At 37.5% G+C, this 72,089-nt stretch overlaps 1 protein-coding gene across 1 annotated transcript; it reads right to left on the bottom strand.

The window, feature by feature from the left end:
* Window positions 1-33,663: 33,663 nt before the first annotated feature.
* On the bottom strand, window positions 33,664-64,091 carry RGS21 (regulator of G protein signaling 21). Its single transcript, XM_049868538.1, has 4 exons — window positions 64,081-64,091; window positions 59,299-59,375; window positions 54,575-54,741; window positions 33,664-33,867 (listed from the first exon to the last, which is right to left on the bottom strand). Exons 1-4 carry the CDS (start codon window positions 64,089-64,091, stop codon window positions 33,664-33,666), a joined length of 459 nt encoding a protein of 152 aa, XP_049724495.1.
* Window positions 64,092-72,089: the final 7,998 nt, after the last annotated feature.

The following is a 72,089-nucleotide window of genomic DNA, read 5'->3' as shown; positions in this document are numbered from 1 at the left end:
CAAACAGTCCTATGAGACAGGTCTGAGTCAGGGAAGAAAGCAAGAGAGGAATCTGGAATGGGAATGGAACATCAATCCTGGGCTCAACAGGAAGAAAGAGAAGGAGGAACCAAGTGAAGCAGAAAATGGCTCTTAAACCTCTCTCATGTCTCCCCATACTGTCAGCAAGGAATCGGAACCAGCAATATCATCCAAGATTTAAAATTCTCATTCTGCCACTTACTTACTCTGAGACTTTGCTGAGGTCATAAAACTTCTCTAAACTTCAATTTTCCAAGCTGTATAATAGAGCTGTACCTAACTTGTTGGTATTTTGAAAGTTTAGCAAAAAACATTTACAAAAAGCAGCTGTTGAGAGATCACGTGCTTGTTGCTACCCTTACTTCACTGGGTTGCCCAAGGATCTAGGATTCAGGAGCTGGCTCTGCAGCTGATTACTTCACAGTCCAGGTCCCTGGAATCATGGTTTGTCCCATGCTGAGAACTCTCCGGTACCCTTTGCCTATCCCACCTGATACTATTCCCTACCTCCCTTTCAGCACACAAGTCCCTGGATGTTCTTTCCGTTTCTCTGCCATCAGGGTGTTTATACTAGCTGCAGTCTGGATCTTGAAAATGTTTGGCCCCTTCTTGTCTTTGTAGCTTAAATATCCCCCTTCCCTTAGTTAGGCCTTCCATGAGCATCCAATCTAACAATAAATTTATGAGATAATTTCTTTCAAATTACCTTTTTCTGCCTTTTTCCAGAACAATGTTCTGACCTTGGATTATCTCCTCAGCTTCTATCACAACAATATAGGTAAGCCACATTCTGTGTGAGGGACTGCATTCCTCAAGACTCAAACAATTCAAGATTAATTTCTCATAGGCTATCTTCTAGCAGTTTTCATTATCTCATATTTTCTTGTTTGTTTTACTGATTGATTGGCTGGCTCCTTGTCTTACTCATCTAGTGCTGCTGTAACAGAAATACCACAAGTGAATGGCTTTAACAAAGAGAAATTTATTCTCACACAGTCTAGTAGGCTACAAGTCCAAATTCAGGGTACCAACTCCAGGGAGAGGCTTTCTCTCTCTGTCGGCTCTGGAGAAAGGCCCTTGTAATCAGCCTTCCCATGGTCTGGGGGCATCTCAGCTCAGGAACCTCAAGTTCAAAGGATGGACTGTGCTCCTGGCACTGCTTTCTTGGAGGTATGAGGTCCCCACGTCTCTCTGCTTGCTTCTTTCTTTTATATCTCAAAACAGATTGGCTTAAGACATTATCTAACCTTGCAGATGTCATCAACCACTAATCTATCTCATTACATCATAGTGATAGGACTTACAACACATAGGGAAATCACATCAGATGACAAAATGGTAGACAATTATACAATACTAGGAATGATGGCCTATCCAAGTTGACAGATATTTTGGGGGGACACAATTCAATCCATGACACTCCCCCACTAGAACATAAGATCCATGAGAGCAGGAATATCTGATTCAGTGAATCATGCATTATTAATTTCTTATACGAAACAAATTAAGAAGGACCCAATATCTGAAGCTCTGGTGGCACAGTGGTTAAGAGCTCAGCTGCTAACCAAAAGCTTGGCAGTTCAAATCTACGAGTTGCTCCTTGAAAATCCTATGAGGCAGTTCTACTCTGTCCTATAAGTTCCCTCTGAGTCAAAATTGACTTGATGGCAACGGGCTTGGTTTGGTTTTGGTTACCCAATATTTACAAGTAACAAAATGCAATTTCTCCCCGCTCTTGCCCCTTTAATAAAGTGCCATATTACTAACCTGCCCTGAGGTCTATCTGACTCCCTCCCTGCTGCTCTCAGCTTCCATACAATCCTTAGTTTACCCTCTCAATGAATGAGACTCTTCCTGTTCTCTCTTGTGCTCTTTCTTCTCTCTTGCTTTTTTAATTTTTTTTTGCTTTGGCCCTGCTTCTACTGTGATAACTTCCAGAATTACACAACTGGAACACTTTCAGCCACAATCTTCCATTCCTCCCTCTCTTAGTTTCTAAGGCTGTCAGTTAAACCCCTGAAAATCAGAGAAGAGAGACATTCTACCCTTTTCCAGAGCTATTTTCTGATCCCTTGTATTTATCTGCTCGGCTCCTTCAGTACAGTATAGAGAGGCCACATTCTATGTGGGCAATCATGTTCCTCAAAATTTAACCAAACTTCAAGCTAATTTCCCTTAGGATTAAACCTAGAGCACTTTATAATGGGGGGTTCGTCTTGCAACCATGTTGCCAACAATTGGCTTTTCTTTTCTCTGTTTTTCTTGCCTAATATGTGATGATTTTGATTAGCTTGAATGTGTGCCTGGTTCGATGGTATATTTATTTCTCAGCTTTATCTCTAAAATGCCACAGAGTGCACTTCCCAAAATTAACAGCACAGTGAATCCTGCTGGATCTTTGGCCATCTTCACAGTGTTTTTCCATATTATCTTGCATTTTACAGTGATTAATTTTAAAAACTTTTTCCAGCACTATCACTTTCACTTGACGAATGCTCGCATGGAGTTATTAGAATTATATATATATATATATATATACACACATACAGCTTTATGTGAAAATAATAGCACAGTGGTAACCAAAGTCATCTGTACAAGTTCTTAAGTATATAAACAACAGCTAGGATCGTAAAATACTGTCAAAGTTTAGAAATGGATATTTCTCTTTACCAGCAAAAGAACTGCCTCTGGGGTGGTCTCAGCTTAAGCTGACTTTATAATTCATTTGACCTGTCAACTTTGTGATTTTGTCATTCTCAACTGAACTTCAAAATTACTTTGAGGCTATTTTTTTTAAACTTTTCATATATAGTGAGAATTCCTTCATATTGTATACTGTCTTTGTGTAAATTTACATAAAAGTAATCCTCATGAGATAGGTTAATAATATTAATCTATAACAATTTGTGGGTCGGTTAATTTGCAAATAACGCATTTTTACCTTAGTTAGAGGTGACCACAATTAGTCAGTTACTTATTCAAAGAGCAGAAAATTTCTCTAATTGCTTAGGGTCAAGTACATGAATGTTTGACAGTATATACTTAAGATGGTTTATAACAATCATCTGAGCCCGCTTTGCGAGTATCAGTGTGCTAATAATATTGATTCCTGGGCATTAGCTGGGGCCATTATTGTCTTTATTTACCTGCCAAACGTGCAATAAAGAAGTTCATCCTTCGGACAGCTGTTAATTCTTTAATGTTCCACTACTTGTAAGTTTGTGATGACTATTTTATTTCATATGGTATTTTAATTGAATTATGGAACCACAGTTACGAAATATGATGTTGCATGTCTAATATATATATATTTTTTATCATTGAGAAAATACACACAACAAAACATATGCTGTCTCATATGTTTTGTTACATATATCTACAATTCAGTGACTTCGATTCTATACTTCACGTTGTGCACCCATTCTAGTTATCCTTTTCCAAACCATTAACAACTTAATGCTCCCTAAGCATAAACACCCTCTTCCTCCCTCCCACCCTGGTAACCACTAATAATCTTTTGTTTCTATATTTTTGCCTATTTCATAGAAGAGAGATCATACAGTATTTGTCCTTTTGTGACTGACTTATTTCACTCAGTGAGATGTTTTCAAGGCTTATTTATGTTGTTGCATGCTTGATATTTAATAAATGTCTAACATCACTTTCATGATTTTTTTCATTGTTGTTGAACTGATCAGATAGTACTAATTATAATTAGTAAGTCTTTATATTAAAATTGTCATGTTCAGACTGTATGGGTTCTCTTACTGATTGGACCCAGAATAACACAGTAGGTTCTCCATACAAATATTTAGCAATGGTTCAGGTAGAGGAAGCCGGTGGCAAAATAAAATAATTTGTGGTACATATTGAAAGACTACTGTAGCTGTCAGAAGTATAGTTACATTCTGAATTGTGAAGCAAAATAACATTTTGTATTGGGACAAATTAGTGTTATTAATTTAAATTTATTTTATTTGTATGTAATATTAAATTTAGATTTGGTTCTTTGGCCCTATGGGAATTATAAAAACAAAATGAAATAGGAACTTACACCTTATTTTGTTACTCTTTCAGGTAACATTAAAATAAAAATAACTTGTCAATGTTTCTTGTTGTTAGGCACCATCTAGTAGATTCTAACGAATAACAACCCCATGTGACAAAGTAGAACTGCGCTATAGGGTTTTCTAGGGTACTGGCACAGATTGCCATGTATTTTTCCCTGTGGGGCTGCTGGGTGGGTTTAAATCACCAACCTTTCAGTTAGCAGCCTAGCGCTTAAACCATCTTGCCACCAAGGCTCCTGCAATTTGGTTATCTGCTAACAAATTTTCCTTTTAAATAAGATTCATACCTGACTGAAGTTATAACAACTATATACTTTTATTCTTCTGTGTAAATTTGCTCAAAGTTCTCGAAGCTTTCTAATACAATTAATGCTTAGTTGGAAAAACAAAAATATTACATGAATTTATTTTTTCAAACTTTTTTTTTCCTTTCCTAATTGTCTCCTCCCCCCAAGTGTCTGTCAGTTTGTCATACTGTGGGGACTTGTGTGTTGCTGTGATGCTGGAAGCTATGCCACTGGTATTCAGATACCAGCAGGGTCACCCATGGAGGACAGGTTTCAGCTGAGCTTCCAAACTAAGACAGACTAGGAAGAAGTGCCCGGCAGTCTATTTCTGAAAAGCATTAGCCAGTGAAAACCTTATGAATAGCAGTGGCACATTGTCTGATATAGTGGTGGAAGATGAGCCCCCCAGGTTGGAAGGCACTCAAAAGATGACTGGGGAAGAGCTGTCTCCTCAAAGTAGAGTCGGCCTTAATGACATGGATGGAGTAAAGCTTCCGGGACCTTCATTTGCTGATGTGGCACGACTCAAAATGAGAAGAAACACCTGCAAACATCCATTAATAATCGGAACCTGGAATGTATGAAGTATTAATCTAGGAAAATTGGAAATAGTCAAAAATGAAATGGAACGCATAAACATTGATATCCTAGGCATTAGTGAGCTGAAGTGGTCTGGTATTGGCCATTTTGAATCGGACAATCATATAGTCTACTATGCTGGGAATGACAACTCGAAGAGGAATGGTGTTGCATTTATTGACAAAAAGAACGTTTAGAAATCTATCCTGAAGTATGATGCTGTCAGTGATATGATAATATCCATATGCTTACAAGGAAGACCAGTTAATATGACTATTATTCAAATTTATGCACCAACCACTAGGACCAAAGATGAAGAAATAGGAGATTTTTATCAGCTGCTACAGTCTGAAATTGATCCAACATGCAATCAAGATGCATTGATAATTACTGGCGATTGGAATGCAAAAGTTGGAAACGAAGAAGAAGTATCAGTAGTTGGAAAATATGGCCTTGGTGATAGAAACAATGCCAGAGATCGAATGATAGAATTTTGCAAGACCAACAACTTCTTCATTGCAAATACCTTCTTTCACCAACATAAACGGTGACTAGACGGAACACACGGAAATCAAATTGACTACATCTGTGGAAAGAGACGATGGAAAAGCTCAATGTCATCAGTCAGAACAAGGCCAGGGGCTGACTGTGGAACAGACCATCAATTGCTCATATGCAAGTTCAAGCTGAAACTGAAGAAAATCAGAACAAGTCCATGAGAGCCAAAATATGACCTTGAGTATATCCCACCTGAATTTAGAGACTATCTGAAGAATAGATTTGACACATTGAATGCTAGTGACTGCAGATCAGACGAGTTGTGGAATGACATCAAGGACATCATCTATGAAGAAAGCAAGAGGTCACTGAAAAGACAGGAAAGAAAGAAAAGACCAAGGTGGATGTTGGAGGAGACTCTGAAACTTGCTCTCAAACATCGAGCAGCTAAAGCAAAAGGAAGAATTGATGAAGTAAAAGAACTGAACAGAAGATTTCGAAGGGAGTCTCGAGAAGACAAAGAAAAGTATTATAATGACATGTGCAAAGAGCTGGAGATGGAAAACCAAAAGGGAAGAACACGCTCAGCGTTTCTTAAGCTGAAAGAACTGAAGAAAAATTTCAAGCCTTGAGTTGCAATAGTGAAGGATTCCATGGGGAAAATATTAAACGATGCAGGAAGCATCAAAAGAAGATGGAAGGAATACACAGAATCATTATACCAAAAAGAATTAGTTGATGTTCAACCATTGCAAGAGGTGGCATATGATCAGGAACTGAAGGTACCGAAGGAAGAAGTCCAAGCTGCTCTGAAGGCATTGGTGAAAAACAAGGCTCCAGGAATTGATGGAATATTAATTGAGATGTTTCAACACACAGATGCAGCGCTGGAGGTACTCACTCGTCTATGCCAAGAAATATGGAAGACAGCTTCCTGGCCAACTGACTGGAAGAGATCCATATATATGCCCATTTTCAAGAAAGGTAATCCAACTGAATGTGGAAATTATAGAACGATACCATTAATATCACACGCAAGCAAAATTTTGCTGAAGATCATTCAAAAACAGCTGCAGCAATATATCGACAGGGAACTGCCAGAAATTCAGGCTGGTTTCAGAAGAGGATGTGGAGCCAAGGATATCATTGCTGATGTCAGATGGATCCTGGCTGAAAGCAGAGAATACAAGAAGAACGTTTACCTCTGTTTTATTGACTATGCAAAGGCATTTGACTGTGTGGATCATAATAAACTATGGATAACACTGTGAAGAACAGGAATTCCAGAACACTTAATTGTGCTCATGAGGAACCTTTACATGGATCAAGAGGCAGTTGTTTGGACAGAACAAAGGGATACTGATTGATTTAAAGTCAGGAAAGGTGTGCATCAGGGTTGTATTCTTTCACCGTACCTATTTAAGCTGTATGCTGAACAAATAATCCAAGAAGCTGGACTATATGAAGAAGAACGGGGCATCAGGATTGGAGGAAGGCTCATTAACAACCTGCATTATACAGATGACACAACCTTGCTTGCTGAAAGTGAAGAGGACTTGAAGCACTTACTGATGAAGATCAAAGACCACAGCCTTCAGTATGGATTACACCTCAAAATAAAGAAAACAAAAATCCTCACAACTGGACCAATGAACAGCATCATGATAAATGGAGAAAAGATTGAAGTTGTCAAGGATTTCATTTTACTTGGATGCACAATCAACAGCCATGGAAGCAGAAGTCAAGAAATCAAAAGACGCATTGCACTGGACAAATCTGCTGCAAAAGACCTCTTCAAAGTGTTGAAGAATAAAGATGTCACCCTGAAGACCAAGGTGTGCCTGACCCAAGCCATGGTATTTTCAATCGCATCATATGCATGTGAAAGCTAGACAATGAATAAGGAAGACTGAAGAAGAGTTGATGCCTTCGAATTGTGGTGTTGGCAAAGGATATTGTATATACCATGGACTGCCAAAAGAACGAACAAATCTGTCTTGGAAGAAGTGCAGCCAGAATGCTCCTTAGAGGCAAGGACAGTGAGACTGCATCTTACATACTTTGGACATGTTGTCAGGAGGGATGAGTCCCTGGAGAAGGACATCATGCTTGGCAGAGTACAGGGTCAGCGGAAAAGAGGAAGACCCTCAACAAGGTGGACTGACACAGCGGCTGCAACAATGAGCTTAAGCATAACAACGACTGTAAGGATGGCTCAGGACTGGGCAGTGTTTCGTTCTGTTGTGCACAGGGTCGCTGTGAGTCAGAACCGACTCAACGGCACCTAACAAGAACAACAATTGTCTCATCCACCACCCATCTGTCAGTATGTCTCACTGTGGTGGTTTTTATGTTGCTATAATGCAGGAAGCTATGCTGCCAGAATTTAAAGTATCAGCAGGTTCACCCATGATGGATAGGTTTCAGTAGAGCTTCCAGACTGTTATGGATTGAATTGTGTCCCCAAAAATATGTACTGTAAATCCTAACTCTTATACTTATGGATAAAGGAGCCCTTCTGGTGCAAAGGTTTAAGCTCTTGTCTGCTAAGTGAAAGGTGGGGGGGTTCTAACCTACCAGGGGCTCCATTCGAGAAAAGACCTGAGGATCTGTTTCTCTAAAGATTACAGCCTAAGAAACCCAATGGGGTAGATGACTTAACAGGTATAGAGTGGCTATGAGTCGGAGTAAGTTCAAGAGCACACAACAACATACTTGAGGATATCACATTTGGGGATAGGGTTTTCTTTCTCATGCTAAGGAGATCATATTAGCAGAGGGTGTGTCTCAAGCCAATCACTTTTGAGATACCCCGAGTCCTTGGGTTATGAACATCTGACTTACATATAACCCATACTTAGGAACAAACCCTTGTCAAACCAAAAACCAAACCCCTTGACCTGGAGTCCATTCCGACTCATATCGACCCTATAGGACACAGTAGAACTGCCCCATCGGATTTCCAAGGAGGGCCTGGTAGATTGGAACTGCCGACATTTTGGCTAGCAGCCGAGCTTTTAACCACTCCACCACCAGGGCTGTTATATTAAAACATCCAAGGTGCAGAAACCCACGAGTGGCCAGTCTCGCTCCTCACACACCCTTCGCCTCCACAGGTGCTCGAGCCACCCAGCAATCTCCTGCCTTCCTCTCCAACAATGAAGGGTGCACTTGGTAAGGGAGGGGGTAGATCATTGGCCAGGGGCCCCACTACCAGTTCTCCCTTCACTTCCCAGTGGCCTGACTGAGATGCGGGTAGCCCAGGCGGAGCAACCCCTCATGCACAAGTGACCAGGTAATGCCAAGGCCTCGCTCATCCCAGGCCAGGCGTCTGGCTGCGACCCCACGAACATTTGTCTCCCAGGGCAGGGTTTGAGGTTTTCTCCCAGGGGGTTAATTGCCACCACTACCCACCCACTCGACCCCCCACCCACAGAGCGCCCTCCAGCACAGAATACTCCCCAAAGCAGATTCCTGATGCCCCGCACAGCTGGCCTCAGAATGAAGGCAAGATGGCCGGGGGAGGCGGGATATGATGGGTGAGCAATCAAGGGCTTAGCCCAGCTCCGGCAGAAGCTGCCTGTTCACGGTCTATGCTGGCACCAGCTGGCTGCAGTATCTTTAGGTACAGGCTCAGGGAAGGCAAAGGCAGGCTAGGGGCCAGAAGCCCAAAGGGGGCCACGGGACTCCAGTCCTGTGGGGCTGGAGCCACAAGATGCTCTGGGTTTTACGAGGTTCATTTACTGCTAAGTCCTCCATTAACATCTCCCCTGATTATTGAGAGGCTGGAAGGGCAAACACAGCTCAGCGCACATTTCTGGGGACTGGCCCTGCGTTTGTGTCTTCTACCCATCCCTCCTCCTCCCCCTATCCATTTGGAACGTTACCTAACCGTTCTGATTTAGGGACAAATTCGATTTACGGAACTCGTTCATTATCTGGGGACTGCCAGTAAAACATGAACAGATTAGAGAGAGAAGCAAGCATAGATAAGGGAATCCAGATGCTGCCACATGAAGGTCACCCAGAAAACAGAAGCTGAAAAAGAGAAAGGGCCTTCCCTCAGAGCTTAGCCAGCAGAGACAGAAAGCCTTTCCCTAGAGCTGGGCCCTGAATTCAGACCTTTCGTTTCCTAAACTTTGGGAAAATGAATTTCTGTTTGTTAAAGTAGCGCACTGTGGTATTTCTGTTATTGCAGCACTAGCAAACTAAGACAGGCTAATATAAACCAGGAAGAAAGGCCTGGCAATCTACTTCTGAAAATCAGCCGGTGAAAATCTTATGGATAAAAATAGAACATTATTCAAAATTCTGTTAAAAGATGAGCCTCCTAGGTTGGAAAGCACTCAAAATAAGAAAATAGCCACAACCACAAACTCAAATAAACAAAGGATCGTGAAGATGGCTGAAGATCAGGCAACATTTCATTCTGTTGTACATAAGGTTGCCATGAGTAGGAGCCAACTCAAAAAAAAAAAAAACTCAAAGGCAATTAATAATAATTGATGAGTTTACTTGTAATGTTACTGTTTATTTAATTAAACTAAGGTTTGAAAGGATCTGATCATCTTCATGATGCTACTTTCTTTTCTGCCCACTTTGCTGTTTTTATATTTTAATGCAATTTTAGAGATTCAAACACCTTAGGACCAAGCTGATCATCATATAGAAAACTGTCAGTGCATAGTGTATATGAATATGATGTATAACTAGAGAGTAATGGCACATGTATCAAAAAGATGCAAAGTAAAATCCGTCGAACTCTTTGTAATCACAATTTCTATAGTACTTACATCACATGCCATTCCCTTTTTGGCATCTTCCTTTCTACCTATCTAGGCATTGATAACATCAGAACATCGATAGCTTTTTTTTTTCTGCATTTCTCTCTCATGTGTATGTTCTCTTTCGGTCTCAATTCATATACAAGTTTGATTATCAAATTATGTTTTAGCTAACATCATGCCTACTCTTTACGTTTTTAGAACAAAAGAAAATTGGAAGGAAGTCAAGAAATCAATAATACCACCAGAAAGAAAGAAATTTTCCTCCAGATTCAATCATTGCCTATAAATCATATGTGCTTGTTTCTATGACTAATGAATGCAATACGGAAATTATTCACACTCCAGTAGCAACCTGGATGCAAACCCATTTGTGGAAGGTTTAGCATTCAATTCATTCATTTTAAATGCAAATTGTGGAATCTGAGTAGGACCAGAGTGTCAGAGTGAAAGGGCATGTTTTCAGGCACTGCAGACAGCTGTCATGGTGACTAGGAGGCATAGCAACTTACTTATAAAAATAAATCCGAAAAGAGAGTGAGTCAGGCATAGATTTGTGACTTTACTCTTGTCAGTGTTAGCTGGAGAATATATCTTGAGAATCTTTTAGTTACCGGGATCCTGGGAAAAAGCATTAGAGGAAGAATAAGATAACAGACAAAACATACTTTCCAAAGGTGTAGATTCTTTGGTAGGTTATTTGAAATTCCTATAGCTGACAATATCTTGAATATTTCCTAATTTAGAGGTAAGGGGTGATTTGTTAAGCATCAAAATTCCTTTTATTATAATAAATCTAGTGAGTTCTGATTTTCATTAACTTGAGTGTCTTGGGTTTTATCATGATAATTCTATACTCTACTTTCCACCCAGGTGTATTTTTCTGTAGCCTTCTCTTGATCATCATACACTTAAACAAGTGGCAAAGGCAAGAGAATATGTTGCAATTTAGAGAAGAAAATTCACTGGAAATCAATCCTCAATAATATGGCGACATTGTTAAGGTGGGTTATGCCCTCTCTAGGCTTGAGCGCATTAGGGTAAAGTGCCACTGAGATTAATTTGAGAAGTATGGGGTTGAAACCCTGCTCTGGGTGAAGAAGTCCCTGTGGCTACCACTGTGATATCTGTAAGGACCAGACCCCAAGGCCCTGGTGCTCAGCATTAAGCTTAAACAGCTAGCTTGTTTCCTTGGGGGATTGTGGAGGTGCCTGATTAGTGGCAAAAACCAAGAAAAACACACTCTTTGCTGTTGAGTGGGTTCGGATGCATAGCAACCCTATAAGACAGAGTAGAACTGCCCCATAGGGTTTGTAAAGGCTGTAAATCTTTACGGAAGAAGACTGCCACATCTTTCTTCCGCTGAGCAGCTGGTGGGTTTGAACCACCCACCTTTCCATTAGCAGTGGACCTCTTAACCACTGTCCCACCAGGGCTCCAATTAGCAACAAGCAGTTGACTTTCCACCAGTGTTCTCTTTCACTTTCTCCCACATTTAGACTTAGAACTGGATGGAAGTTTAGAGGTCAATGTTTCCCTCTAATGGTATGAATTTTGATGTGGAATGATTAGGTAGGAAGGTGTCCTCTCCGTGATGGAAGTGTTGGCTCTCAGTCTAAAATATCATATGTGGTTCCCACTCAGAATCTTATCTGGCATTTAGTCAGAAAGATACATGTAAGAATTCATTTTGTGATGTTATTATTTTTTTTAGTTGGCTTTTTTCTGCACCCAGAACTCCACTCTCCTAGACCCCCAGAAACAAACTTGTTGCCGTCAAGTTCATTCCAACTCATAGTGGCCCTCCCTATAGGACAGAGTAGAACTGCCCCACAGAGTTTCCAAGGAGCACCTGGTGGATTCGAACTGCCGACCATTTGGTTAGCAATGTAACACTTAACCGTTATGCCACCAGAGTTTCCAGGCCCTCCTTGAAACTCTATGGGCCAGTTCTACTGTGCCGTACAGGGTCACTATGAGTCTAAATCCACTTGACAGCAACAGGTTTTTTTTTCTTTAGGGTATACGTGGTGTAGTGGTTAAGTGCTACGGTTGCTAACGAAAGGGTCGGCGGTTCAAATGCACCAGGCGTTCCTTGGAAAGTCTATGGGAAAGTTCTTCTCTGTCCTGTAGGATCACTATGAGTCAGAATCGACTAGACAGCACCAGGTTTTTTTTTAGGGTATAAAAACCTAGTTGCCGTTGAATAGACTTCAACTAATAAATCCACATGTGTCAGAGTAGAACTGTGCTCCCTGGGGTTTTCAAAGCCTTTCTTCCAAGGTGCCTCTGGATGGACTCAAACCTCTAACCTTTAGGCTAGCAGCCAAGCACCATTCATCATTTGCCATGACCCTGGGGATTCTTCCCAAGGTATTTTGTTTGTCAGCTGCCATCTAATTGACTTCTGACTCATGGAAACATCATCCCCAACCGAATGAAATAATAAAAAAAAATAAATGCTATCAAGAAACGCAAATCAAAACTACAATGAGATTCCATCTCACCCCAACAAGGCTGGCATTAATCCAAAAAACACAAAATAATAAATGCTGGAGGGGTTGTGGAGAGACTGTAATACTTATACACTGCTGGTGGGAATGTCAAATGGTACAGCCACTTTGGAAATCAATTTGGGGCTTCCTTAAAATGCTAGAAATAGAATTAGCATATGACCAAGCAATTCCACTCCTTCGAATATACCCTAAAGAAATAAGAGCCTTTACGCGAACAGATATATGCACACCCATGTTCACTGCAGCACTGTTTACAATAGCAAAAATTTGGAAGCAACCAAGGTGCCCATCAATGGATGAATGGATAAATTATGGTATATTCACACAATGGAATACTGTGCAACAAGAACAACGATGAATCTATGATACGTTTCATAACGTGGAGGAACCTGGAAGGCATTACACCAAGTGAAATTAGTCAACTGCAAAAGGACAAATATTGTATGAGACTACTGTTATAAGAATTTTACATAAAGTTTAAATACAGAATAAAGTATTCTTTGATGGTTATGAGGGTGGGGTGGAGGGGGATATTCACTAACTAGCTAATGGACAAAAAATTTTTTTAGATGAAGGGAAGGGCAACACATAACACAGGGATAGTCAGTACAACTGGACTAAACCAAAAGCAGTTTCCTGAATATAACCAAAAGCTTCGAAGGCCAGAGTAGCAGGGACTTGGGGTGTGGAGACCAAGGTTTCAGGGGACATCTAGGTCAACTGGCATAATAAAACGTATTAAGAAAACATTCTGCATTCCAATTTGGTGAGAGGCATCTGGGGTCTTAAACGCTAGCAAGCGGCCATCTAAGATGCATCAATTGGTCTCAACTCACCTGGAGCAAAGGAGAATAAAGAACACCAAAGACAAAAGGAAAATATGAGCCCAAGAGACAGAAATGGCCACATAAACCAGAGGCTCCATCAGCCTGAGACCAGAAGAACTGGTCAGACCATTGTGATCAATAAGGTTTTCATCAGTAGCTTTTCAGAAGTAGATAGCCAGGCGTTTCTTCCTAGTCAGTCTTAGTCCAGAAGCTTTGCTGAAACCTGTTTAGCATCATAGCAATATGCAATTCGCCACGGACAGACAGGTGGATGCTGCACATGAGGTATATTGGCTGGGAATTAGGCCCAGGTTTCATGCATGAAAGGCGAGAATTCTGCCACTGAACCACGAATGCCTCCCTTAGGGTATAAACGAAGCCAAGCTGGTTGCCACTGAGTCAGTTCCAACTTATGGTGACTCACGTGTGTGCAGTAGGACTGTACTCCATAGGATTTACGAGGTTGTGATCTTTCAAATCCACCAAACCGCTCCTTGGAAACCGTATGGGGCAGTTGTGCTCTGTTCTGTAGGGTTGCCATAAGCTGGAATTGACTTGATGGCAATTGGGCTTGGTTTTTTCTTTTTTGACCTTTCAGAAGCAGGTCACCAGGCCTTTCTTCTGAGGCACCTGTAGGTGGGTTTGAACTGCCAATCTTCTGGTTAGTAGCTGAGCACCTAGCTACTTGTGCCACCTAGGACTAAGGAAATAGGCAAAGGAGAAGCTAGTTGATATTTCTAAGGAATTGGTCACATAATTGTCATCAAATGTTGATATAATCTTAAAATCAGTGGCACATGGAACATGAAAGGCTTACAAAATCTGGTCACTTTTAATCATGGCAATATTATGTATAGCCACTTTTAGGGCTGTGGTTCACTTATTTATAGTTTTTAAAAAAGCAAACAGATGCTGCCATCATCAGTTTGTTGTATTTCTGGCTCTAAATTGAATATTACAAGAATATTTGGGATATATTTACTGTGTCCGAAGCACTGTCCCACTACTTTGTGAAAGGGGAGCGTCTTGCCCTGGAGGAGGTTATAATTTGTATGTGGAAAGGAGGTCGAAGCAATAGAAGAACATTTTGTCGAACATTCTTACATTTACAAGATCATATATAAACATTTTACTTAACATCTGGAGGCAGCAATTTTGTTAATTTCCAAGGCATTTCAATACTACAGACATTTATCTTTCTAAAAGAACATTATAATTTCGTTCCTCCGGCGTTTAGCCCTTCAATAGTTTATTTTATATCCCGATACACAGAACCTTACGTACCTTTCGGAAAGTTTTACCGAAGCTCTCCTTCCCTGACCGAGGTTTTAGTATATCCTTCCTTGAATCCTACCCTTCCCTTTAGTAGAAAATATCTCCTGGGCTCGACTGGTAACACATCAGCAGGCAACAAAGCAGAACCAAAGGGGAATTTCTGTCCGTCTTGCCTGTGGACATCTACAATTTTGGCTTAGCAGGGTTGGTTGGGGAGACGAGTGATAGAATTTCTAGGGGGGCTGTATGTCTCCACTTTCAGATTCAGCTACAGAAATGAGGAAACCAATTCTCATAGTGGTAGGACAGGAGTGTAAGCATTCGGTTAAGTGAGGAGCTGGCTGGCCATTGAGGTTTCCTAAATTCATAATACTTTCTTCTTTTTCCATATTTTCACTTCTTTATCATACTGTCTGGTAGGTTTTTGGAACAGGCTTAGACCTTTTTCCTCGAATTTCTTTTGAGGTTTTTCCTGTTCCAGAAACACACACACACATGCCATACCTTCATCTTTCTTAAACTGACCTCTGCCCCACCCCATCAGACACACACATACTCACAGGGTTTTCTATGACTGCATTTTTGTGATAATTTTCCTATAATGCTATCAGCCAAAGGAGCGTATATTATTTAACTCCTAGAGAAAACCCTACTTCTTATCCACTTTTCTATCAACCACACTGGTATGGATTGAATTGTGTCCCACCAAAATATATGTCAACTTGGCTAGGCCATCATTTCTAGGATTGTGCGGTTGTTCTCCATTTTGTGATCTGATGTAATGATGTGTGTTGTAAATCCTAACCTCTATATGTTAAAGAGGCAGGATCAATATGGGGTGTATCTTGAGTCACAGCCTTACAAGAGAGTGTGACTCAAGTTATACCCTTATTCAAGCCACACCTTTACTTAAGTCACACCTTTACTCAAATCACACCCTTGCTTGAGTCAGCCTTTTATCTTACAAGAAATAAAAGGAGAGAGAAGTAAGCAGAGAGAGGAGGGTCCTCACCACCACCAAGAAAGAAGAGCTGGGAATGAAACACATCGTTTGGACCCAGGGTTCCTGCGCTGAGAACCTCCTAGACCCAGGGGAAGATTAATGCCAAGATACATAGACATCTCCAAGGAATGCTGAGCCCACAGGTGTTGAAAGGAGACAAGGGCCTTCCTTCAGAGACTACATAGACAGAGCACCTTTCCCTAGAGCTGATGTCCTAAATTCGGACTGCTAGCCTCCTACTGTGAAAGATTAAATTTCTGTGTGTAAAAGTCATCCACTTGTTATAGCAGCACTAGATAACAAAGACACACACTTATCAAACAACCCGACAGTTAATTTTTTGTTAATTAATGGTTGAGAAGGTCATACAGATGACTGGATAAGTGGATTGATGGATGGATGAGTAAATGTATGGATCAGAACAGTAGCTGTTTTTTTCCATTATCTTGTCAACTTGGGTTTTTCTTATGTCCCAGCAATAGATTAAGTAGGTGAAAATAAAGATTCTTTAGGAAGGAATTAATAGAGAAATAATAAGCAAAATAAAATACTTGCTTAAAAGAAAAACTTATTACGAACGCTCTGGTTATTATTCTGAGACATTCAAATTATGCAACAGTATATCAAATTACTTAAGACATTTTCCTGCTTTGTGGAGATTTTTGTAAGGCTTGCAGTAGAGATAGCATAAATTTTTAAAAAAGAGGACCAAAATAAAGAAAACAAAACTCAGTTAATTTATTTTTTGATTATACCAAAAAACCAAACCCATTATCATTGAGTCAATTCCAACTACAGTGATCCTAAAGGTCAAGTAGAACTGCCCCATAGAGTTTCCAAGGAGCAGCTGATGGATTCGAACTACTGACCTTTTGATTAGCAGCCAAGCTTTTAACCATTGTACGACCAGAGCTGGTTTCTCTTAAAGCTTCTTATTTTAACTTTTTTGTGCCTATATATATCTTTGTACTTGGTGAATTAATGGATTTATAAGGAGCTGTCTTGTGCCACTTACAGTGGACGATGTATTTAATTTTTAAAACATTTGTATACTACCAGAACGTGGTATTATCCCCAATACACACAAAGTGGATCAACAGAAAGAGGATGATAGTTCTGGTGTCCTACTGCATAGGGTTTATAGAAATATAACAACATGCAAATACAGCCGACTTTCAAGTGGGCAACCTTGTTCAGCTGCTATATTGCATAACTACAATATGGAGCCACAAATGGTGTGACACAAAACTATATATGGCAAATTTAGGATGTGAAACGATGGTTTTTTTGTTGGAAGAAAGCAAACACCAAATGTGGGTGCAGCGAAGTTGTAGTTGAGTCATCTCACTTGTGACAATTAAAATGCGATGTCTTTTATTCACAGTATTGGCGCAGTGGTTAAAGCACTTGGCTGCTAATCGAAAGATCGGTGGTTTGAACCCACCAGCCACTCCGTGGCAGAAAGAGTGATAGTCCGCTTCCCTAAAGATTTACAGCCTTGGAAAGCTTATGGGACAGTTCTACTCTGTCCTATAGGGTTGTGTGAATCAAAAGTGGCTTGACAACTGTGGGTTTGGTATCATCATCTTTGGAAAACATAGGTCTCTCTCATAGGGTATTTCTCTCATCCATTTGTAGCTGCTTGTTAAAGAGTTTCCAAAGAGAAAAAAAAAATCCGATTACATACAAAGCAATATATTTTTACATTTTTAACAGAGAACACCTTTTCCAACAAAAGATGACTGTCACCTTTTCTCTGCTGACTCTTATCTCCTGCCCTCAGGGAATTATTTCTTGCAAGTTCAAATGCAGCTCTGTATTCACAATCCCTAGCGGAAAAACATCTGAACATTCTTTCCATGTTTCCTGAAATAAGACTATTTTCTACTCTTAGGATGGTTGTTGAGAGACAGTTTTTCGTGGGTTTGTCACATTTCCGCCCATCTTGCTTTTGTCCAGTCTATTTTTCTTTCAGAATAGCAAACAGCCTTGTAAGTGTCTCCCGCCATAGCAAAGGCAGTCGTACTTGTTGCTCATTAAAAAAGGTTCAGGTTAGGTAAGCTCAAGCTTTCTTTCTCGTAACACAAACCATTCAATGTGCAGGTGTCACCTGGCTCTCTTTGTATAACCCTGTGGGAAATGGGGCTTCAATGATAGTCTGATTACTGTTATTGGTGAGAGTAATTATGTCCTTTTTTTAAATTGTGCTTTAAGTGAAAGTTTTCAATTCAAGTCAGTTTCTCATACAAAAACTTACACACACGTTGTTACATAACCCTAGTTGCTCTCCCTATAACGCAACAGCACACTCCTCCACTCCACCTGTATTTTCTGTGTCCATTCAACCAGCTCCTGTCCCCCTCTACCTTCTCGTCTCACCTCCAGACAGGAGCTGCCCACATAGTCTCATGTGTCTACTTGAGCTAAGAAGCACACTCCTTGTCAGTATCATTTTATGTCTTATAGTCCAGTTTAATCTTTGTCTGCAGAGTTGGCTTCGGGAATGGTTTTAGTTTTGGGCCAAAAGAGAGTCTGTGGGCCACGTGCTCTGGGGTCCCTCCAGTCTCAGTCAGACTATTAAGTCTGGTCTTTTTACTAGAGTTTGAGTTCTGCACCCCACTTTTCTCCTGCTTGACCTGGGACTCCCTGTTGTGTTCCCTGTCAGGGCAGTCGTTGGTGGTAGCCAGGCACCATCTAGTTCTGGTTTCAGGCTGATGGAGTCTCTGGTTTATGTGCCCCTTCTGTCTCTTGGGCTCATATTTTCCTTGTGTCTTTGGTGTTCTTCATTCTCCTTTGCTCCAGGTGGGTTGGGACCAATTGATGCATCTTAGATGGCTGCTTGCTAGCTTTTAAGACCCCAGGTGCCACTCACCAAAGTGGGATGTAGAAGTAATAATGTCTTTTGTCTTAGATCCAGGAGTTTTGTGTCTTCTGCCAGCTTGCGTGAAATTGTAAGGTTAACTTGTCAGCTTGAGTATAGGGTAGCATCTCATACCCTTCACAGCAATTAAGACTAAAGCAAAACCAAACCCATTGCCATTGTGTCAATTCTGACTCATAGCAAGCCCATTTCTAAGGCTGTAATTTTTATGGAGGCTGACTGCTACACCTTTTTCCTGAAGATCACCTTGTGTGTTCGAACTATAGAACTTTTGTTTAGCAGCCAAGTACTTTAACCACTGCACCACTAAAAAAAACTAGGGCTCCTTAAATGAAAATAGTAAGGTATATTATTTTAAGCTTTGTGATACAGAAAGAATTAATTAATGAGTTGGTTTTAACAAATACTTGTCACATATGTTAACAAACCCTTTAATGATGGCTGAGTTGTATGATAAGTTTAGAATAGTGCTTAAAAGAAGTGCTTTATTATGATATGGCATGTGCATTTATTCAGTGTTACAGCAAGGGTAAAATTACATTTGCATAATGTATTGCATAGCTTTTGAAAGCCAAGACACTGCAACTTTTTGAAAGAAGCTGCTACTTTTCTGAGTTTAACATTTTAATGTTGAGAGAAAAGTAATCTTAAATAGCAGTTTTAAAATTTTTTTAAATAAAAAAATTTCAGATACTTTCTACCATACTCAAAAAAACCAAACTCACTGGTGTTGAGTTGATTCTGGCTCATAGCAATGCTACAGGCCAGAGCAGAAGTGCCCCATGGGGTTTCCAAGGCTATAAATCTTGACAGAAGCAGACTGCTAGGTCTTTCTCCCACAGAGTGACTGGTAGGTTCGAATCACCCACCTTTCAGTTAGCAGCTGAATGCTCAACCACGTTTCTACCATAAAGTTCCTGAATTATTTTCTTATATTTCATATTCCCAAGAAATCATAGTTTCCACAAAACTATGGTTGAAATAATATATGTGAAATAATCATGCTATTAAAATCTTGATTTTCGTTCACATTCAAATATGGTTGTATATTAAAAGCTTAAGTTGTATATGTTTAACCACTGCTAAATATTATTGTTAAATTCATGTAATGTTATAATTTATTTCTAAGTTTGGGAATTATTCTTTTAAAATCTTTTAGAAGTCTAATTTAAGCCACAGTTTTAAATCTCTTTCAAATATAGTTTCATAACATACATTTGATAAAACAAAAATTTTCATTAAGGACTTATATAATGATTTAAGTGCCTTTTTATTTCATTTTGTAGATTTCAGTAATTAAGCACATGATTTTGTTATTATATTTAGGATTTTGAATAGTTGAAAAATGCAAATGCAGTGAGATTTAACAGTGTTCTTTTTCATTATGCAAATTTAGGTTTTAGTGTTACTCTAGGATATTCAGTGCCTGGTAATTATAATGTTGATAGTGATGAATGTTTGAGATTAAGAACTTATATATATTTCAGAGTTTTTTTTTTTTTAATACCTTACCTTTCGTGAATTAACTTGGGAGGCTTATTGACAAATTTTTTTTGTGCAGAAATGAAATGAATAGAAAACAACATCAGCTGATTTCCTTATTAAACATTTTATATATCACAGTATAAATATGAAACTAAAATAAGTTGTTTTAAAAATAGTTCATCAAAACTGTGTGTGTTTGCGTGTGTGTGTGACGAATACAGATTAGAGAGAGCCTGGTGTAATGAAACAAACTAACAGGCAAGACATTTGAAGTTACACTCAAGATCCAACTCTGTGTGTCTTTTTTGAGACTTTCGTCTAATTACCTAACCCTTTTTGCTTCCACTTTCTCTTTTGTACAATTAACAAATTATAACAAATCTTGAATATAAGACAAAGAGAAGGCTGCACATTTTTTCAGTGTCATGCTAGAACACTACGTAAGACTCATTCAAGTATTTATTTATTTATTTTCTAGTACAGGGCTTGAAAATAACCCACAGGTGAAACTGGCCCAAGGTCTGTGTTTGTGAAACCCTTGAGCGAAGAATAAATTTTAAGTTGAAAAAAAAAAAGAAAATACAAAACAGAAAAAACTAAGAAGAATATTTGAGAGAGACTTTATGTGGCCCACAAAGCCTAAAATATTTATTCTCTGTCCCTTTACAGAAAAAGTTAGCCAATCTTGCTCCATGGGACTAAACTATTATTTGATTTATTATTTACTCTTTATTTACTTTCAAGATTCAGACTCAATGAAGGCAGATGATAGCTTACAGACTGAAACACTGTGAATGATTTTTACCATCGGAGAGACAATAGATTTCTGTCTGGTAGAAAAGATAACGCTAAAGGTTATAGCTATATTAGTCTCTAAGACTCAGACCAACTTCTTATATAACCCCATTGCCGTTGAGTCAATTCTGACTCCTAGCGACCTTATAGGACATTATATAATTAATAATATTTCAGCATCTTCAAGTGGCTGTCTTTCTCATTCTCAGTCTTTCTCAGCTTTATTGTTCTGCTGGTTCCCTCGCTAATAAATGAAATAACATTGTTGGCAAGTATTTATTGTATGTTTATATCTGAATCATATTTTTAACTTTCAAAAAGTTAAACTTCGACAATAAACAGACATCTTTCCTCATCCCTATTTAGCTATCAGCTCTTTCAGGGTTTTAATACGACAAGGTATTGGGCAACAGAGTGTGGACTGTCCTTACATTGCTCGTCTGTAACAGATTTTAAAACTGTTCTAGAACTCCAGTTACAGGCCTTCCTGGGTTAATCCACTCTCCCTCTTTTTTTTTTTTAACATATTGTTTGATGATGGTGCAATAGTGAATCCTTGCAAATAGTGCTCATTTGCTCACACCAGCAGAGTTGTATGTTTATCAAGAGATGGTCATGCATTTTTCCCAGACATTTTAGTACAAGTTTTACTTATTGTTGTTATTGTGGAATTTAATTAAATAATACAAAAACAGGTAAGAGTGCAGGAAGAGAGTGGTGTCAGTAAAGGTCAAATTGAATGCTTTGAAAGACTCAGCAGAAGTGAACTGCTAAATAATTGCCAAGAAATTAAGTGCAGGTGAAGCAGTAGCAAAAGATTGGCGTGTTGGGCGATGACCAAGCCCCTGCTTGTTTTGAAAACCCCTATGCTGCATGCAAAGCCTTCTGTTATCTCTGAAAATCTCTCTGCCTTATGGCTCAGCAACAGCTCAAAAGCTTATTTCCTTTGTTACCTTTTATGGATGTGGTAATAAAAGGATAGTTACATTTTCATCTTTGGAGGGGGATTGGAGCTAATTGGGTTTTTCGGGGGTTAAAAAGCTAGTTCACAGAGAGACTGCTCTATTATAACCCATCAGCCCACAGATCCAGAGTGTATTTCGTGAGGTATGTTGAAGGCATGAAAGAACAGATGTACCTTTTGCCCTAAATAGCTGAACTCTTTCCCTTCGCAAAGGTAAGAAAACGTAAGGAGCTACTGTAAGTAGCCTGAATGTTGACCCCACAACTAGGGGTGAGACTGGGCTCCCACATTTGGAAAATAAACCGAAAGAAATTCTTGTACTCAGATAATTTCTTTAAATTCTCCTTCACTTTAAAGGAACTCAAACTCTAAGTTGTAGAATTTTTAATATGATTCTGAAGTTAAAAGACAAAAGGACCAAGTGGAAATCAGAAGAATAGATATATACTCAGAGAAAAAGTTCTAGTCCTATAAAAAAAAAAAAAAAAAAAAAAAAAGTCCTATATTAAGTTAAAAAAAAGTTCTAAATCATGCATACATATTTATTTATGTTTATAATCCCTTACTTTAACTGCAAGAAAGAAGGATTGCAATCTAACAGGGAGCAAAAAGGTATTAGAGCTGATATTTTGAGGATCTCTTTATTAAACTCAGCTTTTATGACAGTTACACACATAGCTTCTGCCTTAGTGGGAAATTTATATTATTGTCACCTCTCATGGAACAGTTAACAAAATATCGATATGTTCTCATCTGCAAATATGACAAAACCCCCAAAATTGTAACTCCCTCTTGCAATCAGGGAGCCTTCGTGGTGCAGTGGTTAAGAGCTCGGCTGTTAACCAGAAGGTTGGTAGTTCCAATCCACCAGCCACTTCTTGGAAACCATATGGGGCAGTTCTATTCTGTTCTGTAGGGTCGCTCTGAGTCAGAATTGACTCGATGGTAATGGAGTTTTTGGTTCTTGCTATCAGAGATTTGCTCAACAATAAGGTATCTTTAAAATATAAGGGTAGATATTGTTAATGCTAAAGTTTACCTGAGGCCTGCGATACTGGAAAACTGCAATGGTTAAAGAAATCTCCCCAACTTTATGCTCAGGAAAATGGCTTGCTGCAAATAACCACCCCTCCCATATGGCTTAGATCAGACTCATGGATGCCCTGTGTTTACCTCTGACAAGGCCAGGCACAGACCCTCCAAATTCTCATTCTTTGCCTCATAAATGTGTAATTGAATTGCTTGTCCCCACTGAGCAATCAGGAACAAAAGGATTGTTAAACAAAATTGATTAAGCTTTTCTTCTTCACTCAAGTCCCTGAACTTTGGCCTACCCTCAGCCTGAGGCAACACTTTACCTTTCAAAGGGCCCATCCCAAAAGGAGCTCCAAAGCACCAGCAGGATTGAACCAAGTGATGTTTCAGATGCTGACCTTTTACGCAGAAGGAGCAATGAATAGAAACACTTGTAAGTCATTTAGATAACTACACAATTTTAATATTATTGGAATGTAGGATGGTATATGTAGGGATAGAGGAACAAGGATAGATGAGAAGTGAAGCTGAATAAGTAAGCAGGAGCTGTATTATGAAGGTTTTTATACAGGGATTCAAGCTGTTTTTTTTCTGGTTTGATCCCCTGCTAAGAATTGCTATTTCTACCCCAGGTATACTGAATTAGAATCTTGTTAAAATGTAGATTCTGATTGAGTATACCTGGGGCAGAAACTCAAATTCTCAGCAGGTGGCTGAACCAGAAAGCAGCAGTTGGAAGCCCTGGTATTATATGCCAGACTAAGATGTGTGGAATATATCTTGAGCATAATGAGGGCTCATTTAAGGCTTTAGGCAAGAGAGTGACTTGACAAGTTTTTCAGCTGAGAAAACTCTCTGACAAAATACAAAAGGGGATCACAGTGTGGTAAGACTGGTGAAGTCATGGTCAATTAGATGGCTGCTGGAAAGGCGCAAGGAATGATGAGGCTGTGAGATACAGTAGTGACAGTGATGATGGAAATAAGTTGGAGAATCAGTAGCACTTGGCAATTAATTAGACTTGACATTGAAGAAGAAATATTAAGAAAAGCTTACTGATTTTAGGGGACGATGATGATTGAGGGAATACAACAGATTATCAAAAGAGTATCAAAAGGCTGCCTGGGGTTATGATGATCAAGTCTTTTTTTTTTTTTTTTGTGCTCTAAGTGAAAGTTTACAATTCAAGTCAGTTTCTCGTACAAAAACTTACACACACATTGTTATGGGGCCCTAGTTTCTCTCCCTACAATGTGACAGCATACTCCTCCTTTCCACCCTGTATTTCCAGTGTCCATTCAACCAGCTCCTATCCCCCTCTGCCCTCTCGTCTTGCCTCCGGACAGGAGCAGCCCATTTAGTCTCATGTGTCTACTTGAGCCAAGAAGTACACTCCTCGCCAGTACCATTTTGTCTTATAGCCCAGTCTAATCTTTGTCTGAAGTGTTGGCTTCGGGAACGATCAAGTTATTTTTGAGGACGTAGGATTTGAGGTGTTTGTGTAAAATGCAGGTGATATCCATTGTCTAAGACTGTTGCCCCTTTTCACTTCCCTCTATCACACGTTCCCTCTTGATTGTGTTGGAGTAGCTGGGTGTGTGTTTGGGATCCGACTGAGGAAAATTGATGATACACTAATTTAGATTTAGGATGAAGTACTTTAGGAGATTTAAATTACATCCCTGCCTAGCTGAGTTATTGCTAGGTCTCCTTGCTCCGGGAAGGCTTTTAGGTACACATCTACTGCCCACTGTGTCCGACTTTACAACGTAAAGGTGCATGGCCAAGTGTCCTAAAGTGCCTGGTAGAGGAAACGCATGGTTAGTGAAGGAGAAACAATATTTGAAATCCATGAAACCACAAGCTGTTCCATGGAAAATTTTCCCAGTCATCCAGCTATATAAAATTATTAGTAGACAATTTGGTTCTTAGCAATGCTTGCTCACAAGAGAAACTCTCTTCTTCCCTGAATACATTCAAAAAGGAAACACACAATTATAAATGCACAATGTATTTCATTTTTTGAAGAGAATTTCAGGAAATGGACTTTATCTGCATTATTGTTTGTAACATACAAGCCTATAACAGTATTACAGCAAGTTCATTTGTCTGAGAAGCTGCACCTTCTTTGCATTCTAAATATCAATAATAAAAAACAAAGCTTGACCAACCATGCTAGAAAACAAAGCCTGATTTATATTTCTGTTCTCTCTATGCTGTTACAAAGTAACCACAGGAATGAAGTAAAGCCTAGAAGTGTGTGGGACAATAAAAACGTTGTGTTGCTTTGCTGCCTTTTGTGATGTTATAGTGTTTGTCAGACTTTTAAAAGTTGTTACTCTCCTTTTACATTTTAAGAATATAGTCATTTTTAAAAAACTAATTTTATACTCAGAATTTTGTATTCCTTCTAAAAAAAAAAAATTTTTTTTTTTTCTCTTAAATAGGAAATCCTGGTGGCGTAGTGGTTAAGTGCTATGGGTGTTAACCAAAAGGCTGGCAGTTCAAATCCACCAGGTGCTCCTTGGAAACTCTATGGGGCAGTTCTACTTTGTCCTATAGGGTCATTATTTAATGAGTTGGAATCGACTCGACGGCAGTCGGTTTGATTTATTTTTTATTTCCCTCTCTTAAATAGGATCCTCCAGATCGTATAAGTTTCAGGCCCCACAGGCTCTGAATCACTCCGGGTCCAGAATATATACAGTAAAGACTGGGGTGGATCCGTAGGGAGAGTATACTGAGGTGAGATGAGAAGGAGATGAAGAATGGACTCCTAAATTTGGGAAACAAAGGAACAGGCAAGGAAAGAGAGGACCATGACACAGAGAAAAGGAGCAGTTCAAAAATGAAGGCAGTCCCTGGGTGGTGCAAGTGGTTAGCTTGGCTAGCTAAGAAGTTGGAAGTTTGAGTCTACCCAGAGGTCCCTCAAAAGAAAGACCTGGTGATTTACTTCTGAAAAATTAGCCAATGAAAACCCTCTGTAGTACAGCTTTACTTTGACACATATGGGGTTGCCATGAGTCAAATCCACTTGACAGCAATTGGTGTAAGAAATGAAGACACTATCAGAGTCACAGAGACTGCATGAGGTGGGTGTTAAGAAGGAAGTGGCTACCCACAGAATGATCAGGCGAGAGTACTGAAAATTGGCATTAGATTTGGTCTCAAATAGCCATAGCAGTTTCGGTGAAAAGTGAGGGCAAAAGACAAAAGCCTCACTTGTACTGAGTTAAATAATGAATTTAAAATGACCAGATGAAGACAATGAGCAGAGACAAAATTCAAAGTTTCCATGACACATAGGTTTGAAGAACATAAATAAGGCAGAAACAGAGCAGAGAGTAAGCATGAAGCAGAGCTTTTTTTTGCTCAAAAGTGGGAGAAGATCATTTTTATGTGCCAGCGGAAAAAGTTAAAGTTATACGAGGAAGCGTTTACACTTCTTTCATATTCCATAAAACCACAGACCATACCAAAAAAAAAAGCAAACCCATTCCCATCGAGTCAATTATGACTCATAGTGACCCTATAGGACAGAGTAGAGCTGCCCCATAGAGTTTCCAAGGAGCCTCTGGTGGATTTGAACTGCCAGCTCTTTGGTTAGCAGACCTAGCTTTTAACCACTACACCACCAGAGTTTCCCCATGGAACATAAAGGCAGCTCTAAAACTTGATAAACCGAATTAAACTTGTTGCCCTTAACATGAACTGAACTGAACTCATGACCTCACCTCATGCGACCTTTCTCACAAGAAAATTTCTAATTAGTTTCAATACTACTTTTCCATTCTTCTAGGACCCAAACCTTGGGATCTACCATATTTATTTATTTATTATTTAGCTAATTTCAAATGATGTTTTTCTTGTTTGTAACGTTTCTTTCCTATTCAGTCAGTCCTACTTCTTTTTTCTGCCCCAGACTTGTGTTCTTCCTATGCCTTTCTCTGCTTTGATTATGCTTTCTCCTCTAGAGGACGGCCTATGTATTTTTCATACATTGATTCATAATTTCTCTTTTCTAAGTCTCAGCTGAACCCCATTGTAACCGGCCCATGCCTCTGTATTTCCCACATGGATTATCCTGCAATTGTCATTTATGCTATAGTTAAGTTGTACATTGTACATCAAGGTAAAATTATTTTTTCTCTATGATGGTACTTTAAACTATGAACTGCTGTACAAAAGCTGGTGTTAATATTACAGTCTTTTCAGCTCATGGAATACTTTTTGAAGATTTTTTTCTTTTTTGTTTTCCACACTGCTTACCTCATTATTAATTCAGTGAGTAATTCTTAAAACTCAACCAGTCAGAAGGTGGTTATTAAACACATACAGTTAAAGTCTCTCAACATTGATGTAAGAAATGTCTGTTCATTTTTCAAGGCTAATGATTGCATTTTAATTAAATTTATTTTCCTTATATTTAGCATCTTTTTCCAAAGTTATTGATTTAGAAAATAGATCATCTGATTTGATTAATGCTTTCTTTTATTTTGTATTTTTCTAAGGCTTTACTCTTATTTGAAATGGAGGCATTATGAAACACAATTAATATAGACTTAAAAATAGCCAGTTGAAATATCATGAACTCTTTCAAAGGGCAGTGCTAAAGAAAGCTTTTTTATTTTTTTTAACCCCAAGATATCCTTAAGTGGAAATATGTGCATGCATGTCTATCCTTAGATAAAACCCAAAATCCAAACCCACTGCCGTCGAGTCGATTCCGACTCATAGCGACCCCATAGGACAGAGTAGAACTGCCCCATAGAGTTTCCAAGGAGCGCCTGATGGATTCCAACTGCTGACCTCCTGGTTAGCAGCTGTAGCGCTTAACCACCATGCCACCAGGGTTTCCATCCTTAGATTTCTCAAGGGAATTCTGAATTTACTTAAACCACTATGTAATGACACTTTTTTTACTCTCCGCTGGCTTCTACCACTTAATATAAAAACTCATGTCGTTAGGTGCCACACAGGGTTTCCTGGGCTGTAATATTTAAGAGAGTAGATAGCACCACCAGGTCTTATTAGCATAGAGCTACCAAAGTTTGCATAACAGTAGAGCACTTAACCACATGGGGTCGCTATGAGTAGAGAATGGACTTGATAAAAATAAAAGCCGTTTTTCCAGTCAATACATCCGGACAATGACTTCAATTTAGTCTAAAACACATTTATGCCTTATGGTCTGAAGTTTCCCATCAGTCTTTAACTTCTTAGGGTTAAGGTTTATTTACTCTTTTTTAAAGGACTTCTAGCAAAAAAAGAAAAACGTACAAAGAAATAAGACTTGAAAGGAAAATTTTGTACATCAATCATAAATTCAACAGTTTAAATCTTCCTTGAAGTGCTCTTGGTTTTTAATAATGGATTATGGTATATTCCTATAAAATATTCATGCTGAGATATTAAACAAACACTGCTTTGGATGATTAATTTTAAAATATTTTTTCCTACCAAATAATAGATATTTCCCCTGTATTTTAGATTTATATGAAGGAAGTAATATCAGCCTTATGATTTTGAATCCATGATCGTCTTTGTGGGAATGTATTTGGGAAGGGAAGCAAAAACAATAATTCAAAGGCACCGTGTGCAAAGGTATTTACTTTATAAAGACCTACTCAACATTCTAAAAATAAGATACTGCAATTAAAATCTGTATGAAATAAATGTCAAGAATAATCAATATATCTACATTATGAGACACTGAAATTTTTTCTTAATGTCAGTTTTTTTAGAGTCAGTTCTTTATTATGTTTTCTGTCTGTCATTATCATTTACAGTATTAATGATCTAAATATTAAAACTTATTTTTCTAAATGCACAAAACAATAAAAATATCAGAACAAAGGGTGCACACCATGTTCACAAGGAATTAACAGCTTCAAAAATTCTTATTTGTAAAAATATAAATAAGTGAAGTAATGTTTTACTTGACACATCCAGAAGCAGTTAACTAAAGAGTCATCACCCAAGAAAAATACATGAATTAAATAACAGAGTTTTTGCTCCTCAGAAATAATCATAGCTGACTTTAATCTGGATATAACACAGAGCATACGTATCCAATGGCTAAACAATAACCTGATTAAACTTTTTTTCTCCACTATGCATCTAGTTTTGTTTTGCATCTTAAACAAAAAAATAGGGAGGGGAAAAAAAGACAAAACAAAACAAAAACGTGGTCTCTTAAAAAGTAAAGGAGGTCTTTTTCAAAACTGTTATTTTCTACCATCTGGTATATTTGGAAACACAATGATATCTGTTCATTCATTATTAGACTTAATTATACATTCAAATACAAACTATAAGCAATAATTGTATATAACATAAAAATACCTCTGAAATGACGTAGATAAAGTGAATAGTTAGCATTTAACAGGCATTCCTGATATTTCCCCATTAAAATGCAATAGAAAATCTGACCAAAGAGGAACATCGCCTGGGTAACTCCTTGCTCTTATAATAATTGATTACTGCTGTGACAACATACCACCTTTTTTCATAGTTGTGAAAGGAGTTCACTTTAAATTAATTGGCATCACCATGAAATAAATTACACGAGTGTGTAGCTGGAATGTAAATCAGACCCACGTTAGATATAATTGGGGTAAAACTTATGTAGAGATTGTGTGAGTGAAGGCTAGAGAGAATTTTTGCATAAAAATTAAATGCATGAAGGTTATGATACCAAGACCAAATTGTCTGTTTTTGTTTTTAAAGATATATATATCTTTCAATATGATATATAGATATATATAAGATATATATGTAGATATATCTTATATATATCTATATATATGTTAGACATATATATCTTTAGTATATATATTTTTTAGAATAAATCTCTTTAGTTTTCCAACAATGATTCATATTGCTTGATTATTATAACTTAGACTATATGATTGGGACAATTAGCTCATCAGTTTCCATATAGGCAAAACCAAAAAAAGCCATTGCTATCGAGTTGATTCTGACTCATAGTGACCCTAAAGGACGGAGTAGAACTGCCCCATAGAGTTTCCAAGGAGCGCCTGGTGGATTAGAACTGCTGACCTTTTCATTATCAGTAGTAGCTCTTAACCACTATGCCACCAGGGTTTCCATGTATACAAAAGGAAGTAAAATTCAATCTAAATTTCAAATCCAGGGTAATGGAATTGAAGTTTTTTTTTTTTTTAATTCCAGGAAAGAAATTTAGACTATTCCCCAAAGTCATACCCAGAATGATACAGCTTAAAAGGCCAAGATGATACTGAACTTCATTAGAAAGTATATTGGAAAAGAAACAGAAAACACTTTTCTCTGCTTTTATCATATAATCATGTCCCCTCATGAATACTGTGGGTACATATAGATGCCAAACCACAGAGAACCAGAAAAACTCTAGAGAAAAGTAACTAAAACAATGCAATGGAATAGAATAGACCGCGTATATAAGACAGACTACCCACCAAAAAAAAACCCAGTGCCCAAAAAGATTTGAGGAAATAAAGTTTGAGAGTAGCTCATGTTTGTAGTGCCCTAAAGGTTTTAGATTTGTACAACATATTATTAGAAAAAAAAAATCTGTTGGTTATATCTTAAGGCTGAAATAGATCAGTTGTAGAGAAATATAAGAAACTATTTTTGTGTAAATTTATAGGAATCATTATGGTGAAATCATTAATATCTGAAATATAAATAAATTTATGATGAGTTTATATAAATTCATGGACTGTAGCTCTACATTAGATTGTTAAAGAAGCTAAGATTTTTAAAGAAATATGTCATTTAACTTCTTCAGGGCTGATGTAAATACAGTACAAACATAAATTAACTAAAAATATGTCAGAAAATGGTTAACACTGTGCCTGGGAAAACTCCTCTCATAATTTGAAGGTCATTTCTAGTTAATTACCTTGTAATTTAATTAATGTTTTATTGCTTCGTTTAGTTTTTAATGTAAATACTTTATTTCTTAAATCCAATGACAGCATTTTTTAGAAAAATATGACATTCCACAACCGTTAAATATTTAAATAGATTATCAGGAATATTAATGTGGTTATTCATTTTTTGCAAGTTAATCTTTTTTTTTAACCATTCCATCCATTAAATCATTGATCAAGAATAACTGATGAAATAAAATAGTGTATAGAGCAAAAGAGACATAAAAGAACCACACGTGAAAGGCACACATCTGATCTTTTGCTGAAATTCCTTACTACCAAGTATTCCAAAAAAAAAAAAAAAGTGCAATTGTTTTTTCCTTTCAGTCCTATTAAATCAGAAAACCTAGAATTATAACCTGAGACGGGGAGTGAGTTGAGGAGATGGGGGGAAAGCATTGCTAGTGATGGTCTTTGGCTGGGATTGTATTAGAGGTAATTTGACATCCAATATTTCAAGAAATGGCAACCCTGGTGGCGTACTGGTTAAGTGCTACAGCTGCTAACCAAAGGAATGGCAGTTTGTATCTGACAGGCGCTCCCTGGAAACTCTATGGGGCAGTTCTACTCTGCCCTATAGGGTCGCTGTAAGTCAGAATCGACTCGATGGCACTGGGTTTGGTTTTGGTTTATTTCAAGAAATCGTTTTAACACTCATTGTACTTGCAAGCACTACCAGCATCTACTGCTTCTAGGTGGTGAAGGTTTGGTTTGTGGATTTCTTGGGATCATGAGAAAAAAATCTGAGAGCCAATTGCTGATGAACATGACATCTTGCTCTTGATACCAAGAGAGACAATTGAACACGAAGTCTTGTTCTATGATACTGAGACAGAGGATGCATATTGTCGATAAGGGTACAATTAGAATGTTCAATGAAAGGAATAAAGCCTGGGTACTTGGGAATTAGTAAGACTTTAGATTTCCAGGCCTCAGCGCGATTCTGGACTGGGGACTCCATGCTTCTGTGGAAGCAAGGTACTTGTGTGACACCTTGAGAAAGCAACTGTTCTTCCCAGCTCTGCCACTTACCACCTGTGTGACCTTAGAAGTAATGAGTATTCGTTTTTTCTTCATGTCCGAAAGGAGGGATGTAATTTTAATTCCCAAGGTTCCTTCTAGCTTCAAGCCTATTTCATTTCTGGGAATAATTAAAAAATTTCCCATTTAAATAGAGACTAATTAAGGTTGGAAGCCCCAGAAAATGTTAAAAAGTATATAGCTCTTTCCCATGAAGTGAATATACCTTAAGATACACTTAATGCTTCAGAACCAGTTTTGTAGTACGTCTTCTTTAAAGAATTTGCAAATGGACAAGGGATCTTCCATTTGCATGTGTTTAAATGTTTGTTATTCCTGATGAAAGGGAGAAAAATTTTGCCTATCAAATGAATGGTTTGTGGAAACAAAAATCAGGTGTGCTATTATTCCTTCAAATTTTAATGTTCAAATCATCTCTGAAATAGGGATATCAATAAAGATAAATAAATCAGTGCAGATAAAATGGCAACATGGGAGATCTTTAAGTGTTCATAGCTTCTGATAAAAAACTTTTTGACATTAAAATTCATTCTAATCATACGACATTTATATACAAATACATAAAAAACTAGGAACATTTCAAAATAAACACATTAAAAAATTTCTTTGGGTTTTACGAACAATTTTTGTTGATGTCAGGTGCTGTAGAGTCAATTTCGACTCATAATGACCCCATGTGACAGAGTGGAAATGTCTCGCAGGGTCTCATAGGCTGTAAAATCTACGGTAGATTGCCAGGTCTTCCTCCTGCAGAGCCACGGGGTGGGTTCAAACTGCCAACCTTTCAGGTAGCAGCCAAGAGCTTAACCGTTGCACTACCAGGGCTCCCTTCACAAACAATACCAGTGCTTAACGAGTGAATAAAATAGATACTTAACTACGCAATTAATTTGAGTAGATAATGTTGCAGTATCTTTGATTGTGTGGGAAAGTCACAGCTATGTAATTCATCCTATAAGAGTTTGTTTATGCTCCTTATTCCTCTTTTTTCTTTACATTCTTGTTAATATAATCAAACCCATTATCTCCACCCTCAAGGCCCCTTCTTTACATGCACCTATGTTACGCCATTGAATTGAACTAAGTGATGTATTTTGTCAAACTTTGACTCATGGAGCCGTAAGACATACACATACATGTGCGTATGTTCTTGTCATTTTTCTTTTTAATCAACGTGAGGCCATAGCAGGTTAGATAACCACCGTTTTATAATGTAGCATATCTTGTTTATAAAGGAATAGTTAAATAAACTGAACGGAGAGTTGTGTTTTGGTTCAGAATTTCTCTTTTATGCAAATGGTGTTTAAAATCACATATACGATGCTAAACAGTCTCCCACACGGCAGCATGAAAATATATAACTTCTTGAATTTATGAAGTCGTAAGAATATCCACATATGGTTCGAGAGTGTATTATATCTCTACGAACCATTTCTGTATTCTCCCAGTAGGAGATTTTTAAGTACCTGGAAAAAGGAATAAATTCTAAACAAATTACTTCAAAATTCAGTAAAAAAAAATTCTAAACCCTAGAAAAACTTACATTGTCACTGAATATTTAAAAAAAAAAACAACTTTGAAATATAATGCTTGAGAACTAATCTCCCCTATTATTTGTTTTCCCCCCAAAATATATCCTGATCATTAGCTTATCATTTACCTTCTTCACAAGAAAGGGAGCCATTTTTTATGATTTCCAACCTGTTGGCTATTTACCAGTTTCTTATAAACCTCTGACTTTAGAAATCGTGGAAAAGAATCCTTGGCCATGAGGCTGTAGATTAATTTCTGAGCCTCATCAAAGGATTTGAGCGTTGGTTCCGCAATATTCTTTGAGATGAGGTCCCTGGTACTGAAGTCAATGTTAATCTGTGGAAAATAAGGTTGCATAGCATAAGATTAGTTTAATCAAAGAATACCCAGTTTATACAGGTGGCAGATGCACATGTTATTTGAATTTTTTTCCAAACGCGAAGCTGATCTGATGCAAAGCAGCAGAAAGGTCATCCATCCACTCACTGTCTGGACTGCAGAACACACACTCAGTTTAATTATTTTTCCTAGGTTGAAAGGAGTCGCGTTGACAGGGAACAGAGTTAAAGCTTTATTTTGAAATAATAATAATAAAAAAAGCAAAATGTAAAAAAGCAAACAACATATTCTGTGATTTTTTTTTTTCCCTCACCTGCCCTTTATTTTTTCTAGTACTTTGAACCTAATACCTACAGTCTACTTTCCACAGGTGGAACTTTAACTAGAATTTACTAGGTTGGCTTCTAGCCACCCACAGCCACTCTCTATACCTCCCCTCATTGTTTCCCACAACATTGCTTTTCATTTTATTTTGTATTTCTTCTTGTTTGCCAAAATGAGCAATATAACACCCCGCCCCCCACCGGCCCTCATCTGTCCCACAGATTTTATATACATATGTATGCTTGCTCCTTTACTACTATCATCCCACACAGGTATCCCAGCAAGGTCTAATAGAGATGTGTTACACTGGAACATGCCAAACCCCAAACCCACTGCCATCAAGTCAGTTCTGACTCACAGCAACCCTCCAGGACAGCGCAGGGTTTCCAAGGCTATAAATCTTTACAGAAGCAGACTGCCACATGTATTTCCTGCTGGCTAGATGGCAAGTTCTGTCGACCTTTCAGTTAACAGCTGACCTCTTTAACAACTGCACCCCTGGAGAACCCTTGGAACACTCCATTCTCCCTGTAAATACGTAAAATGCCCCAAACCATCCTGAGGAGATACTTGCCTAACTCAATACACCTTCTAGCGCGTTTTGAGAAGCAAAAAAGTTCATATGAAGCATATCTATGTTAAACTAAGAATATTTGTAACCTGTAAAAGAGATCTGATTCTTAAAATGCAAAGCTTATCGAAGGCAGGTGCAATATTTGTCTTATACATCATTCTTTTTCCTAGCACTTAGCAGAACACCTAGTATATAATAGGCAGTCAATACTTACTGTTGAATAGAATTAAAAAATCTCTTGGAAAAACTGGTGAGAATGTAAAAAGGTGAGAATTTTGGGGCTGGCAAAAGAACTACCATAAATGACAAGCTCCGCTGCACTGACCCGAGGTTAGAAGATAGGCAGGAAGGTCTGCAAGCAAACCCTTCTTCAGCTACTTGTCGTTTATGTGACTCTAGCAAGTTCTACAATTTCCTTTCATCTTCAACTTCTACCTCATAAAGGAGAATAATAAGAGCCCCTAACTTAACGTGTTGTTGTAAGGGTTAAATGAGGCAGATTTGCTTGCTCTTTTGTCAGTCCATGGTATATTCAACATTCTTTGCCAACACTGCTATTCAAAGGCATCAATTCTTCTTCGGTCTTCCTTATTTATCGTCCAGCTTTCCCATGCAAATGAGGCAGCTGATAATATCATGACTTGGGTCAGGTGTACTTTAGTCTTCAAGGTGACATCTTTGCTTTTCAACACTTTAAAGAGGTCTTTTGCAGCAGATATGCCTAATGCAATGTGTCTTTTGATTTCTTGACTGCTGCTTCCATGGGTATTGATCGTGGATCCAAGTAAAATGAAATTCTTGACAACTTCAATTTTTATTCTATTTATGATGATGTTGCTTTTTGGTTCACTTTGGGATGATTTTTGTTTTCTTTATGATGAGGTGCAATCCATACTGAAGATTATGGTCTTTGATCATCATCAGTAAGTGCTTCAAGTCCTCCTCACTTTCAGGAAGCAAGTTTGTGTCATCTGCATAACGCAGGTTGTTAATGAGTCTTCCTCCAGTCCTGATACCCTGTTCTTCTCAGATTATTTGCTCAGCATACAGATTGAATAGATATGGTGAAAGGCTACAACCCTGACACACACCTTTCCTGACTTTAAACCATGCAGTATCCACTTGTTCTGTTCAAACAATTGCCTGTTGATCTATGTACAGGTTCCTCACGAGCACCATTATTTGGGAATTCCCATTCTTCGCAATGTTATCCATAATTTATTATGATCCACACAGTTGAATGCCTTTGCATAGTCAATAAATCATAGGTAAATATTTTTCTGGAAATAAGTTACATTTATTTCCCTCAAATTCCTTGTTTTTTTTTTATCATCGGGTGTTCATCTTCTTATGCCATTAGTCTAGCTGAAAGTCACCCCTCATCGCCCAAGTCTTTCATGGTCCTTAAGGCTACACTCAGATAACATCCACCTTGCGAAGTTCATTCATCCATTTTTTTCTTTCCTGACTTCTCAAAGGACTTTGTGCTACATAGATGATATTTGCATTCTGTACATCCCTTACTGTGACTTGCACCCACTAAAAAAAAAAGAAGTTGCTGTGGAATCGATTCCGACTCATAGCAGCCCTATAGGACAGAGTAGAACTACCTGATAGGGTTTCCAAGGAGCGGTTGGTAGATTCGAACTGCCGACCTTTTGGTTAGCAGCCAAATGCTTAACCAATTGGCTACCAGGGAAGAACTCAATAAATACATGTTATACAAAAAAAGTGAGAAATTATTTCTAGATTTAGTAGAAATCATGTTAAAACGTTAAAGATAATTAACTATTCCACTTCAACTTATTAATGACAATTAATATTGTTATTGAAATACAGTAGGCTTATATTTCTGATTTATCCCTCTCATTTTTCTGATGTGCTCAGTTTTCTTATCAAGGAACTGCCAGCATCAGCTATTGATTGCTAAGTGATGAGCAGATATACTGCTCCCGGGAGATAATTAGTAGTCTTATGAAGATGCGTCTTGGCAATTCAGCTCAATGTCAGTGACAAAATATCACACCCACGTGTTTGTATAAATGTCATTATTTTTCTCCATATTGTTCAAGCTCAAACATACGAATCATCTCTGACACCTCTTTTTGTCCTGATCTCTTATCTTGTGTGTATTCTGTTGTCTAATGGCAGTTTCATAATGGTCTTTTTCGCTCTGACTCTTCTCTCTTCAGTTTAGGTATTTATTACCTCTTACAAGTACCCATTGCTGTCGGGTTGATCCCGACTCATAGGGACTCTATAGGACAGGTAGAACTGCCACACAGGGTTTCAAAGGCTGTAACCTTTACAGAAGCAGACTACCACGTCTTTCTCCTGCACAGTGGCTGGTAGATTTGAATCATGGACTTTATGGGTCACAGCCGAGTGCTTAACAACTGTGCCACCAGGGCTGCTTTGAAACCTCTTACCTATACTCTTATCTGGTACCTTTTCTTATACTGTCTTTCCCTTCTAAACTGTGTACATCAGTTTCACCAAAATATCACTTTCATGACGTAAATATTCATTTGAAAATCCATGATTTTCTATAACATAACCTTTAAATATCTTAGCACGTATTTGAGATTTCTCATGCCCTGACTTCACTGTGTTGTTTGAAAAGCACTCCTTACTTGTCCCCCCAAACCCAAAACCAAACCCATTGCTGTCGAGTCAATTCTGACTCTTAGTGACCCTGTAGGACAAGGTAAAACTGCCCCACAGAGACTCCAAGGCTGTAATCTTTATGGAAGCCAACTGCCACATCTTTCTCTCACTGAGCGGCTGGTGGGTTCGAACAGCCAACCTTTTGGTTAGCAGCCAACTCCCTTTAACCACTGTACCACCATGGCTCCTGCTTGTCCCCAGAGTCACTCATAAAGCAGATCTACTCTGTTCCCAAGGCAAATCTTGTACCTATAGCCTTTTCGCTGTCTAAAATCCCTTCCAGCTCTACTATGCAGATTTTTTTCGCTTTATAACTTAGTTTTTGTTGCATATTTTCTGAGAAGCCTTCCTTGATCACAGAAGGAAAGTGTAATTGGCTCATCATTATATGTAATTTTGATTTGAAAGTCTTAATGAAATTTGATTTCTGGCTTAAACAAATTTGGACACAAAAGTTTCTGCTTTTGTTAAGTATTCAATACGATTATCAGAGAAAGAAGGTTTGTCACTACAAAGGCAATTCAAGAGTTCATAACATAAAATTGTGCTGTTGTTAGGTGCTGTCGATTCCAACTCATAGCAACCTCATGTACTGTAGAACAAAACACTGCCCAGTCCTGTACCATGCTTACAATCGTTTTTATACTTGAGCCCATTGCTGCAGCTACTGTGTCAATCCACCTCATTGAGGGTCTTCCTCTTTTTTGCTGGCACTGTGCTTTACCAGCATGATGCTCCTCTCCAGGGACTGATCCCTTCTCATAACATGTCCAAAGTATTTAAGACATAGTCTTGCCATCCTTGCTTCTATGGAGCATTCCGGTTGTACTTCTTCCAAGACAGATTTGTTCATTCTTTTGGTAGTCCATGGTATATTCAGCATTCTTTGCCAACACCACAATTCAAAGGCATCAATTCTTCTTTGGTAGTCCTTATTCACTGTCCAGTTTTCGTATGCACATGATGCGATTGAAAATACCATGGCTTGGGTCAGGTGCACCTTAGTAATCAAGGTGACATCTTTGCTTTTCAACATAAAATTAGCCTGTCTTTTATATACTATCTTTTTCTTATGTCTTTTGTTGTTGTTATTGGGTGCCATCGAGGCAGTTTTGACTCATAGAGACCTTATGGGACAGAGTAGAACTGCCCCACAATGTTTCCTAGGCTGAAATCTTTACATGAGCAGATTTCTGGGTATTTTTCTCCTGAGGAGCTGCTGATGGGTTTGAACTGCTGGTCTTTTGTGGTTAGCTGCTGAGTGCTTAACCATTGTGCCACCAGGGCCCCTTTATTTCTTTTAGCAACTCCTTTTGCTCTACATGTTCCTTCAAAATAAAGGCAAGCCAGATATGCATTCCTCAAGTTCTCTCCCAAGTCTCTTTTTTCCTCGTATTTTCTCCTTTGGAAACTTTGTCTTCATCTATGGGAATGTATTTGGAGCAAAGGTATCACCACTAAAATAACCATAAAGATATTTAAAGGCAATTATTTTAACTATAAAGTAATAATACCAGTTGCTCTCAAGTGCATTCCAACCTCAACTGCGCTCTGTAGAGTTTTTGATGACTATTTGTTTTGGAAGTAGATCACCAGCCTTTTCTTCTGAGGCACCTCTGGGTAGACTCAAACCTCCAACCTTTCGTTTAGCAACCAAGAAGGATAACCAGTTACACCACCCAGGGACTCCAAATAATAAGAGTTGATATTTATTGACCGTACCTGATGTACTAAGTCTTTGTGTGGCTACTTTATGCCTATAAAGTAAGTAGTATTACCACCATTTTTCAGAAAAAAAACTAATTTATGTATCTGAGAAAATAGTTATTTTATTTGTAGCCTTTCCTTGTATTTTTTCACATAAAATATTTATGGAGTGGCTGCTGAGGAATTGTACTACGATCTGAAGATATAAGGATGATTAATATGGAAAGTCAACCAGGAAGGCAGATTTTGAAAAAGGAATCCGAAGGAGGGAAAATGATTTCTGCAAGAAAAACTATCTGAAGGAAATTATATTTTTAAGTTGCTCCTTGAAAGATTATTATGAACGAATACAAAAGATTGATAAGGGGCTTTGACCTAAGAAGTCTGAAAGAATCCCAGGGGGTGTTCGAGGGGAGGAAGAGCAAGCGTCTGCAAAGGCATGAAGGTGCCAGGTTAGGTAGGGCCTTGTAGGTCTTGCTAAGAAATTTTTATTTATGCTGAGAACAATGAGGAGAATTTTAAGCAAGGGACTGATGAAAACACATGCTTAAAAAATATGTAACTGACTGCCATGTGATGAAATGGCCAGATGTGGATAAAAAACACCTAGAAGACCAGAAAATCAGGTAACAAATGATATGGATTAGGCTGGGTAATATCACAGAGAATTAAGGGAAGTTAACCAATTTCAAAGATATTCAGGGGTAAACAGATGGAACTTGTAATTGGCTAGTTATAAGCTGGATGACAGAGAGAATCATTAAGAATGGCTGGATTTTAGATATGTTCTAAAGAATGAGGTGACAGAAGGTGATGATGGATCGGATGTAGCCTACAAAAGAAAGGAATATCAAGGATGACTGACAATTATTTAGCCAGTGCCATTGGAAGAATGGAATTACAGTTAACTGATATGGACAGAACTTGGGTAGAAGAAAGTTTGAACAGAATATCAGGATTCAGATGTGGATTTATTAAGTTTGAGATGCTTTGTTAAAGCCATGAGACTGGGTGATATCACAGGAGAGCGAATGTAAGCAGAAAATAAATGAGGACCACCTCCCTTTGTTAGAGTGTATGTTGAGTTGTGAGTTGTTAGTTGCCACTGAGTCGATTCTGACTCATGGCAAATTCATGTTAACAGAGCAGAACTACTCCATAGGGTTTTCTAGGCTGTAATCTTAAGGGAAAGGGCTCACCAGGCCTTTTTTCTTCCTAGGTACCTCCAGTCATCACCCTTTAGGTTAGCAGTCCAGTGCAAACCATTTGCTCACTGGGGGACCTTTGGGTTATAAGTAGGAACAGCAAAAGGAATTGTTAAAAAGCAGCTAGTAAGGAAAAAGGGGCACAGTCCTAGAAGCCAATTGAAACTAATTTTTTTCAATCATTTCAATTAAGAAGGAGTGATCAACCCTCTTAAATGCTCCTGAGAAGTCAATTCAGATGAGGTAAGGAGATATGCTTTCAAGAGTGCCTTGTCTTTTCTTTTAGATTCCCTTGAATTTTCAGTAACAGGGAAAAAGTTAAAAAGTGAAGCCTAATTTATATATTGGTAGATAAATTCATTTAATATAATCGCTCTTGGGAGTATATCTACAAACTGGATTCCAACCTTGGCACTCATTTCAAATTTGATTTTTGGTTGGATTCTACCAGAAGATACTTGTGTAAATTTCTGTCTCAAAGAGTAACCTGCAGGAGGTGACCTTTTCAATCACATGATCTGGAGGCACTCCTGAGCTGCCTGGGAGCTTCAGGGAAGTTTAGACTTTGTTGAAAGTCTCAAACTCTATTTAATTCAAGGACATGGGCTGAACACAGAATCAATTAATTAAATAAGCATCAGTGATATATATGTTATATACTGATATGAATAGTTACTTCTATTTCATTTGTGTGGATATTTTTAGTTTCAGGGACACTGAGAAACACAAGATTTTAATTGCTTCTTTTTTCAAAAGGTCATGAATTATCTTTGATATCACAGACCACAACACTGCCAACCACAAAACAAAAAACAAAAACAAGACATGAGAGTGTGTTTCTTTTGGAATGACAGCTGAGATGTTGAGATGTCATCACAGCCTTTTAGAGGCTTTTATATTCTGTCAGTTCTGAAAAGGGCTTCATAAGGCTGGCACTGACAAAAATCCATTACATTAAAGTGATTGATTCCTGAATTACATCTGTAGTCATTGTTTAAAAACAATCTTCTTATAACACTCTAGACTAGTTAGAGCATGCGCTGCTAACTGCACGGTCTTAGTTCAAACCCATCAGCCGCTCTGCAGGAGAAAGATGTGGCAGTTTGCCTCCCTAACGATTTACAGCCTTGGAAACCTTAAGGGGCAGTTCTACTCTGTCCTGTGGGGTCTTCAAGAGTTGGAATGTACTCAATGGCTGTGGGTTTGAGCTTGGTTTTGGAGGCTACTTTCATATTCTTGTGATTTTGTTAACTAGAAGTTATGGCAGCCAAATTCCTCTTTTCTTCACCAGCAGTTTTAAATTTTTTTATTCATTTTAAAGTGTTGGCTCTCTTGTGAACCTAAACTGTGCTTTATATATCTTTCACATAATTTGAATGAAAAGTTTTTCATTGCGCTCTCACATTCAAACGAGAGAGTCTTTCCTTATTTAGAATGTGTAGTATAGCAGGAGGCTGTCGGTATGCAAAGGGTGTGTGCATATGAAAAACCCTGACTAAAATGGGAGAGGCAGCATCTCAGGGCTCAGGCATAACAGGGCTTAAAAATTACTGTTCAAATGAAAGCCATCAATGTCACCATTTTGGTTACAAAATTCTATTTAATCACCACTAACTTTTAACACTTTAGTATTACTTCATTTTTGGCATCATGAAAGGCAAACAAATATTCTGTAACACGTTTTCAAGGATGGCTATTAAAATTGAGAATAGCAAATTTTGTAACATCTAGAAGAAACCATCCTTGTGCAGGGCTGTATTCTTTTGCTATCATTGACTTTGGAGACAGAAATAGATGACACACGTTGGGAGTCAGTATTAACACCTCGTATGGGACAAGAAAAATGAAAGATACAGAATTCAAAAGCAGCTTGATTAATTAGACAAGCAGTCGAAGGGAAGATGCAATTGAATAGAAACCAGATGCTCTCTCTAATTTCTGTGGTGGTAAAGGAGATGACACATAAGATCATAACATATACAGATCGCCAAAAATAGATGTAAAAAAGCTAAAGCCATGCTGAAGCAGCTGAAAGGGGCTTAGATTGACTGATTTCTGTCACTAACTCCAACATGCTAATGCAAGGCTGTTTTAAAGGGTGCAGGGAGGTGGGGGTTGGAGCTCTGGTGGCACAGTGGTTATGAGCTTTGCTACTAACCAAAATGTTGGCAGTTCGAATCCACCAGCTGCTCCCTGGAAACCCTGTGTGGCAGTTCTACTCTATTCTGTAGGGTTGCTATGAGTCTTAATGGACTTAACAGCAATGGGTTTGTTTTTTTTGTGGGGGGAGGTGGGGAGGAGCCCTGGTGGCACAGTGGTTAAGAGTTCGGGTTGTTAACTAAAAGGTCAGTAGTTTAAACTCACCAGCCACTTCTTGGAAACCCTATGGCACAGTTCTACTCTGTCTGATAGGGTCCCTCTGAGTCAGAATCGACTCAATAGCAATGGGTTTGGGAGGCAGGGAAGTTTAAAGAACATCAGAGCTTCTTGTTTTTGTGTTGAAATGCAGTATTTTTTTCAAAGGGTCAAAATAATACTGTAGATTATTAGAAGAAATAATAGTTTATGAAGTTATGCAAATTGGAGAGAATATGAGAATGGAAGGTGGCACAAGCAATTTGCTCTCAGCTACTAACTAGAATATTGGCAGTTTGAACCTACTCTGTGGTGCTACAGAAGAAAGGCCTGGCTATCTGCTTTAGTAAAGATTACAGCCAAGAAAACCCTATGGAGCTCAGTTCTACTCTGTAACACTTGGGGTCACTATGAGTAGGAATCGACTCAACAACAACGGATTTGGTTTTTATGAGAAGAGAAATAAAGATCCGAAAATGGAAGATATACTCTGTGGCAAGATGGCTCTAAGCTTCTTTCTTTAGCATAAACTTCAAGGTTCCCAGGTTGTGTCAGGAACACTTAAAATAAGTAATAGATCAAAGAAAAGGAACACAGATTTTGAAACATAAAAGCATGGGCTGAAGACCTTCCTCTCCGTATCTGAATAACAGCATGGCTTATCATTTTATTTCTGAAGCTCAGTCCATTCTTCACCTGTAAAATGTGGGAGGTTGTAATACCCTCCTTAGATAGTGAATGTGATGGTCAAATGAGATAGTCCTATACAGACAGTATCTTTAACTAAGCTTTTCTCTTTCCCTCCTTGATTGCCTCCCACTGTGTCTCTCTCTCTTTCCTTTTCTCTCTTACTCTTTTTTTCACCTCCTTCTCTCTCTTCCTAAAAGATCTCCCCTTTTTAAAAATGGAATAAATAAGTATGTGGAAACCATTAGGATCTACGAGGTACAGTTGTGTAGCAATTTATACTCCAGACACACAGTACTAGGCATCTTTCACTATTGCACTAGTCTACTAGGCATTGGCTGGCCCTTTGTTTGACGATTCTTCCTCTTCCTGTCTTATCATTCCTCCCTCCCATCTTGTCTTGTTTCCCTCTACTCAAATTTCTGGTCAAAACTTAATAATGATATTTTTTGATATCTCCTAGACATCCCTGAGGAGGAGGTAGAGTTGCCTCCTCAAAGTAGAGTTGACTTTAATGACGTGAATGGAGTAAAGCTTTTGGGACCTTCATTTGCTGATGTAGCAGGACTCAAAATAAGCAGAAACAGGGTAAAACATCCATTAATAATTGGAATGTGGAATGTATGAAGTATGAATCTAGCAAAATTGGAAGTCCTCAAAAATGAAATGGAACACACAAAGATCAATATCCTAAGCATTAGTGAGCTGAAACGGACTGGTATTGGCCATTTTGAACCAGATAATCATATGGTCTACTATGCCAGGAAAGAAAAATTGAAGAGGAATGGCATCATGTTCATCATCAAAAAGAACTTTTCAAGATCTACACTGAAGTACAACTCTGTCAGTGATGGGAAAATATCCATACACCTACAAGGAAGACCAGTTAATACCACTATTATTCAAATTTATACAACAATCACTAAGGCCAAAGATGAAGAATTTGAAAGTTTTTACCAACTTCTACAGTATGAAATTCATCAGACTTGCATTCAAGATGCATTGATAACTACTGAGGATTGGAATGTGAAAGCTGGCAACAAAGAAGAAGGATTGGTAGTTGGAAAATATGGCCTTGGTGATAGAAATAATGCCAGAGATCACATGATAGAATTTTGCAACATTGAGAACTTATTCATTGCAAATACTTTTTTTCATTAACATAAATGGTGACACGGACTTCACCTGAAAGAACACACAGGAATCAAATAGACTACATACAAGAAGAGCTGATGGAGGAGAGATGATGGACAAGATGGGAGGGAGGAATGATAAGACAGGAAGAGGAAGAATTGTCCAGCAAAGTGCCAGCCAGTGCCTAGTAGACTAGCACAATAGTAAAAGATGCCTAGTACTGTGTCTGGAGTATAAATTTTACACAACCGAACCTCCTAGATCCTAATGATTTCCGCATACACACACTGATGATACCATCAGTCAGAACAAGGGAAGGGGCCAACTACAGAAAGACCATCGATTGCTCTTATGCAAGTTCAAGTTGAAGCTGAAGTCCTTGAGAGCCAAAATACGACCTCAAGTATATCCCACCTGAATTTAAACACTGTCTCAATAATAAATTTGTCACATTGAAAAAGAACGACTGAAAACCAGATGAGTTGTGGGGTGACATTAAGGACATCATACATGAAGAAAGAAAAAGGTTATTAAAAAGATGGGAAAGAAAGAAGAAACTCTGAAACTTGCTCTTGAACACAGAGCAGCTAAAGCAATTGGAAGAAATGTTGAAGAGCCAAACAGAAAATCTCAAAGGGCAGCTCGAGAAGACAAAGTGAAATATTATAATGAAATGTGCAAAGACCTGGAGGTAGAAACCCAAAGGGAAGAACATACTTGGCATTTCTCAAGCTAAAAGGACTGAAGAAAAAAATCTAGCCTGGAGTTGCAATATTGAAGGATTCTATGGGCAAAATATCGAATGACACAGGAAGCATCAAAAGAAGATGGACGGAATACACAGAGTCACAGCACCAAAAAGAATTGGTCGACATTCAACCATTTCAGGAAGTACCTGAAATCGTGATCAAGAACCTATGGTATTGAAGGAAGAAGTCCAAGCTGCACTGAAGGCATTGGCAAAAAACAAGGCCCCAGGAATTGACAGAACACCAGTTGAGATGTTTCAACAAATGGATGCAGCTTTGATGGGCTTACTCCTCTATGCCAAGGAATTTGTAAGACAGATACCTATAAAAAACAAAACAAAACAGTGCCATCGAGTGGATTCCGACTCATAGCGACCCTATGAAATGCCTCATAGGGTTTCCAAGGATATTTGTGCCCATTCCAAAGAAAGGTGTTCCAACAGAATGTGGAAATTATCAAACAATATCATTAACATCACACGCAAGTAAAATTTAGCTGAAGATCATTCAAAAGTGGTTTCAGCAGTACATCAACAGGGAATTGCCAGAAGTTCAAGCCAGGTTCAGAAGAGGATGTGGAACAAGGGATATCATTGCTGATGTCAGATGAATCTCAGCTGAAAGCAGAGAATACCAGAAAAATGTTTACTTGTGTTTCATTGACTATGCAAGGCATTGGATTGTGTGGATCATAGCAAATGATGGATAATCTTGAGATGAATGTGAATTCCAGAACAGTTAATTATGCTCATGAGGAACAGGTACATAGACCAAGGGGCAGTCGTTCTAGCAGAAAAAGGGGATACTGCATGGTTTAAAATCAGCAAAAGTGTGCATCAGGGTTGGATCCTTTCACCATACTTATTACTCAATGTGTTTGGTGAGCAAGTAGTCTGAGAAGCTGGACTATATGAAGAAGATTGTGGCATCAGAGTTGATGGAAGACTTATTAACAACCTGTGACATGCAGATGACACAACCTTGCTTGCTGAAAGTGAGGAAGGCTAGAAGCATTTACTGATAAAAATCGAATACTATAGCCTTCAGTATGGATTACACCTCAGCACAAGGAGAGAAAAATTCTCATGACTTGACCAATAAGCAACATCATGATCAATGGAGAAAATACTGATGTTCTCAAGGATTTCATTTTACCCAGATCCAAACTCAACATTCATGGAAGCAGCAATCAAGAAATCAAACAATGCCATGAGTTGGGGAAATTTGATGCAAAAGACATCTTTGAAGTGTTAAAAAGCAAAGATGTCACTTTGAGGTCTACTGTGTGCCTGAACCAAGCCATTGTAGTTTTAATGGCCTCATATGCATGTGAAAGGTGGACAATGAATAAGGAAGGCTGAAGAAGAATTGAGGCCTTTGAATTACGGTGTTGGCAAAGAATATTGAATACACCGTGGACTGCCAGAAGAATGAACAAATCTGTCTTGGAAGAAGTAGAGCAAGAATGCTCCTTAGAAGTGAGGATGGTGAGACTTTATCTCACATACTTTGTAAATGTTATCAAGGGAGAACTGTCACTGGAGAAGGACATTATGCTTAGTAAAGTGAAGGTCAGCAAAAGGGAGGAAGACCCTCACTCAATAAGACTGATTGACACAATGGCTGTAATGATGGGCTCACACATGGCAACGATTGTGAGGATGGTGTAGGACTGGGCAGTGTTTTGCTCTGCTGTACATAGGGTTGCTATAAATTGGAATGGATGCCATGGCACCTAACAGCAACAAGGAAGACATTTCTGATCCCCTAGACTTGGGTTTTCCTAACGCAAGCTACCATGTTGTTATTGTCATGTGCCGTAGAGTTAATTCATACTCATGGAGACATCATGTAACAGAATAGCTCCATAGTGTTTTCTAAGCTGTAATCTTTAGGGGAGGAGCTCTGGGACCCAAATTAAAAGGTAGGCGATCCTAACCCACCAGATGCTCCACAGGCGATAGATATGGCAATTTGATTCCCATAAATCTAAACCTGCTGCTGTCGAGTCGATTCTGACTCATAGCGACCCTATAGGACAGAATAGGACTGCCTCATAGGTATTCCAAGGAGCAGCTGGTGGATTAGAACTGCTGATTTTTTGGTTAGCAGCTGAGCTCTTAATCACTGTGCCACCAGACCTTCCTTCCATAAAAATTACAGCCTTGGACACCATATGGGGCAGTTCTACTTTGTCCTATTGGGCCACTATGAGTCCGAATTTATTTGAGGGGAACAAATTAATCTCTATGGGAGCAGATCCCCAGGTCTTTCTGCCATGGAGCCACGAGATGGATTTGAAACACCAACTTTTTAGTTAGCAGCTGATCACTTAATTGTTGTGCCACCAGGGCTCCTTAAATGCTATCATAACATCGTACTTCCCTATCATGACACTCACAAAAGTTTAAAATACATTTTTTTTTTTTTTACTGGAGTCATCTTACCAAGATGGTTAGCTTTATTTATTCAGGATCCATACTTCTCTTTTTCTTGGCTGCACCATCGTGACATATAGTAGACAGTCAACTATTGATTATTGAATAAAAACTTATGATATTAATAAATAAGCAAACATTATAAAATTCTATACTTAGGGGCATCGTTGTCAAGCAGCACCTTGTGAAGAGGACTACGACTCAAAATAACATCAAAACTTTGGAGAAGTGGCATTTAAAATGCAAAGAGAAAAAATTATGAATAGAAAATTGGCATTATAGCAATAGCAAAAAATGCTTCTAGATGCCTGTTTTCCTGGACTTCTCTCTATCATTAACGCTATTATAAGGAATATATCTATTTCTTCCCTGAAGGCTCAACTTAAAATAACCTTATTTAAAATAAAGGCCTTACTCAATATCCCGTCACAATACTATTTGATCTTTATATCCTTTCAGATATAATGCAAACCCTTTAACCTTTTTTTTTTTTTTTTACTTAATCATTTGTTGCTTTGTTATTTTTTCTAGTTCTGTAAATTTTACTATTTTATCCAACTATATTTAAATCTTCTTTTGGAGTAAATCATGTTTCCTACATATTTTATTTTCATACAGCCTCTTAATGAGAGTTGTCTAGTAGACACTTAACATATTGTGTTATGCTTATGTGTTTATTATCTGTTCTCTTGCCTAGAAAAGAGCCCTGATGGCACGAATGGTTAAGCTCTTGGCTGCTAACTGAAATGTTGGCAGTTTGTAGCCAGCCAGTGGTTCTTGGGAGAAGGACCTGAAGATCGGCTTCCATTAAGATTATAGGCTAGTAAACCCTTGGGGCAGTTCTACTCTGTCACATGGGGTCGCAATGAGTTGGAATTGGCTCAATAGCACCTGACAACTTAGCTGCCTAGACGGAGAGTCCCTTCCACCATGGATGTTATCTTATTAGGAGGTAAAGAGTAAGCAGAGAAGTATTTATTGAAGTGAAATAAGAGTTAATAAATAACATTTTACTGCATTAAAAAAAGTATGCAAGAAGTCAGATACAAATATTAAAAAGTGTCTTGCACATTCTTCTCCTTTATGACTTTTTTGCTTTATGAATTATGACGCCCTCACATTTAGTAAGTAAATTTAAGAATTAGATATTTTGTACCAATATTTTTTTGACTTAAGTAACTGCCAATATATTTGTTCCTGGATTGGTAATAATATGAAAGTTGAATTCCTAAAATTTTTAAATGTTGCACTGCAGTATGACTTTGGCATTAATTTTCCAATCTCACAGAGTGACAATTGACATAAACAAATTTCTTTCTAATGATGTATTTCCCATCCTATTATGATTTTTACAGTAGAAGGGAAAAATGATATAAAATGTCTTAAAATGTGTCAATGTGTTAGATAGTTGGATATGAAAATATTATTTAAAAATTTTAAAGCATTTTATTGATAACACATAATAGTATTTCCTTGAACTTTCCCAAATATTATAAAGTAAATGGTCAAAGTTGAAGGAAGAATAAATACAAGTTTAAGAATTTTTATTCTTTGCCACTCAAAGGTTCTCCTTGTGTAAAAAGTAGAGATGCTTTAAAAACTATATTGCTTGTCTACTAATTTTCTCATTTTCAGCTTAGTCAAAATACCTTTTTCACACACACACACGCACACAGACACATTTCAGCTCTATCTAAGAGATCACTTTCCTTTCTTAGAGTGATCCCCACCCCCTTATTTTTTCCTGCAGTATTTCCTCCTGAACCCATCCAAGTATACTTTGTATAGTTGAGTAGCTCTTTTTGAAATCTGATGATTTGTAATGTGTTCAAGTTCACGCATTTATTAAGTCTCTTAGAGTTGCTGGTCTTCAAATGTTCTTCGAAGTTAAGTAGTGGTAGCCATCAGATTGATTCAGTAACATTTATAGTCACTTGTTTAAAGAAAGAAAGAGATGAAGATTTTTAAAGACCATTTTGCATTATGTATAACTAGACACATTGCATTATGTGTAACTATACTTATCTGTCCTACATGAATGGTATTACTATGCTAGTTTTATAGGTGAGAAGACTGAGACTCAGAGAGATGAAATAGCTTACTACAAAATTACACAGGTGAGGGGTCAGGATTTGAACTCAGGCCTAGGTGGCTCCAAACTTTGGGTTTTCCACTGCATCTCACTAGTGCCCTGTTAATTTAGGAATCAAAGAGAAGGTAACACTGTTAGGGAAAGTGTATGCCTATTAGGGCACAACATTGACAACCATTAATAATGTCAATTTACAAACAGAAAACATTTAGTAAGCTTAAGAAAAAGCAAACAAACAAACCTGTTGCTGTTGAGTCAATTCTGACTCATAGTGACCCTATAGGACAGAGTGTAACTGCCCCATAGGGTTTCCAAGGAGAGCCTGGTGGATTCGAACTGCAGGCCTTTTGGATAGCAGCCATAGCACTTAACCACTATGCCACCATGGTTTCCTTAGTAAACTTAATATTATTTAATTATAAACTGTCTAATTGCATCAGTCACAAATTAATGTCATGCTATCAATTTTATAGCTGAAGGGATAAAGTCACAAGAAATTGAAAAGAAAGTAAATGGGATTTAATAGAGATCTAGATAACATGATTATTATTGTTCTTTATTTTGGGGCTTTCTACAAAGAAAATTGGTTATAATTTTATTTATAAAAGTCAATTACACAACTATTATTGAATATAGAAAAAATGGAGAATATATTCACATAAATCTCATTTTTTAATTAATTTTCTACTTAGGAAAATCATATTTTCCAATCTCCACATCAAATCGATCACCTATCTTATCAACTCAGCCTACTAGATAAATCTAGACCATTTCCTGCCCACTCTTCATCTTCACTACTCCCTGCCTTTCCAACCTCATCCCCTACACCTTCTGCTCACTTTAGCAAGACCCAATAGACAGTAATCTCCTGAAAACCCTAGGGAATTGTGTTCCTCTTTGCTATACCACTGTGACCTCTGTGTGAAATATTCTTCTTTTATTTGCTCTTTTCATAAAATATGACTTATTTTGCAAAACCTATTTCATACATATACCACTCTATGAATCCCAGTTAGACTTAATCATTCTTTCCACTATGCTAACAACAAATTTTAAATGTGGTTTTATCACTCTTCTTATTATGTATTTAACCGTTTTTATTACATGTTAATTTCGTCTTCTAGTCTATGACTTCATTGTGGCAAGAGACAGTCAAAAAAATCAGCTTAATGAACCAACATAACCCAAAACTCAGAGCAACCATATAGGACGGAGTAGAGCTGCCCCATAGAGTTTCCAAGAAGCGCGTGGCAGATTCGGACTGCCGACCTTTGGTTAGCAGCTGTATGAATGAATGAACAAACATACTAACAGTTATATATAACTAATAAACTATAGAGAAATACCTTGAAGACAATGATTCAAAATGTAAAAGGCAAATGCTCTTTAGTAATCTAAATACTAGAAACGATCAATGATAAATAATACGAAAGAGAAAGACTATTTTCAAAATAAAAATAGATATAATTATGTTTTCCATGAATTTTGCCATATCAATAAAAATATTGTTAGAGATACTTCAAGCAGAGAATGTAACTATTACTTTGGAAAACAGTTGTAAACTTATATTTGATTTAGTCAAAATTAATAAGATTGATAAATTATAAAAAGCTGTAGAAGTTTTATTTCCTAAAATAAAAATTACATTATTTAGGTAAGTTATTTCTATAAAAATTGTTTTGGAAAGAAAGGTGTCATGGATTGAATTGTGTCCCTTCCAAAATATGTGTCAACTTGGCTAGGCCATGATTTTTAGTATTGTGTGGTTGTCCTCCATTTTATGATCTGATGTAATTATCTTCCATTTTGGGATGTATTGTAAATCCTGACTTCTATATGCTAATGAGGTTAGATCAGTGTGGGGTGTATCTTGAGTCACCATCTTACAAGAGGATGTGACGTGTGTCACACCCTTATTCAAGTCACACCTTTACTTGAGTCAACCTTTTTATCTTACAAGAGAAAAAGGAGAGAGAAACAAGCAGAGAGGAGAGGCACCTGACTACCACCAACAAAGAAAAGCCAGGAGCAGAGTGCATCCTTTAGATCTGGAGTCCTTGCGCTGAAAACCTGCTAAACTCAGGAGAAGATTGATGCCAAGACACATGGAGACTTCTAAGGAATGCCAGGCCCACAGGTGTTGCAAGGAGATGAGGACCTTCCTTCCTTCCCCCAGAGCCAAAAGAGACAGAAAGCCTTCCCCTAGAGCTGATGCCCTGAATTCAGACTTCTAACCTCCTAAACTATGAGAGAATAAGTTTCTGTTTGTTAAAGTCATCCACTAGTGGTATTTCTGTTATAACAGCACTAGATAACTAAGACAAAGGGTTAGAAAATAAACTACTGTTCTGTGAAAATTGACAATTTATCATATATTTGCATTATAACTTTGCATTCTGCTATAATTAAAGATTACATTTCTTATTAGAGGAGTTTTCATACAAAATGTTTGAGAATGTTATCCTAAAGCAACCACAGTTAATTAGAAAAAGAAGAAAAAAAATCTGGCTTTCATACAAATGTCACAATAAATAGAATCTCTTCAGGGTTGATTTCAAAACCTTTTAGGGAATGATACATTCAATCAATTTGACAAATCTTATATACCATATTTTCAATTTTCTGGAATTATTTATTGATTCTTTGATGGCGACTGGGAAATGTATGTTGAAACAGGTCCACAGGAGTTAAAGTTCTTTTTCCTTTTCCCAATAAATTCCAGGCCACACTTCAGTAGCTCGTGTTTGTAACACTATACTCTAGACCAATAAAAAAAAAAAAAAAATGCTGCAATAATTAATGTCCACCCAAAGCTTTAAAAAAAAAATAAATTTTTTTTTTTTTAAAGCTTAAACTACTGATATGGCAACTTCATGCTTTAGAGTTTCTGAAAGTGTTTGCATCTCATCCATAAGTATGTTCACTTTTTTCAAACCGTGCATCCTTATTTTGGGTCAGAAAATGTGGTTATTTTCACCTACAAAGTTATCAGTATTTCACCTCTGTTATTTTTTTTATATTTTAGGTTTGGTACTAGTAGTTTCAAGGAGCTCAGGTGGTGCGGTGGTTAAGTGTTGAGCTGCTAACTGAAAGTTTGGTAGTTTGAACCCACCAGCCACTCTATAGGGGAAAGATGTGGCAGTTTGCTTACTTAAAGATCACAGCCTTGGAAACCCTACGAGGCAGTTCTGCTCTGTCTTATAGGGTCACTATGAGTCAGAATTGACTCGAAGGCAATGTTGTCTTTGTTTTTTGTTTTGGTACTAATAGTTTGCCATCCCTGGGTTGTACAAATGACTAATGTACTTGGCTGCAAACTGAAAGGTTGGTTAAGGTTTCTACTAGTAGTTTAATGTAGCTTTTTGTTTGCTACTTATGCATAAAAGCCCTTTGCATATATATTCTGTGAGGACTCCAAAACAGTTTCAAATATAATCTGCTTAAACTTTAAAATTAAACAATGAAGAGGTATGTAGAGATTATTTTGGCTTTGGTTCTGGGAATTTAATCAACTATAAATAAGATGTACCATACATAAAACACTTTTTGGGGAATATTATAAAAATCATTCTAGGTTTTTCTCTAAGACACTTTCTATTTCCTTTACCTTAAAGCAGTACCAAAACCAACCAAACCCATTGTCGTAGAGTCGATTCTGACTCATAGCAACCCACAAGGACAGAGTAGAACTGCTCCATAGGGTTTCCAAGGAGCCCCTGGTGGATTTGAACTGCCAGCTTTTTGGCAGCTCTTAACCACTACGCCACCAGGGTTTCCTAAAGCACACAGTTGGGTCCTAATAACCTGAGACCATGTCTCAGGCCTTTGGCTCATTTTCACCATCAAAGAAATAAAGGTAAGCAGAACTCCTTTTGGAAAGTAAGAGATTATTATATGTCATAATTTAGATATCTAGTGTATTAAAAATGAGGTATTTTTACTGTTAGTAATTTTTGTTTTTTCCCCCATATTTATGTTGTTGTTGTTTTTCTAATACATTTTCAAGAATGCCATTCCATGGTGACCTTACTTAACTCCATAGTTTACAAAAGGGAAAAAGAAACGGAACTTTAATCCCAACAGCACATTTAAGTAGAATTTTCTGTGGAGTTGACTTTAGAGTTGTTTAATTTCAGATATTAGACTATTTTTCAAAAGCCTGCATGTCATTCAAAGAAGACGGAAATATTGATCATATCTCGCACATACTGAATCAATGATAGAAGATTGATCAGTGAATTAGTGATAGAAGATATGAAGATTATCTTGCCCCCCCCCAAAAAAAAGTTGCCATTGAGTAAATTCCAACTCATAGTGACCCTCTAGGACAGAGCAGAACTGCCCTATATGGTTTCCAGGGAGGAGCTGGTGGATTTGAGCTGTTAACCTTTTGGTTAACAGCCAAGCTCTTAACCGCTGTGCCACCAGGGCTTCAGAAGATTATCACAGTGAGCTTCTATTGGAATCTACTGACATTTTCTATTTAAATACAAAATGATGATTTGATTACTATTTAGATGGATTTAACATCTACTAATCAAAGGAAACCCTGGTGGTGCAGTGGTTAAGTGCAACGGCTGCTAACCAAAAGCTCGGCTGTTTAAATCCACCAGGCGCTCCTTGGAAACTCTGTGGGGCAGTTCTACTCTGTCCTATAGGGTCGCTCTGAGTCGGAATCGACTCGACGGCAGTGGGTTTGGTTTTTTTTTGGTTTAATTGGTAGAAGGTATGCTAACGGTTGAATCTTCACTATTTTGCAATAGTTCACTTACCTCTTTAGGGGCATCAGCTTCAATGAATTCAGAATAAATCATCTTGGCTTTGGAAGCAATTTTTTCTGCACTTTCTGTTTTCTTGAAATCTTCACAGGCGAGCCAGAATTCTACATTTTCTTCACTAAACTCTGATCTTAAAAATGTTTTAAAAGCATCTAGACCAGCTATAAAGTATATAAGAAAAACTTTTATATAATATCATACACAAGTTATGTGACCAAAATGAGTACATCATATACAATGAGAATTTATTGAGTATTCAGTGACAAATGTTTATCAGTTCCTCTAAATACAACAAATACTGCATGTTTCAGTTTCTAACTTCAGAAAATCTCATTTCCAATCAGTGATCGTAAATATAAAATATTTATATTTATATATGTGTTTACTGCATTGACAAAGAAGACCTTTACTTTTTTCTTCCTTGATCTGAAAAATCCAGGAGTTACGTTTAAGAGTAGATCTTAATGGTAGCTACGTCATAGGAAACTCCATGGGCTTTGCTTCTTAGGCCCTTTACACTAAGCTGGGGGCCCTGGTGGTGCAGTGGTTAGGCATTCGGCTGCTAACCAAAAGGTCGGCAGTTCGAATCCACCAGCTGCTCCTTGGAAACCCTGTGGGGGCATTTCTAATCTGTCCTAGAAGATCGCTATGAGTCAGAATTCACTTGATGGCACTTTTTTTTTTTTTGTTACACTAAGCCCAGGTCAAGTTAATGATGTGGTAGTAACTTCACGATAGGAATATGTATGTGCTATGATTTGGTGAATAAACACAGTTTGATGCTAAGGAATTAGAAGATGTTGGTTTGGCTTAAAGCAAAGGAATAATGGCTATCATCTATTGCTTTGGATGAATATATTGGCCAATTGTAATCTCAAAGTCATGAAAGTGACTGATGAAGATATTCAATACAAATACTTCTCTGTTTTGTGTGGTGATAGGCAATTTTAAGTCCAAAAGGCAAATAAGTGGGCTTTTCCCCAATACTGCCTGAAGTAAACCAGTGATTTCTCCCACTCTCCCTTGTGGTTACCTGTTCTTACTTAGCCTGTGCTTGGTGTTTACTTCCTGCTCCCTCCCTCATCTTCTCCTAACCATGCACTTCTCCAGAACCTTTAGACCAGGGACTGCCAAGTGGGGCCCATTTACCTGCAGGCTTGATTACTTGGTTTGACTACTATACACATTTTTTAAAATTTAATACCTGTAGGTAGAGCTTGCACTCTGTGATTCCCATAGGTCCCACCTCTCTCTGTTACCTCACTTTCAGCCAAATTTGTACATTTATTCCTTGCAACTACAGACTTCTGAGTTTGTTATCACCTGTTTAGACATTTCTTTCCCTAATTCCCTCATCAAAATGTGCCCTAAAATATTTTTCATTGATCAACTAGAACTCATTTGAGAAGATAATTCTTGCTAAATATTTTAGGTCTGAGTAAGGTTAAGAGTGCTTCTAGTTATATAACCCGAAACCAAACCCATTGCCATCAAGTCAGTTCTGACTCACAGCAACCCCACAGGATAGAGTAGAACTGCCCCATAGAGTTTCCAAGGAGTGCCTGGTGAATTAGAACTGCCAACCCTTTGGCTAGCAGTCGTAGCACTTAACCACTACAACACCAGGGTTTCCCTAGTTAGATAGGAAGTTAGTAATATCAATCAGATTCCCTTGGTTGAATGGACTGAGTCAATACCTTAGGGTCATGTAATTCAGTTTCGTGGTTGCACTCTTCTGACAGCAGTATCTGCTTATAAGTGAGATTGTGTGTCTCTAAGAAGAAAAACCTATAGCAGCCCTTTTGCAGCCTTGCCTTCCAAAATGTCTGGGTTTTCTCCACCTGCCACGAGGGCCCTGTTTGCATGAGCTCAAAGCAGCTCTTCTCTGACTGCAGGCGCAGAGAGTTAATTCTTCCATTTCCAAAGAAGCAGAAAAATAAGTTTATGGATTATTAGGAGACCAGAAAAAAGTTGACTAGAGAACAATAAAATATAAAAGTTTTTGGAGAAGGAGCCTAAGTTAGTTGATGGAGGGTTGATGTAGGTAGGAAGAAAAAAATGAAGTTTAGCAGGGAACCTCTTGGAGCAAGATTAAAGTGTTCAAAAACACTGGATTTAAAATGAATCCAACAATTTTTTTTATTCCAGTTTTTTTGAAATAGAGATAAAATAGAAAGTCATTGCAAAAGATTATCGAGTAACAGCTAAAATTCTCAGGAGAAACATTTGAGAGTGTGGATGTCATTCATTATGTGAGCACTATATATAAACGCAATTATTCACAGTTTTTTTTTTTCATTTTAAAAATGCATCCAAGAAGATTCTGTGATATAAATTTAGGTTATAAAAAATCTCCTTTATAACATTAAATTAGAATTTGCCCTGTATTTGGTCCAAATAATGACAAATTTGGCATTCTAAACAGAATTTATGTTAAAAATCTATTGTAGGTACAGGATAAATTATACTTTAATAATACTGAAAAAATATTGTAGATTCATAATTGGCAATATTTTGATGTGTGTTATTAAAGTGTATGAAGTTTTTGAGCCCGTGAGGATTATCTAAATGCATCTCAGAGTGATGGGAAGTTAGCGATTAATAAACAATGATCATTTCTCCCATCCTACAGTTTTAATGAAGGGCTAATTTGAACTGACAATTATCTTCTTCCTCCTTCCTCTTATCACTTGGTTTAGGGCACAATGGAATAGAATAAACAGCTAAAGCCAGAGTTAGTTATCTCTGCTTGGACATAATGTTTTACTGAGCTATTCTTTTATACAATATGAAAGGTCAAAAGAAGCCAAGTGATTTTGGAATAATATCCTACGTACAATGAAAATCACATTATCTGAGGGCAGTCTCTACAGTGCGGAATGGCAGCAGGTTAAATGCAATGAGTCAGCATTTGGTGAAAACTACACTAATGCTCCTGCCCAGTACATGATGCAAGGCATATCCTCAAGTCCACAAAAAAATTAGGCAATTTAGTGAGTTGACTGTCTAAAGCATTAAAAGACATAGTAGTCTTTTCCCTGGTATAATAAAAAGCAAAAGCGAAGAACTGGTTGGATGAATCTATGACTTTTCTATGCTATGTGGGTATGTAATATCAAGTTCCAGGAGGTATGAAGATGGAGCATTTGACTCCATCTTAGCATCCTCCACACTAGCTCTGCGGTGCTGCCATGGAGAACTCCTGGACCCCAGAGCCAGCCAAGTCACAACCTGCAGAGACACTTTCATGAGGCCCTAGCAAATCTGACTGGTCCCAGTAGGTAGACATACACTTAAGGAAAAAAGAGACGCTATTCAAAACTTATATAAAAATGCAATTCCCTATCCTTGATGTCTTCCATACATGTCCTTAAGTGGGTTCTGGGAGTTCTGTGGATTTTTTTATGTCTGTGCTTTAGGAATTAGTCATCTAAAAATCAAACAATCATAGTATTTAATTTCATTTAGTTCAACCTAACTTTACACATAAATAACAACTCTGAAGACTTATTCAGCTTTACGGTGTTTTAAACTTTTCTAATATATGCATATATTTTTTGCTTTGTGAATTAAAATGAAAATGACATTAGTGAAAACAATGAAAAAAAAATAACCATTGAGTTGATTCTGACTCATGGAGACCCCATGTGTTACAAAGCAGAACTGTTTTATAGGGTTTTCTTGGCTGTAGTCTTTATAGAAGCAGATTGCCGGGCCTTTCTTCTGCAGTGCTACTAAGTGGGTTCCAACTGCCATCCTTTAGGTTAGTAGCCGAGTGCAAACCATTTGTGCCACCCAGGGACCTTTTTGTTGTGCAAACAATACTACATTTTGAATAAAATTTTTTCTGTATATTTCTATGTAGTGTCCCCTCCTGCTTCCGCACATGAGATAGAACTGTGCAAAGTAGGATTATTTATAACATAACAAAAGATCTAGATAAAATTGTAAATGATTATTTATGTATAATGGGGGACCTGAAATGGCTAAATGCTCCCCTACTAGCCAAAAGCTTGGTGATTCAAACCTACCCAGAGATGCCTCAGCAGACAGGCCTGGCAATCTGCTTCCAAAAGGTGACAACCTTGAAAACCCTGTAGAGCAGTTCTGCTTTGCACACATGGGGTTGGTTGCCTTGGATTGGAATTGACTTGATGGCAATTAACAACAACAACATTTGTGTATAATTATTTTGTATAAAATCCTGAGATTTTTATTTATAATTAACCAAAATTCCTTTATTGTGCCATCATTTTAAGTATATATACATAAAAAAAAGGGTTACATACACATTTTATTTTGTATTCACTAAAATTAAGTTTTACTCAGTTGAAATAAATATTTTAAAAACCCTTTATTTCAGGATACAAGACACGAAACAAGTGATTTATTTAAATTTTCAACTTTTCAATAGTTTATGTTGCTTTCAAATCATACTGAAGTCTGTAATTATATGCATCTAGGAAATGGTAGACTTCTCATCTGATATTTGGAAATTTCTTTTTCTTTTAACGTTTGGAATTTCTATAATTTTGTCTTATTTTAGGCCCAAACTAATTCCATTTAGGCTCTGGGCCTGTATAGATTTATGAGACTACTGGGAATCTTATACTTCAAATATCTGATCAAACTCATACCTTACAATATGCCTACAACTTTTGTAATTTAATTACTAACATTTAACTATTATATTAAACCTATTGTTAGTTGGATCTTACCTTGGTTGGCTAAAAGCGTGTCCATGTTTTCTGACCACGCCATTGCTTCTGAGGATGGTGACCTGTTGAAACAACATCTACCCTTGACAATAGCATTGTGATCTTTTTCTCTTATGATCTATAGTAATAGCTGATCATGTGCTTTTGTTGAATTATATCATTTAAATGAGCTTTGCACTATCAATCAAACCACACAAAGGTCAGCAAAAATTATGTTTTCCTACAGTGGCCAGCTACAGCAACACAGAGTGTGATATAATTCAGATCAGCAACTTGTTTATTAATCTAGCTGACAGTGCTAACGATATTTGAAAAATCTTGAGCACTAATAAAGGGACAAGAGCTATTGATCATTGTTCTTTTGAGCAGTAAGTTTATCTTCTCAACAATGAATATACTATTGTTACTCTATGTGGCATTACTCTATTTTTGCATCTCAAGAAAGCTTGAAAAAAACTGATGAATTTCTAACGTGATGGTTTTGAAAATGTCTGTCCCCAGTATTTTGAGGATTCTTCCCCCACTCTGAGGTAAACTTTATTTCTCTTTAGACTAGTATACTTCTGGTTCTGGGATAATTTATTTAAATTTAGGCATCTGTCAGGGCACAGTAATATCTTTTACAAAGCAGTCAGAAATTTATAGGCTTAAGTATTCTGAAGAAAGTATACTTTGGGGGACTTAATGCAGAAATAATAAATCAGGTTTAAGATATGAATTTCTGAGATGCAAATATATCATACATTGTTCCGTGTAACAAAGATTCTGATGAAATTAGCCCCCATTCATAGAAAGCACCTGCTGCCAGGAAACAAACATAGTGGATTATATAGGGGTAGTGTACAACTGTAGAAAAGAATGATCTAATTTAAGGTTGGAGCCCTGGTGGTACAGTAATTTAGCATTCGGCTGCTAACCAAAAGGTCGACAGTTTGAATCTACCAGCTGCTCCTTGGAAACTCTATGGGGGAGTTCTATTCTGTCCTACAGGGCCACTATGAGTTGGAACTGACGTGACGGCAACTGGTTTAAATTTAAGATTTATTAAAATTTTTGTTAATAAAACAGAATCTAATATCTTCCCTTTTTTAATTTTGTATTTGTGTATTAAAGTGATTAACATTAAGTATGCTAGTGTGAAGCAATCTCTAATCTTTCATATCTTCTGACTTTCTGTAATTTGTTGGAGTTCTAGGATTTCTTAAGATGAAGGATTGTGCTCCCTTCTGTTGTTGCAACTTTTGTTGTATTTTCAGATAATAGCGATTGTCCTTGTAGAAGATGCATAGACGTGGCTCTGTGCTGGCAACTCATTTTGCTATCTTCCATCACTTACATTTCTTTCCTATCTCAAATTTCCTTTCCCAGTTTTGGACAGCTGATTTTCCTTTCTCCCTTGATTTACTTAATCTTCAGAACACAAGATTATCTGTAAAACTATTTTGAAATAGGCTTTTTTTTTTTTTTTTGGTTTTTCCAAATGAGCACTTTAAATGATTTGTGTTGTTTAGTTCATGTCTTTCGAATATGGGGGATAGAACCTAACCTGAGATTTAATTTTACATTAAGAGTTTTATGCACTATAAAACATGTTATATGAATAAACTTATGGTGTATTTCATACGATATCAGGTCTAGCAGAAATTCTATCAGAAAATAGTGCTAAAATTATAATATGACCACTTAAAATGCACTTGCTTTAAAAATGTCTCTGTTGGTAGATTGCAGTTTGGCCAGTTAGCAGGGTGTTGAAATAAAAAGCTGCAGTGGAAGAGGGACAGTGATTTTCAAGATACTGGCAGATGACAGTGATGAGAGGATTAGAGATGGGTATAGCTGAATGGCATGAGCTTCAAGGTCCTAGGGCGTTTTGGGCCAGGTAGCGTAAAAGTGATTGGAAAACATCAATTGGAAGTGATGGACCATCAACCTCACTCTCAACCCTGAGGTCTGTGAAGTAAAAGAAACGGACAGCATTCATTCTAAAATGCTGTTATGGATTGAATTTTGCCCCACAAAAAATATGTGTTGCAGATCCTAACCCCTATAGTGGTTATAATTCCATTTGGGGAATGACTGTTCTTTGTTATATTAATAAGGCAGTATTATCACAAGATATGTCTGAAGTCAATCCCTTTTGAGATATAAAAGAGCAGAGAAGCAAGCAGAGTTGAAGGAAGATAGATGCCAAGCCACATGAGATCACCAAACAACCAAGAAACGGAAACTAAAAAGAGAAAGGACCTTTCCCTAGAGCCAACAGAGAGAGAAAGGCTTCCTCTAGAGCCAGCGCCCTGAATTCGGACTTCTAGCCTCCTAGACTGTGAAAAAATAAATTTCTGCTTGTTAAAGCCACCAGTTTGTGGTATCTCTGTTCTAACAGCACCAGATAACTGGGACAAAGGCTTTAGAACTAGTCATGTCCTTTACAGACAGCCAGGTTTGGGCTAGTGCAAAAGCAGAAGGGTCTGTGTGGACTGGAAGTGTTCAATAAAATGACAGCTATTTATATTACGTTCATTAATGTAGTAAGAGAGTAAAAACAGAAGAAAAAAAAGGAAACCCAAATCTGGGAGGTAGTGTGGAACCAAAGAAAAAAGAAAAATTCCTAATGGCTTGAATTAAAGAGAAATATTAGCATATTATTGATTTATAGATATAGATACAATATAAAATATTTTAAATAACAGAATTAGAGATACCAGAACAAAAAAAAAATTAGTGTTAATTAAGGTCCACAAAATTCTGACATTGCTGTAAAGGGAAAAAGTTGCCTTTGACTCCCTGATGGAATACCCCAGCCAGTATGTGATAATGCTTGGAGGCTCTCAGGTAACTACTTTCTAACCTATTTGTCACCCAGAAGATTTAATTTTATTTGATATGCTGAAAGGGTTGATAGTAATGCACTATTTGCTTTTCAGAAACGAGTTGAAATGAAAATATTTTAAGGAATAAAACAAAAATGCCAAACCAAACCCAGTGCCGTCAAGTCGATTCCAACTCACAGGGATCCTATAGGACAGAGTAGCACTGCCCCATAGAGTTTCCAAGGAGTGCCTGGAGGATTTGAACTGCTGACCCTTTGGTTAGCAGCCATAGCACTCAAACCACTATGCCACCAGGGTTTCCAATTTAAGGAATAATGTTTGCTAATTTCCTTCAAAATTTTTCGATTTTGGATTTCTAATGTATTCATAATTCTGTGGGAGTATAAAATTATTCCTGGATATGAATAAATTGAAAAAAATGTTTATAATAGCATTACAATGCACAACAATGTATTGAATGGTTCCAGCACATACTACATGTGCTAAGAAGTTCATATACTTTACCTCATTTAATCTTGAAAATGGCAAAATCTGTACTGTTTCCATGATATTAATGAGTAAAGATGCTCAAGTTGCTGATAACTGGTACAATATCACACATATATTAATTGGCAGAGGTAGTATTCAAACATAAGTGTATCTGCTTGTAACTCAAACTCTTTCTATACGTCGTCCTAAAACAGATGAGTCAATATGGATATATTTGTGTTTTATTCATGTTTAGGAATATTTATAGTAAATAATTTAAAGTAAGTTTTCTGTAATTGAGATATATCACACTTTACACAGATAATTCCTCCAAATAAGAGGTAAATTGCAGTAACTGGTTTCTCAATAGAAAGTGTAAGCTTTCAGAAGGCAGAGATCCTTAAATCTTGGATGTTATCAAATAAAAATAGAATATTTCCTATGTTAGCTGTCAGTGAAAATTTGATTTTATATTTAAAAAATATAATTAGAGCACATATGTATTAAGAGACAAATCCATTAAATAAAACATAGAAAAAAAGAGGGTGGCTGGTTTGAACTGTATTGAATTGGCTGACATTTACGTACATGTGTTATCTTAAGTAAATGGACAATTTGCTCACTCCATTTCTTGCCCCCCTCCCCTTTTATTTGGATTTCTATTGTAGCTCTAATAAAGAGTTTGTCTGACTTTTCTCATTTTGTAAATTTTTAATTTCCTGTGAAAGTGTTACACATAATCAGTGTAACTTTTTGGGGTGTCTGATTTGCCATGAAAATCCAGCATGTATCTGAAGCCAAAATTGCACTTAGTATTTCACAGGGTTTTGGATGATTTCCATTCTGTTTTCTTCATTAAGCAAGTGCCATCAAGGCCAGCAGTACTGGTATTATGTGTCCAGAGAAGAGCCAGGCCAGATGGGAACTACATGAAAGCCACCGGTTACCTTGCTAATTTGCCAGCTAGAACCAGTTGTATTGCATTAAAAAATGTGGAATCCAACAACTTAGCTGTTCACACTCAATTAGCTGTGTGCTGGAGAAAGGAAAATTCAAGCTAGGAGTCCATGTGCTCAAGGAAGTGACAGCTGCTTTCTGACTTGGCATTTAATATCCGTTTTAAAGTTCCTCAGTAAATATTGTGATAACAAAGAATTTGTACAAAGATTATATATATCTCGTGTATATAACTCACTTAATAATTTTGAAAAGCATCACTTAAGGGGTGCCCAGTGATCTTTCACCACTTCATAACCTCTATTCACCTTAGCAAGTACAAACTGTAAGAGGAAACTGAGTATTGCTGACATATTTTAGAAAAGAAGAAGAAATCAACAGAGAAAGGAGAAAAAAATAAATCAGAAAGAAAGACAATTAGTATATTTCTCATAAATGAAGGAAACCAAACATCCAGACTAATGAAGACTCAAGCGCTTCATTTGTACATCTTCTGAAATAAAAATAGCTTTAAACAGCAACTCACTTCACTGGCATTTTTCGTTCCACTGTCTGACTGTCACAGATGATGCGGAATTTCTCTTTCTGACTGATCTTCAAGCTGAAGGTAATGTGACAGCAGGAACATTACAATTAGTATGCAAATACCTGTCCCCTGGGTTACAAATTGGCATTCTTTAAATCATGCTATTCTTGGCCCTTTTCATTTTGTTGTTAACTTTTCATGGTCAAAACACTTCTAAGTAACAACTCTTTGAATAAATGTGACATTTCTCCAAGTTCTATGGCATCACAGAAATAAATCCCATTTGAAAATTTGGTTTCTAAAGTTCATATACATCAGTTTGCAAGACAACTATTGTTCATATGAGGTTAAACCAACTCAGCAAAACTAAATTTAAATCTATCTATAGTATATACATATAAATATAACATAAGCCTACTCCTCTCTTATCAACTAACTCATCTGTAATTTTGCATTTATAACAATAGTAAAATAAAAACCTACCCAACTATTTTTTGCATTAACGACACGCTGGGACGTGATTCTCTGTGGTTTGGCAGTTACATAATGATGTAATTTGGCAGTTATGTAATGATCCTCCACTTTGTGATCTAATGTGTTCATCCTCCATTTTTGCATAATGCCAATTTTCACATAATGATTTGGTCTTTGGAATCTAACCATGTCAATAGGTGAGAAGTGGGTGTATTTGGGTATATTACGTATATACTGTATATGTGCATATACATGTATGTATATACCAAAAAAACAAACCAAACCCAGTGCTGTTGAGTCGATTCCGACTCATAGCGATCCTATAGGACAGAGTAGAACTACCCCATAGAGTTTCCAGGGAGCGCCTGGCGGATTTGAACTGCCAATCCTTTGGTTAGCAGCAGTAGCACTTAACCACTACGCCACCAGGGTTTCCATATGTGTATACACATATGTATATATACACATATATGTATATATAGTTATATAAATAAATATATATAAACACACACTTTTTAATGTTTACGTTAGGTCTTTTATCTGTCTTGGAGATCTTTTTTATTTTTTTCCTTTTGCTCTTTGATTTTCAGAAAATTTGAGGAAGACTTTAATTTTAATACACTTGACTTAAACAACTATATATATGCTTAAGTAATTTTATAATTTTATGTAAGGATTTAAATGTTCCAGAACAAGGCATTTTACATTTATTTTGAAATTATTTTGGTTTTTCATAGTTTAATAACATACTTTTCTTTATTACTTTAAGTCATGAATCTCCTATCATTTTATGCTATTTTTTATGCAATGCTAATGTTTAAGGTAATGTTAAGGTAATGTTTAAGGTAACGTTTTGGCTGTTAACTGAGAGGCCAGTGGTTCAAACGCACCAGCTGCTCTGTGGGAGAAAGACATGGCAGTCTGCTTCCGTTAAGATTTACAGCCTTGGAAAGCCTATGAAGCAGTTCTACTCTGTCCTATGTGGTTGCTATGAGTCGAAATCTATTCAATGACGGTGGTTTTTTTTTTTTTTAAATATTTAAGGTAATAATGCTTAAATGTATTTTACAATTTAAAGGCCATATACTGGAATTATAATTTGTAACCCATGTTTTGTACAACTAATCCCATGCCTCATCACACTTTTTACCTTACTATAATAGAGCTCTTTGGTAGTAAAACTCCATTGGTATCTGCCTAAATTAAGCACTCTTGAAAGATAAATAATTTTCAGGGTGGAAAAAGAAAGGAAGCAGAAGAAGGGAGATCTGCCTCATGAAGTTCTCTCTGAACTTAGCAATGAAATATCCCCATTTAGTTCACTACGGAAATGCTTATGGGTTTCTAGGCTGCAAGTGGCCCTGGGCTAATGAGACTGACAGAAGTAGAAGAGTTGACCTAAAAAGTCAAATGTATCACTAAGACGGGATATCATCAATTAGCTTGATTCATTTTGTTAATTCAAGCTCCATTAAGTAATGTTCTTACGATATGTAAAAACTGTACCATTAAACGTATTTTGACTTTTGTTTTGCTGGAGGCTGAAGGGATAATGAAGTAGGAACTTTATAATATCTTGAACATAGTACGGTTTGGAAAATAAAATGTCAAAATTTAAAGATGTTCTTGGTAAAGACCATGCTAACTCTGTAAGCCATATTAACCATGAATATGCTTATTTTTAATTAAGACTTTAAAACAAAAAAAAAAAATTTCTATTTTGAGTTCAATGCAATTGCAAGCCTACTATTTCTCACAAACACTTCCACAACCCATGGTTGTTATTGGTTTAATGTGCACGTTCTGTGCCTTTTCAAGGTTTTTTTTTTCTTTTTTAATTCTTTAGGAGAAACTAGTAGGAATTGTATTTATCAAAATAAATGTTCATAATACAATCAGCAGTTGAGGAAATAAACTGACTTCTTAGGCTGAGTGATTCTTTATTGTGTTCAATACATATTGGCAAAAGATTGCTATATATAGATACTACTAGGGCATCTAAGAATTCTCAGTTCTTAGTTCAAGGATGTATTGGTTCCGTTATCAGAATTCATGTCCAGTATGGTGGGCTAAACAATAGATATACACATCCTAATCCCTTGAACCTGTGGATATGTTGCTTTGCATGGCCGAGGAGATGTTGATTAGCCTGGATTACCTGAACTGGCCCAATGTAATCACAAGAGTCTTTACAAGAGAGAGGCGAGAAGGTTATAGTCAGTAACAGGAGATGTGAGGACAGCAGCAAGAGGTGGGAGTGATACAAGGATGGGGTCAAGATCCAAGGACTGCAGGTAAAAAGGCAACGAAATAGATTCTTTCCTCAGAGGTTTGAAGGAACTAACTCTGCTGAACTTGATTTTAGCCTAGTGAGACTAAGTTTGTACTTCTGACCTCCAAAACTGTTTAAAAGAAATAAATTTGCATTGTTTTAAACCACTAACCCTGAGTAATTTGTCATCGGAGCAATAGGAAACTAATACTCCCAGAGAACACTAGTCTTTAAAATCTACTTAAAAGAAGATAGGAATGTGATAAAATAGGCATATTTTTTTTAGACCAGAGCACTGAGGTTTATATTCAAGTGTGAGTCCTTCCTGCTGAGCAGTAACCTTGGACAGCAATTCACCTCTCAGAGCCTCTTTGCTACTAAATGGAAATACTACCTTTTTCACAGATTATTGTATGATAATAAAAGGAAGTACACAAAACATCTTACATAGTGCTATTTATAAATGCATGTTTGTTTTATTCCCTTTTCCTTATTTGACATTCACAGATACCATGGTTGAGATAATAGTATGGGGCACCTGAAGAACAATTTGACTGTCATGTAACCAGTGAGGGTTTCTGAGCAAGGCTATGAGATTTATGGGTGCATACGTTATATTTTGAGTGCATACATTATGTAAGAAATCATGATGGGTGGTCTAGGAATAAAAACTTTTGATCACACAGGATGAAATTGGTATTTTTGGAAACTATATGTAAAGGGATGTGGGTGTGCAGGATAAACTGCAAGAATGAGAGAATAAAGTAAGGCAGGACAGTTAAAACTATAGCGCAGTGACAGAGACATGAGATGACAAGGGCTTGGGCAGAGGCCACAGCAGAGGGAAGGAAAAGTAAACAGTACCAAGGTGGTGCCTGTTACAGGGGATGTGAGGGCCATGTCAAATGAGCATACTTCAAACCCGAAAGCCCAAAAGAATGATATTTCCACTGGTGATCACACATATCAAAAGAAAAGCAGGTTTGGAGAAGACAATATGTATCAGAAAATTCAGAGATAAGCATAACGTTTACTGGACAGCTTAACTGACTTTCTTGTGTGAGGAAAGGTCGCAATGTTTTTATAGCCTCCTCAAAGAAAATACAGAGCTTTAAAATCTGAGACTTACCTATTAGCCTGTCTAAAACACTACTGCCTTTTATTTAACACTTCACCACTAAAAGTAGGAGAAGCCATTTAAAAAAGAAAGATTTAGCACTGGTACTTTCATAATGTAATCTGAGGAAAAGCATAACATATTATCTTGGTGTAAAGGCTTATACAATGTCCATATTTTTCAATGTACTTAATTGGTTGTATGACATCATGTTTGGATGTCTAAAGAGTTTTGAAAAAAAGTAGTTAAAATAATTGAGCACTTAAAATGTGTTAGAAACAAGTACTTCTCAAGCATTGTCTTCTTGACCCTTATTCTATAAGACACAGATTATAATACCAGAAAACGAACACTAAAACTCAGAGAGGTTAAATAACTTGCTTAAAGCTATACAAAAGTAAGGATGCAGAGAGGTTGAGCGGTGGGGCTTGGCATTTAAGTAGTAACGGTAGTGAAACCTCTTATGTTGTGTTTAACATGGGAAATAACAGAAAAAGAAAGCAGAGACTAATTATTTACTTAAAACTTAACTCTTTAATTTTTTTGAATAATTTTTATTGTGCTTTAAGTGAAAGTTTACAAATCAAGTCAGTCTGTCACATATAAACTTATATACACCTTACTACATACTCCCATTTTCTCTCCCCCTAATGAGCCAGCCTGCTCCTTCCTTCCAGTCTCCCCTTTCGTGACCATTTTGCCAGTTTCTAACACTCTCTACCCTCCCATCTCCCCTCCAGACAGGAGACGCCAACACAGTCTCAAGTGTCCACCTGATACAAGTAGCCCACTCTTCATCAGCATCTCTCTCCAATCCATTGTCCAGTCCCTTCCATGTCTGATGAGTTGTCTTCGGGAATGGTTCCTGTCCTGGGCCAAAGAAGGTTTGGGGACCATGACCGCCGGGATTCTTCTAGTCTCAGTCAGACCATTAAGTCTGGTCTTTTTATGAGAATTTGGGGTCTGCATCCCACTGTTCTCTTGCTTCCTCAGGGGTTCTCTGTTGTGCTCCCTGTCAGGGCAGTCATCGGTTGTGGCTGGGCACCATCTAGTCCTTTTGGTCTCGGGATGATGTAAGTCTCTGGTTCATGTGGCCCTTTCTGTCTCTTGGGCTCTTAGTTATCGTGTGACCTTGGTGTTCTTCATTCTCCTTTGATCCAGGTGGGTTGAGACCAATTGATGCATCTTAGATGGCCATTTGTTAGCATTTAAGACCCCAGACGCCACACTTCAAAGTGGGGATGCAGAATGTTTTCTTAATAGAATTTATTTTGCCAATTGACTTAGAAGTCCCCTTAAGCCATAGTCCCCAAACCCCCGCCTTTGCTCCGCTGACCTTTGAACGTTCAGTTTATTCAGGAAACTTCTTTGCTTTTGGTCCAGTCCAGTTGAGCTGACCTTCCCTGTATTGAGTATTGTCCTTCCCTTCACCTAAAGTAGTTCTTATCTACTAACTAATCAGTAAATATCCCTCTCCCACCCTCCCTTCCTGCCCCCTCTCGTAACCACAAAAGTATGTGGTCTTCTCAGTTTATACTATTTCTCAAGATCTTGTAATAGTGGTCTTATACAATATTTGTCCTTTTGCCTCTGACGAATTTCACTCAGCATAAAGCCTTCCAGGTTCCTCCATGTTATGAAATGTTTCAGATTTATCACTGTTCTTTATCGATGCGTAGTATTCCATTGTGTGAATATACCATAATTTATTTAACCATTCATCTATTGATGGACACCTTGGTTGCTTCCAGCTTTTTGCTATTGTAAACAGAGCTGCAATAAACATGGGTGTGCATGTATCTGTTCGTGTAAAGGCTCTTATTTCTCTAGGGTATATTCCGAGGAGTGGGATTTCTGGGTTGTATGGTAGTTCTATTTCTAACTGTTTAAGATAAAGCCAGATAGATTTCCAAAGTGGTTGTACCATTTTACATTCCCACCAGCAGTGTATGAGAGTTCCAATCTCTCCACAGCCTCTCCAACATTTATTATTTTGTGTTTTTTGGATTAATGCCAGCCTTGTTGGAGTAAGATGGAATCTCATCGTAGTTTTAATTTGCATTTGTCTAATGGCTAATGATCGAGAGCATTTTCTCATGTATCTGTTACTGCCTGAATGTTTTCTTTAGTGAAGTGCATGTTCATATCCTTTGCCCACTTTTTGATTGGGTTGTTTGTCTTTTTGTGGTTGAGTTTTGACAGAATCATATAGATTTTAGAGATCAGGCGCTGGTCTGAGATGTCATAGCTGAAAATTCTTTCCCAGTCTGTAGGTGGTCTTTTTACTCTTTTGGTGAAGTCTTTAGATGAGCATAGGTGTTTGATTTTTAAGAGCTCCCAGTTATCTGGTTTCTCTTCGTCATTTTTGGTAATGTTTTGTATTCTGTTTATGCCTTGTGTTAGGGCTTCTAAGGTTGTCCCTATTTTTTCTTCCATAATCTTTATTGTTTTAGTCTTTATGTTTAGGTCTTTGATCCACTTGGAGTTAGTTTTTGTGCCTGGTGTGAGGTATGGGTCCTGTTTCATTCTTTTGCAAATGGATATCCAGTTATGCCAGCACGATTTGTTAAAAAGACTATGTTTTCCCCAATTAACTGACACTGAGCCTTCGTCAAATATCAGCTGCTCATACGTGGATGGATTTATATCTGGGTTCTCGATTCTGTTCCATTGGTCTATGTGCCTGTTGTTGTACCAGTACCAGGCTGTTTTGACTACTGTGGCTGTATAGTATGTTCTAAAATCAGGTAGAGTGAGGCCTCCCACTTTGTTCTTCTTTTTCAGTAATGCTTTACTTGTCCAGGGCGTCTTTCCCTTCCATATGAAGTTGGTGATTTGTTTCTCCATCACATTAAATATTTAACTCTTTAATATTTAAATATTAAGTGCTGAACTTAGAACAATACCTATATTTAAGGAATACAATGGGAAAATCGAACTGGAGGAGACAACACACAATAAGTCAGAGAAAGATTAAGAATATAGAGTGGTGTGGGATTTCCTTTAATAACACTGTTAACAGCACGTGGGAAAAATAGAGGACAATTCAAAGTGTCAGATGACACAGAGAAGTTAAGGAGAATGAAAGCTAATAAAATACTGTGGAATTCGCCAAGGTGGTCACTGGGAAAACCAGAAAGAATGGGATTAGATATGTGGGCCAGTTCACAACAGAAGTCCATTAATCATTAGTCCACATTATATTCCTATTCATTTTATAAGAGGGAAAGAAAGGATTCTTTTTTTTTTTAAACAATTATCTTCCTAGATTTATATGATGGAGTTAAATAAGCAGTTTATTTTGGGAACTAAAAAATATAAAACTTGTTTTATAAATAAAAAATGATATTTTCTAGATTCTGATTTGCCTCAGGCTACTTCTATGTGAGGTATGATTTATACAGCAATGAGCCTGAGTTTTGTATGGTTCATAAATTATTTCTGAGAGCAATTCTGAAGAAGTTTCAAATGTTTTGAGCAATAGCAGCACCACTGAAATGCATCTGATCTCCCAAAGTGGCTGCTTGGAAATATAATACTCATTTGGATGTTTTCTGGTTCTTAGTATGCTTGTTGACAAATCAGTTGTATTACTTGCTAGTCACACCTCAGGAATGCATGCCGTAAATGTACTTTCTTTGTGTTTTCTTAGAATACCCAGTCACTGATAATCAAACATCTGCTTCAGTGAAATGAAATATTCAGAAGCTTAGTATGCTTTCTGATATACAGATATCTTTACATATGCTTTAAAAGTTAAATACCAGTGCACATGTTATAGATTCATATGCATAATTTAAGCACTTAGAATTTAATTTGAATTGTAGGGTAGAAATTAATAATGGTAAGAGCATCATCCAAATCCAAAAGATGAGCTACTATTTTTTCATAAAGAATGCTTAACTCTACATTATAAGGTCATGGTCTTCATAATATTCGTTATTAATTGGCCTCTTGCAATTTTCCTTTAATTTAGCCTGTTGCTTGAACACACAGATAAATAATCATTTAATCAATCGCCCCCTCCCCACCCACAATGAAATTTCTGTGCTGCCACAGAATTTCTTCAATTTGTTTCCTCAGCTAACCTATCTTTTCTTTATTATCTGGTAAAGAGCTCAGTATTCAATGCAAAAATACGTAGGG

The sequence above is a fragment of the Elephas maximus genome, chromosome 24, assembly GCF_024166365.1.
Source record: "Elephas maximus indicus isolate mEleMax1 chromosome 24, mEleMax1 primary haplotype, whole genome shotgun sequence".
Classification (NCBI taxonomy): Eukaryota; Metazoa; Chordata; class Mammalia; order Proboscidea; family Elephantidae; genus Elephas; species Elephas maximus.
This window is presented reverse-complemented; position numbering and strand designations above follow the sequence as displayed.

What these genes read in the sequence shown, in the direction of transcription:
- RGS21 (XM_049868538.1), bottom strand. An exon ending in CACGCTTTTAGCCAACCAAG is followed by an intron (nt 54,742 to 59,298) that starts GTAAGATCCAAC and finishes TATACTTTATAG; the next exon opens with CTGGTCTAGATGCTTTTAAA. An exon ending in AAGCTGATGCCCCTAAAGAG is followed by an intron (nt 33,868 to 54,574) that starts GTAAGTGAACTA and finishes TATTTTCCACAG; the next exon opens with ATTAACATTGACTTCAGTAC.